Below are 72,089 nucleotides of genomic sequence, written 5' to 3' on the forward strand. Positions count from 1 at the left end.
CTCCTTCTCTGGTGTTGTCTCTGTGATCTTTGTCTGCCTGTAGCTTTGCCTTTTCATGGTGATAGGAATAGTCTGCAGAGCTGGGACGAGTGGTGGCTGGAAGGACTTCCTTTCTTGTTGGTTTGTGGCCCTCCTCTCCTGGGAGAACAGCGACCTCTAGTGGCTTGTGCTGGGTAGCTGCACACAGACAGGGTTTCTGCTTCCTGCCCAGCTGCTATGGAGTTAATCTCCGCTGTTGCTGTGGGCGTGGCCTGGCTGAGGCAGCTACTCCAAAGTGGTGGAGTCGCGTTGGAGCAGGAGCGGCCGGGAGGCTATTTATCTCTGTAAGGGGCCTCCGTGCTCCCTGCAGCCCAGGGGTTAGGGTGCCCAGAGATCCCGGATTCCCTACCTCTGGATTAAGTGTCCCACCCTGCCCCTTTAAGACTTCCAAAAAGCACCCGCCAAAACAAAACAACGACCACAAAAAAAAAAAAATTCTTTAATAAAAAAAAAAAAAGAATAAATAAAAAATGGCCGCTCGTTTTTCTTTATTCTCCGGCGCCAGCCTCAGGCATCTGCTCACCGGTCTTGCTGCCCTGTTTCCCTAGTATTGGGGTCCCTATCCCTTTAAGACTTCCAAAAAGCACTCGCCAAAACAAAACAGCAAAAAAAAAAAAAAAATGGCCTCTCGCTTTTCTTATGTCCTCCGGCGCCAGGCCTCCAGTACCCTCTCACTGTTCTTGTTTCCCTGTTTCCCTAGTATCCAGGGCCCCGCGCACGTACTGTGTCTGCGCTCTGGCCTGGATGGCTGGGGCTGGGTGTTCAGCAGTCCTGGGCTCCGTCTCTCTCCCGCTCTGCCTGCTCTTCTCCTGCCGGGAGCTGGGGGGAGGGGCGCTCGGGTCCCGCAGGGCCAGGGTTTGTATCTTACCCCCTTTACGAGGCACTGGGTTCTCGTAGGTGTGGATGTGGTCTGGATGTTGTCCTGTGTCCTCTGGTCTTTATTCTAGGAAGAGTTGTCTTTGTTATATTTTCATAGATATATGAGGTTTTGGGAGGAGATTTCCGCTGCTCTATTCACACTGCCATCTTGTCTCTACCCCGAAAGTTGCATTTTTAAATGACCAAATTAATCCTCTTAAAGGTATAATATTTAAATAGACAAATTTCCATAGGACAAGAAGGAAAGTTGAGACAGTTATGAAGTAACTACACCACAAGATTGATAGATTGGTAAGAAGAAAGTTTGAGGAGGTGTGAGGCATATGTAGATGGACTTCTCAGAATCAGCACTGACTGTGAGTGCTGCCTGTGAATGTCCACAGAAGGGCATCAGCTGTAGAGGAGCCTTATCCCTGGATGGGCAAAAAGACACTCTGTGGATGTCAATCAGCCTCTTTCCCCAGACACTTGTTCAATGGGCACATCAGCAAAATGGCCATGGTGGCAGGGATAAATGCTACCCACATGGGCTCAACAGCATGGCTTGACCCTTACCAAAGCTCGTTGGGCTACCGCTGCTCATAAGTGCCTCATCTGAAAATAGAGACCAGCAGTGAGTCCCTGATAGTTACACAATTTCCTCGGAGAAGAGCCGGCCTCCTATGGCAATTTGATTATGTTGGATATTGGATATCTTTCATTATGGAGGAGAAAGATTTGTCCATGCAGGAAAGGAGACAGATTTTCCATACTGATTTGCTTTCCCTGCCACTAATGCTTTTGTTAGCATCCCTATCTGTGAATTCACACAATGCTTAATCCACCATCAAGGCGGCAGCATGGCATCAGATCAAGGAACTCATCACCATGAAGGAAGTACACCTGTGGGCTCAGGATTATAGAACCAAGCAGCTATACCATTAATCCATCACCCAGAAGCAGCTGGCCTAACTGAAAGGTGGAGTGCCTTATTAAACACTTAGTTATGACTATCATTGTGCAACAAGACCTTGAAAGAAGAGGACCCTATATTACGTTCTACTTCAAAGTCAGCATGACATATTAAGCAATTCATACTTTGAATCAGAGCCATTGTATGCTGTTGTTTCCCCTTAGTCAGAACTCATGGATCCAGGAATCAAGCAGTGAAAGCCTGAGAGCTCAGAGCTCTGTTAGTTTGGAGATCTGAATCCCCAAATAGGACTTATTTACACCAGTGGAGAAAACAATGGTCATCACCAAATTGCAGGGACTTCAGTCTGGATGGTTTGGCTTCTCGTGCCACTGAACTAACAGGCAAAATAAGGAGCCAGTGTACTGGCTGGTATGATCGATCCTGGTTCCTGAGAGAGGTTGGTGTACTGCTACACAACTGAGGTGCAGAGGACTATGGAACCCACGGATTCCCTGGAAAAAATTCTTAGGCCTGCCATGCCCAATGGTAAGGGTTAATGGAAAGGGACAGATCCCGAAAAACAGGCAGAATGATGGAGGACTCAGACCCTTCGATAATGAGAGTTTGGGTCACTCAAGTATTAAATCATCCAGAGAAGCTGAGGTTCTGACTGATGGCAAGGGAAATATGGAATGGGCCCTTTAAGAAGAAAGCCATCGACCTCAATTATCAACTATGGTGTCGTGGTCAGTATAGAGCAGGGACGTTGCTTTACATATTTTCTCGACATTTGTAACATACATGAAGTGTCTTGTACATAATAACGATTCCCTTCCTTTTTATTAGAATATAAAAATAATTACAACAAATTTATTATAATTTATAATTATTTCATATTTTTATATTGTTGACTTCAGATAACAGAATATTCAATGAGACCATGGCTGAATTGAAGAGTAGTTAATATAGCCTGCAATCTCCTTCATCTGTAAGGAGAGGTGTATCTTGTTAGCTCAATTTGTTTTGTTTGTTGTAAGGGAATTTGAATGTTCACAGAACGATGCAGAAGAAGCTGAGTAGACAAAGGGATGGACTGTAGCAGTTACCCATTTATGACCTCTCAGTTGCAATGAAGCTTTCAATATATGCTGTGTAATATGCAACAGAATTCCCTTATGTATTTCTTCTTTACAGTGGGTGTGATGTTCAGTTTTCTCACAAGGCACTGGTGGAAAATTGCAGGACAATTAGGTTTCCTGCATTTCTGGCCTGCACCACAGGTGGCCCACAAGGCGCAGTGACCTTCCCTCTTCAGTGTGGCTGCCCTCTCCTGGGAACTGGAGCCTTGTACATCCAGCCATCTTCCCAACTCCCTGAGCAAGCCCTGGAATGGGGTGCCTGCAGGTATGCTTTCAGCACGTCCCCACAAGTACACATTCAGCACCTGTCTTCTTCAGGGTCAGAGAGTAAATTGTTCCATCTGCAAGCCCATGTACTATGGAAGCTTTGTGCCTCCACTAGCTCCTGGAATCCATCTGTATGTCCACACTGCTGGTTGCTAATTGCCTGCTTCCCTACCTGCACCATGTAAGGTGACCTATGTTTTGCCTTGCAACTCCAGAGCAACAGTGGTTTGGCAAAACCAGTGACCTCCCCTGCAGCTCAGTGCCTGAACCACACCTCCAATGAGGTCTGACCCACTCCCAGGTCTTTCATTCTTTGACTACTATCCCTTAGCCCTTGGGTACCACATAGACTTTCCTTATATCTTCCAGCTACTCTCTTTTCATAATTAATACTTCTTTGTGTTGAACTTCCCCTGTTTAGCCCACTGAGTGGTTTCTTTGTACTGTTTCTGCCCATGAAGTTACAGGCCCTGTAACATTTTAAAGTAAACATAACTATCTCCATTTTATTGATTAATTAATTAATAATAATAAAATTATTAAATTGTTTAAATTTTAATTATTTGAAATTATTTATGTCATCTAACTCAGATATGGAGAAGACTCTGGATATGACTTTTCCTACAGCAATATTCCTCCCAACATGTGGACTTTTGAACTTAAAAAACAAATTGTAAGTGTGAAAAAGATGGTGGTTTGAAAGTGAGGCAGAATTCTCCTCCCAAAATCATATAAAACATGAAAATACAGAAAATACATCTAATCCTGAAAAAGTGACCTGAAGTCTGCAGAACAGACTGTGTACATCTGGGGAAAAGAGAAGTCCTCACAAAAAACTGAAAAGTATCAATGCCACTATCCAGAGGTTCCTGCCCTCCCCACATCACAGCCATCAGGAGGGAGAAAGAGAAATGGATCTGTGAGGGAGTAGAAGCCCAAGACTGCTAAACACCCAGCCCTGGAGATGTGCTCTAGGAACACAAACCCACATTACATAGTGCTCTAGAGTTTACTGGGGTTAGAAAGCAAAGACAGGGAGAATATTGTGAGAGATTGAGATTCCAGCTTCTGTGGAGAACAGGTTTGCACAACCAGCTGCCCTGGGGCAAAAGAATGGTGGGCAGTTTGAAAGACTTCCCAGCAATGAGAGGGGTGCTGAAGGGGCAAAGTTACACAGAGCTCTCTGCTCCGGAGAAAAGGAAAGTGGACAAAGTCATCCCAGCACACTTTGCCCAGCAGGTTGGGGACTCTCAGGAGTTTCAGACTCTCCATTCCCCTGGCTGGTAAAGCAGTCCAGGGGGCCCCCACTTCAGTATGCAGCCTGCCACTCCTTCCTCCTGGCAGGCACCAGTACCACTCTCCTGCTGCCCTTGCCATTACACCAGGCCAGTTCTAGGGTGACCTGGCCCATGGCAGCTACAGGGGCATAGCACACAGGCTCCTCCCTGCATGCTCAGCCCATTGGACCTGGCAATGGAGGCAGGTGTTACAGCTGGGAAGGAGGAAACCCTCCCAACCAAGCTCTTTCCTCCCAGCAGGTGATGGTTCTGCTTACCTGCAACCCCAACCATTGCTGCAGGTTCTTGACAGCTTCAGGGGGTAGAGATTCTGGGCACTAAAGGGTGCCACCTACACAAAATTCTTATTCCATAGGAAACACTAAAAAATGAAATGACAAAGGAATTTGTTCCAAACAAAATTATAGGAGAAAATGCCAGAAAGAAGGCTCAGAGAAACTGAAATCACCAATCTTTTTGATAAAGATTTCATAATAAAAGTCATAAACCTGCTCACAGAGTACAGATCAATATTCAAGCTCTCAGAGAGGATTTCATCAAAGAGATATAAACTTTCAAAAATGCAGTATGGGAAATGGGACATACAATGTATGGATTTTTAAGTAGATTAGATGAGGTAGAGGAGACAGTAAAGAAACAGAAATGAGAGAACAGGACCACAAAGGAGTTTAGGCACAGAGAGAAAAAGGGATCGTTAGGAATGAAATAATAATAAGAGAACTGAGCAACCAATCCAACTGAAATAATATTCACATTATTGTGGTACCAGACAAATAAGAAGAGAGAAAAAGGCATAGAAAGTGTCTTTGAGGAAATAATTGCTGAAAACTTCCCTAATCTGGGAGAGGAAATAGTCTCTCAGGTCATGGAAGTGCAGAGATTTCCCAACTCAAGGAACACTAGGATGACAACACCAAGGCATATAATAATTAATGTGGCAAAGATCAAGGACAAGGAGAGAGAGTTGAATGCAGCCAGAGACAGAAAAAAGATCACTAATACAGAAAACACCATCAGGGTATCAGCAGACTTCTCAGCAAAAACTTTATAGGCCAGAAGGGAGTGGCATGATATATTTAATGCAGTGAAAGGGAAGGCCTCCAACCAAGAATACTCTACCTGGAAAGATCATCATTTAAATTTGAAGAAGGGATTCAACAAGTTCAAGATAAACAAAAGTTGAAGGAATTCACCACCCACAAAGAGTCTCTATAGGGTATCTTAAAGGGACTGTTCTAGATGGACTGCAGTAAGGCTAAATAGCTGTCACCAGAGAAAATGAAACTACAGTAAAGGAAGTAGACTATTTAATTGCTAAGCAAATATGAATCAAATCAATTGCTCAAAAAGTTAGTCAAGGGATACACAAAAGTACAGAATGTTACAGCTAATTTATAAAGAGTGGAGTAGGAAGAAGAAGGGAAGAAAAATAAAGAACCGTTTTTTTTTAGATTGTGTTTGAAAGAGCATAATAAGTGAGTTAAGACAGACTGTTCAATAGTAAGGAAGCTGTCTTTGAACCTTTGGTATTCGCAAATCTAAAGCCTGCAATGGAAATAAATACATATCTTTTGAGAATCACCCTAAATGTAAATGGACTGACTGCCCCAATCAAAATACATAGACTTACAGGATATAAAATAAAAACAATACCCAGCTATATGCTGCCTACAAGAGACTCACTTCAAACCTAACCACATACACAGAGTAAAAGATGGAAAAAGGAAGTTCATGCAAATAACAGGGAGAAAATAGTAGGAGTAGCAGTACTTATATCAGAGATAATAGATTTCAAAACAAAGTCACTAATGAGACAAAGAAGGACATTACATAATGATAGAAAGGTCAGCCCAACAAGAGGATATAACCATTACAGATATCTATTCATTCAACACTTAAATATGTGAAACAAATACTAAAGGAATTAAAGGGGGAAATAGAATGCAGTGCATTCATTTTAGGAGACATCAGCCCACCACTCAGTCCAAAGGACAGATTAACCAGACAGAAAATAAGTTAGGAGACAGAGGCACTAAACAGTACATTAGAGCGGGTGGACCTAACAGACATCTCCAGAATATTCCACCCCAAATCAGCAGGACACACATTCTTCTCAAGTGTACATGGAATGTTTTCCATAGTAGATCACACACTAGACCACAAAAACAGCCTCCGTAAATTAAAAAACATTGAAATTGTGCCAACCAGCTTCTCATACCACCAAGGTATGAAACTAGAAATAAAGTACTAAAGGAAAACAAGAAAGCCCATAAACACATGGAGGCTTAACAACATGCTCCTAAATAATCAATGGAGCAATGACCAAATTAAAGCAGAGATCAAGGAATATCTGCAGACAAATGAAAACAACAACACACAGCCCCCAATCTGTGGGACACAGTGAAGGCAGTTCTAAGAGGAAAGCCTATAGAAATCCAGGCTTACCTCAGGAGAGAAGTGCAATCCCAAATGAACAGTATAAACTCATAATTAATGAAATAGAAAAAGAAGAACAAATGAAGCCCAAAGTCAGCAGAAGGAGGGACATAATAAAGATCAGAGCAGAACTAAATAAAATTGAGAAGAATAAAATAAGAAGAAGCAATGCAACCAGGAGCTGGTTTACTGAGAAAATAAGCAAAATAGATAAACCACCAGTCATATTTATCAATAAAAAAAAATAGAGAGTACAGAGAGGAGCCAAGATGGCAGCATGAATAGGGCAGCAGAAATCTCCTTCCCAAGCCATATATATTTTTGAAAATACAACAAATACAACTATTCCTAAAAGAGAGACCAGAGGATACAGTACAACAGCCAGGCTACATCTACATCTGCGAGAACTTGGCATCTCACGAAGGGGATAAGACACAAGCTGCAGCCCGGCGGGACTGAGTGCTCCCTGCAGCCCAGCTCCCTGGTGGAAGAAAGGAGTCAGAGCAGGGAGGGAGTGGAAGTGCAGGACTGCTAAACAACCAGCCCTCACCAGGTAATCCACACCAGGAGTGCAGACACACATTGCACGGTGTGCTGGGTATTAGGGAAAAGGAAAAGGAAAATCTGCAAGTGTATCCCTACAGCTAGCTCCCCTGGGACAAAAGAAAAGCCAGTGCTTTTTGAATGTCTTAAAGGGACAGGGGCCTCAGAGCTGGACAGAATCACCCAGGCAGACTCTGTCAAGCAGGCTGGGAATTCTGAGAAAGTTTGGATGCCCCAGCCCCCTGGGTGGCAATGCAGCTCTGAAGCCCCTGATGGTAATCAGCAGCCCGCCATTCATTTCCCCTCTGGCTGGTCTCCGCTACAGTGGCTGAGCAGCCTGAGAGCAGCTGCACCCACAGCAGTCACCCAGAGTCTCCTCCAAGCATGCAGCCACCCAGGCCAGACCTGGGGCCGCCTCCAGGGCACAGGTGCACGGCACTCACAGAGGAAGCTGGAGCAGGGTGCAAAGTGTCTCTGTTCTCGCAGGAGAGTGCACCTGGCACACCTGCCTCTCCCTGCAGGGCTCTGGGCTGCCCTGTCCATGGCGGCTCAGATGATTAATCTAGGCACTGCTCCTGATGTGAGGTTGACAGACACAGGTAGCGGAGAGGGACAGGGTGATTAGCAAGCAGGAAGGGACTTGGTTCTCCCAGCTGACACACATGCCACCTGCCTATGACTACCTCTATCACCGTGAAAAGGCAGAAGAATTTGGTCCAGTCCAGAATTATCCAGCCCCTGAGAGAGGACCGTAGTAGACAGATAGAACCAATCTTCCTGAAACAGAATTCAAATTAAAGGTCATAACCATGCTGATGGACCTGCAGAGAAATGTGCAAGAGCTAAAGGATCAAGTTAGGAGGGAGAATGCAGAAATAAAACAATATCTGGAAGGACTTAAGAGCAGACTGGATGAGGTGCAAGAGACCATAAATGGAAAAGAAATCAGAGAACAGGAGCACAGAGAAGCTGAGACCGAGAGAGATAAAAGGATCTCCAGGAATGACAGAATATTAAAAGAACTGTGTGACCAATCCAAACGGAATAATATTCACATTATAGGGGCACCAGAAGAATATAAAGAGAGAAAAAGGGATAGAAAGTGTCTTTGAAGAAATAATTGCTGAAAATTTCCCCAAACTGGGGGAGCAAATAATCGATCAGACCATTGAAGCCCACAGATCTCCCAACACAAGGGACCCAAGGAGGACAACACCAAGACATATAATAATTAAAATGGCAAAGATCAAAGACAAGGACAGAGTATTAAAGGCAGCCAGAGAGAGAAAAAAGGTCTCCTACAAACGAAAACCCATCAGGCATTCATCAGACTTCTCAGCAGAAACCTTACAGTCCAGAAGAGAATGGCATGATATATTTAATGCAATGAAATGGAAGGGCCTTGAACCAAGAATATTGTATCCAGCACGATTATCATTTAAATATGGAGGGATTAAACAATTCCCAGACAATCAAAAGTTGAGGAAATTTGCCTCCCACAAACCATCTCTACAGGATATTGTAGAGGGACTGCTCTAAATGGACACTCTCCTAAGGCTAAATAGATGTCACCAGAAAAAATAAAATTGAACCAAAGAAAGCAGACCAAACAAATATTAAATGAAGGCAAAAAAATAAAATCAAGTATTCACAAAAGCAGTCAAAGGAAACACAAAAGAGTACAGAATAAAACACCTAACATATAAAGAAAGGAGGAGGAGGAATAAGAAGGGAGAGAAATAAAGAATCATCAGACTGTGTTTAAAGTAGCTTAATAAGAGCATTATGTTAGATGGTTAGATAGTAAGGAAGATAACCTTGATCCTTTGGTAACCATGAATCTAAAGCCTGCAATGGCAATAAGTACATATCTTTCAATAATCACCCTAAATGTAAATGGACTGAATGCACCAATCAAGAGACAAAGAGTGATAGAATGGATAAAAAAGCAAGACCCATCTATATGCTGCTTACAAGAGACACACCTCAGACCCAAAGATGTACAAAGACTAAAAGTCAAGGGATGGAAAAAGATATTTCATGCAAACAATAGGGAAAAAAAAGCAGGTGTTGCAGTAATTGTACCAGATAAAAAAGACTTCAAAATCAAGAAAGTAACAACAGATAAAGAAGGACATTACATAATGATAAAGGGGTCAGTCCAACAAGAGGATGTAACCATTATAAATATATATGAACCCAATACAGGAGCATCAACATATGTGAAAGGAGTACTAACCAAATTAAAGGAGGAAATAGAATGCAATGCATTCATTGTAGGAGACTTCAACACACCACTCACTCTGAAGGACAGATCCACCAGACAGAAAATAAGTAAGGACACAGAGGCACTGAATAACACTCTAGAAGAGATGGACCTAATAGACATCTACAGAACTCTACACCCAACAGCAGCAGAATACACATTCTTCTCAAGTGCACATGGAACATTTTCCAGAAAAGACCACATATTAGGCCACAAAAAGAGCCTCAGTAAATTCAGGAAGATTGAAATTCTACCAACCAACTTCTCAGACCACAAAGGTGTAAAACTAGAAACAAATTTTACAAAGAAAACAAAAAGGCTGACAAACACATGGAGGTTTAACACCATGCTCCTAAATAATCAAAGGATCAATGACCAAATTAAAACAGAGATCAAGCAGTATATGGAGACAAATGACAACAACAGTACAAAGCCCCAACTTCTGTGAGACATAACGAAGGCAGTTCTAAGAGGAAAGTATATAGCAATGCAGGCCTATTTAAAGAAGGAAGAACAATCCCAAATAAATAGTCTAAAGTCACAATTATTGCAACTGGAAAAAGACAAACAAATGAGGCCCAAAGTCAGCAGAAGGAGGGACATAATAAAGATCAGAGAAGAAATAAATAAAATTGAGATGAATAAAACAATAGAAAAAAAATCAATGAAACCAAGAGCTGATTCTCTGAGAAAATAAACAAAATAGACAACCCGCTAGCCAGACTTATTAAGAGAAAAAGAGACTCTACACACATCAACAGAATCAGAAATGAGAAAGGAAAAATTATAACAGATCCCACTGAAATACAAAGAATTATTAGAGAATACAATGAGAATCTGTATGCTAACAAGGTGGAAAACCTACAAGAAATGAACAACTTCCTAGAATAATACAACTTTCCAAGACTGACCAACGAAGAAACAAAAAATATGAACAGACAAATTACCAGCAACAAAATTGAATCGGTAATCAAAAAACTACCTAAGAACAAAACCACCAGGCCAGATGGATTCACAGCTGAATTTTATCAGACATATAGTGCAGACATAATACCCATTCTCCTTAAAGTTTTCCAAAAATTGAAGAGGAGGGAATACTTCCAAACTCATTCTATGAAGCCAGCATCACTTAATACTGAAACCAGACAAAGACCCCACCAAAAAAGAAAATTAAAGAGCAATATCGCTGATGAACATAGATTCACAGATACTCAACAAAATATTAGCAAACGGAATTCAAAAATACATCAAGAGGATCATACACCACGACCAAGTCGAATTCATCATCACCAGGGATGCAAGGATGGCACAACATTCAAAAATCCGTCAACATCATCCACCACATCAACAAAAAGAAGGACAAAAACCACATGATCTTCTCCATAGATGTTGAAAAATCATTCGACAAAATTCAACATCTATTCATGATAAAAACTTTCAATAAAATGGGTATAGAGGGCAAGTACCTCAACATAATGAAGGCCATATATGACAAACCCACAGCCAACATCATACTTAACAGTGAGAAGCTGAAAGCTTTTCCTTTAAGATCAGGAACAAGGCAGGGATGCCCACTCTCCCCACTGTTATTCAACATAGTACTGGAGGTCCTAGCCACGGGAACCAGACAACACAGAGAAATACAAAGCATCCAGGTTGGTAAAGAAGAAGTTTAACTGTCACTATTTGCAGATGACATGATATTGTACATAAAAAACCCTAAAGACTCCACTCCTAAACTATTAGAACAAATATCTGAATTCAGCAAAGTTGCAGGATACAAAATTAATACATACAAATCTGTTGCTTTCCAATACACTGATGATGAACTAGCAGAAAGAGAAATCAGGAAAACAATTGCATCAAAGAGAATAAAATACCTGGGAATAAACCTAACCAAGGAAGTGAAAAACCTATACCCTGAAAACTACAAGACACTCTTAAAGGAAATTAAAGAGGACACTAACAAATGGAAATTCATCCCATGTTCTTGGCTAGGAAGAATTAATATTGTCAAAATGGACATCCTGCCTAAAGCAATCTACAGATTCAATGCAATTCCTATCAAAATACCAACAGCATTCTTCAATGAACTGGAATAAATAGTCCTAAAATTCATATGGAACCACAAAAGACCCCGAATATCCAAAGCAATCCTGAGAAGGAAGAATAAAGCAGGGAGGTTCTTGCTTCCCAACTTCAAGCAAGGAACAATACAAGAATAAAGTGGGGGGGATCTCACTCCCCAACTTCAAGCTCTACATCAAAGCCATAGTAATCAAGACAACTTGATACTGGCACAAGAACAGAGCCACAGACCAGTAGAACAGAGTAGAGACTTCAGACATTAGCACAACCATATATGGTTAATTAATATACCATAAAGGAGCCATTGACATACAATGGGGGAAATGACAGCCTCTTTGACTGCTGCTGTTGGCAAAATTGGAGAGCTACATGTAAGAGAATGAAACTGGATCACTGTCTAACCTCACACACAAAAGTAAATTCAAAATGGATCAAAGGCCTGAATTTAAGTCATGAAACCATAAAACTCTTAGAAAAAAACATAGGCAAAAATCTCTTGGACATAAACATGAGTGACTTCTTCATGAACATATCTCCCCGGGCAAGGAAAACAAAAGCAAAAATGAACAAGTGGGACTACATCAAGTTGAAAAGCATCTGTACAGCAAAGGACAACATCAATAGAACAAAAGGTACCCTACAGTATGGAAGAATATATTCATAAATGACAGATCCAATAAAGGCTTGATATTCAAAATATATAAAGAGCTCATGCACCTCAACAAACAAAAAGCAAATAATCCAATTAAAAAATGGGGAGAGGAGCTGAACACACAGTTCTCCAAATAAGAAATTCAGATGGCCAAAATACACATGAAAAGATGCTCCACATTGCTAATCATCAGAGAAATGCAAATTAAAACCACAATGAGATATCACCTCACACCATTAAGGATGGCTACCATTCAAAAGACAAACAACAACAAATGTTGGCAAGGTTGTGCAGAAAGGGGAACCCTCCTACACTGCTGGTGGGAATGTAAAGTAGTTCAACCATTGTGGAAATCTGTATGGAGCTTCCTCAAAATGCTCAAAATAGACATACCATTTGACCCAGGAATTCCCCTCCTAGGAATTTACCCTAAGGATGCAGCAGCCCAGTTTGAAAAAGACAGATGCACCCCTATGTTTATTGCAGCACTATTCACAATAGCCAAGGAATGGAAGCAACCTAAGTGTCCATCAGTAGATGAATGGATAAAGAAGATGTGGTACATATACACAATGGAATATTATTCAGCCATAAGAAGAAAACAAATCCTGCCATTTGCAACAACATGGATGGAGCTAGAGGGTATTATGCTCAGTGAAATAAGCCAGGCGGAGAAAGACAAATACCAAATGATTTCACTCATCTGTGGAGTATAAGAACAAAAGAGAAACTGAAGGAACAAATTAATTTTTTGTGAGATCCCCCCCCCCACTTTATTGCTCGTAATTGGTTTGTTTAAATTTTGTGTTTCTTCCTTGGTCAGTCTTGGAAGGTTGTATTTTTCTACGAAGTTGTCCATTTCTTCTGTTTTTCAATTTGTTAGCATGTAGATTTTCATCGTAGTCTCCAATAACTCTTTTATTTCTGTGGAGTCTGTAGTGATTTTTCCTTTCTCATTTCTGATTCTGTTGATGTGTGTTGATTCTCTTTTTCTCTTAATAAGTCTGGCTAGAGGCTTATCTATTTTGTTTATTTTCTCAAAGGACCAGCTCTCTTGGTTTCATTGATTTTTTCTATTGTTTTATTCTTCCCAATTTTGTTTATCTCTTCTCTGATCTTTATTATGTCTCCCCTTCTGCTGTCTTTAGGCCTCATTTGTTCTTCTTTTTCCAATTTCGATAATTGTGATGTTAGACTATTCATTTGGGATTGTTCTTCCTTCTTTAAGTATGACTGGATTGCTATATACTTTCCTCTTAAAACTGCTTTTGCTGCATCCCACAGAAGTTGGGGCTTTGTGTTGTTGTTGTCATTTGTTTCCATATATTCCTTGATCTCTATTTTAATTTGTTCATTGATCCATTGATTATTTTAGGAGCATGTTGTTAAGCTTCCATGTGTTTGTGACCCTTTTTGTTTTCTTTGTACAATTTATTTCTAGTTTTATACCTTTGTGGTCTGAAAAGATTTTTGGTAGAATTTCAATCTTTTGGAATTTACTGAGGCTGTTTTTGTGGCCTAATATGTGGTCTATTCTGGAGAATGTTCCATGTGCACTTGAGAAGAATGTGTGTCCTATTGCTTTGGATGTAGAGTTCTATAGATGTCTATTAGGTCCATCTGTTCTAGTGTGTTGTTCAGTGCCTCTGTGTCCTTACTTATTTTCTGTCTGGTGGATCTGTCCTTTGGAGTGAGTTGTGTGTTGAAGTCTCCTAAAATGAATGCATTGCATTCTATTTCCTCCTTTAGTTCTGTTAGTATTTGTTTCACATATGCTGGTGCTCCTGTGTTGGGTGCATATATATTTATAATGGTTATATCCTCTTGTTGGACTGAGCCCTTTATCATTATGTAATGTCTTTCTTTATCTCTTGTTACTTTTTTTGTTTTTTAGTCTATTTTGTCTGACACTAGTACTGTAACACCTGTTTTTTTCTCCCTGTTTTTTGCATGAAATATCTTTTTCCATCCCTTGACTTTTAGTCTGTGCATGTCTTTGTGTTTGAGGTGCATTTCTTGTAAGCAGCATATAGATGGGTCTTGCTTTTTTATCCACTCTTTGTCTCTTGATTGGTGCATTCAGTCCATTTACATTTAGGGTGATTATTGAAAGATATGTACTTATTGCCATTGCAGGCTTTAGATTCATGGTTACCAAAGGTTCAAGGTTATCTTCTTTACTATCTAACCATATAACTTAACTCTCTTATCAAGTTATTATAAACACAGTCTGATGATTCTTTATTTCTCTCCGTTCTTATTCCTCCTCCTCCATTCTTTATATGTTAGCTATTTTATTCTGTACTCTTTTGTGTTTCCTTTAACTGCTTTTGTGGGTAGTTGATTTTATTTTTTGCCTTTATTTAGTATTTGTTGGTCTGCTTTCTTTGGTGTGATTTTATTTTCTCTGGTGACATCTATTTAGTCTTAGGAGTGCTCCCATCTAGAGCAGTCCCTCTAAAATACCCTGTAGAGATGGTTTGTGGGAGACAAATTTCCTCAACTTTTGCTTGTCTGGAAATTGTTTAATCCCTCCTTCATATTTTAATGATAATCCTGCTGGATATAGTAGCCTTGGTTCAAGGCCCATCTGTTTCATTGCATTAAATATATCATGCCATTCTCTTTTGGCCTGTAAGGTTTTTGTTGAGAAGTCTGATGATAGCCTGATGGGTTTTTCCTTTATAGGTGACCTTTTTCCTCTCTCTAGCTGCCTTTAAAACTCTGTCCTTGTCCTTTATCTTTGCCATTTTAATTATTATGTGTCTTGGTGTTGTCCTCCTTGGGTCTCTTCTGTTGGGAGTTCTGTGTACTTCTGTGGTCTGATCGATTATTTCCTCCCCCAGTTTGGGGAAGTTTTCAGCAATTATTTCTTCAAAGACACTTTCTATCCCTTTTTCACTCTCTTCTTCTTCTGGTACCCTGATAATGCAGATATTGTTCCTTTTGGATTGGTCACACAGTTCTCTTAATATTGTTTCATTCCTGGAGATCCTTCTTTCTCTCTCTGCATCAGCTTCTATGCATTCCTGTTCACTGGTTTCTATTCCATCAATGGCTTCTTGAGTCTTATCCATTCTGCTTATAAATCCTTCCAGAGATTGTTTCATTTCTGTAATCTCCCTCCGGATGCCATCCCTTAGCTCTTGCATATTTCTCTGCAGCTCCATCAGCATGGTTATGAACTTTGTTTTGAATTCTTTTTCAGGAAGATTGTTTAGGTCTATCTCCTTCTCAGGGGTTGACTCCGTGATTTTGGTCTGTATCAAATTCTTCTGCCTTTTCATGGTGATAGAGGTAGTTGGGGGGAGCTGGCGCATGTGATGGCTGGGAGAACGTCCCTTTTTGTTGGTTTGTGGCCTTCCTCTCCTGGGAGAACAGAGATCTCTAGCAGCTTGTGCTGGGCAGCTGTGTGCAGACGGAGCCTCTGTTTCTTGCCCAGCCGCTGTAGAGTTAAGCTTCACGGTTGCTGTTGAGTTAAGCTCCGTGGTTGCTGTGGGTGTGGTCAGCCTCAGTGTACTGCTCCAATATGGTGGAGCCACATTGCAGGGGAAACAGGTGGGAGGCTGTTTATCTCTGTGATGGGTCTCCCAGCTGTGCTGCCACCCAGGGGGTTAGGGCACCCAGAGTTCCCCGGGATTCCCAGCTGCTGGGCTAAGTTTCCGGGGCGCTTCCGTCCAGCTGTGGGGTCGGTCCCTGTCCCTTTAAGACTTTCAAAAAGCACTCCCTTTCCTTTGTCCCAGGGGTGCCAGCTGCAGGGACCAGCTCACAGATCTTACTGTCCCATTTCCCTAGTATCCAGTACCCCATGCACTGTGTGTCTGCACTCTGGTGCAGAAGCCTAGGGCTGGGTGTTTAGCAGTTCTGGACTCTCTCTCCCTGCCTGCTCCAAATCCTCTCCTCCCAGTGGGAGCTGGGGTGAGGGGCGCTCAGGTCCCACCTGGCCGCGGCTTGTATTTTACCCCCTTTGTGAGGAGCTGGGTTCTCGCAGGTGTGGATGGATGTACTCTGGCTGTTGTCCTGTGTCTTCTGGTGTCTCTTTTAGGAAGAGTTGTATTTGTTGTATTTTCAAAAATACATATGATTTTGGGAGGAGATTTCCGCAGCTCTACTCATGCTGCCATCTTGGCTCCACCTCCCTTCATGGCAGAATTTTATCAAACATTTAAAGGGATGTTTAATTAGGGATTAATTAAACCCATCCATATAGGGATGAGTGATTACTTCCTCAGGGCTGAAGGAGGGTAAATGACATGTGTGAGAAAAGTTAGGGCCTTGGTGCAGGGCAAGGATGGACATAATGTGTTATGGTTCTGAGGAAAAGGGTGAATGAGACACATTTTCATCTGTCCTGAGTTCTGGCCCAAAGTCCGTCCCCCCTAGAATCTCTGGGCCCATCAGAGTGGGCTAGAGGAGGCATGTGCTGTGGCGTTTGGCTGGAGTATGGGGAAGACTCCCACAGGGCAGTGTTCTGAGAGTGTAGCTGACTCTGAGGAAGAGCTGAGCATTGGGGGGACCTTGGGACCACAGTACCCCACCTCCTTGCTCCTGCCAGGGAACCATGGAGTGCTCAGATGGAACCCTAGGGTGCTCCTAACCTCAGGGAAAGTTCAGGTATTCCTGACCATGATGCACATCCACTGGATCAAGCTCTAGAGAGGCCGTGCAGGAGGGAAGGTGTCCCCTCCCTGCCAGCTGTAACCTGCGGAAGGGGAAGTGGGAGAGGGGAGATATGGAAGTAGGCATGAGGATGAGATTGAGCTGTAGTAAGGACTTATTCTGTGCCGAGCACTGGGCTCAAACGTTCATGGATGCCATCCTCTGCGTCATAACTCTGGGAGAGATATGAGTCTTCCTATTTGAGAGAAGCGGAAAGTGAAGCTTCCCCTGGAAGGCACAGCTGTGTGGGGCAGCAGTGGGCTCAGTCTGCACGTGGGCTCCTCCACTTTCAGCTGGGTGATCTCGGATGAGTCCCTCGCCCTTCCTGATACTGTTTTGTCACCTGTCAAATGCCTGCCTCCCAAGGCTGGAGTGGTCTCTGCCAAGCAGGCTCTGAGTGCCCTTGGCTTTTGTCCTTCCAGGTGAGAGCCAGTGGAGCCTGGGAGATGGTCGTGTTCCCTGAGGAGCCAAGGGCAGAGCTGCTCTGCTCTGTGGTCTGCACCCCGAGGCCCCCACCACGACGGCCCTGCAGAGGTTGGTGACGGGGCTGGGAAGGGGCCAGAGGAGAGGGCAGGAGGCACCAGGCCTGCATCAGGCTGTCTGGGGGCCTCTGTCTGGCGAGGCAGGGAGACCTGGACCAAGAAGGCCTGACCTGCTGGGCCCGCCTCTCCTGGACGAGGGCTGCTCACTGAGGCTCCGGCAGCTCCGGCCAGCAGCAGAGTGGAATGCCTCCAGCACTAGAGTGGCCTGAGAGCTCTGGATTCTCAGGACTCAGGACCGGAGGCCGTCATGTGCTGGTAAGTATTTAATCCTCAGTCTTGGAAGGAGAGGGAAAGGTTCTGATTCATATTGTTTGCCGATTTTCATGCTGTAAATAACCCACTGTGGCTGATTTCAAGCTTAGAAAAGGATGCCACTGAAGTCGGGGGTTGAAAAGGTGCAGCAACATACACCATTAGAGAGAATTTCTGCCACAAATCCAATAGATGCAACTAACTTCTAGAACATAGAGAACAGTAAAATATAGTAGAATAATTGGGATATGAAGGCTTTTGAGCACTTGTTTGTAATTTTTTCATTTTATAAGCTGTTTTTTTCTTTCTTTATCCAGAATTGTTGAAGTCTAATTGACATAAAACATTTGTAGGTTTAAGATATACATTGTGATGATTTGATAAATGTATATACTGGGAAGTGCTTAGTACAATAAGGTTAGTTAACACACCCTCCCCCTCATGTCATTACCATTTTGTTGTTGTTATCATTAGGACTTTAAAGCTCTGCTCTCAGAGCCACTTTAAAGTATACAGCACAGTATTCCTAACTATAGTTACCGTGCTCTACATTAGATCCCAGAAACTTATTTGTTTTATAAATGACAGTTTGTGCCCTTTGACCGACATCTCCCCATTTCCCTGGATTCCCAACCCCTCTGTTTCTACGAGTTCAGTGTTTTTAGATTTCCACAAATTAGTGAGATCATAAAGTATTTGTCTTTGTTTGACTTATTTCTCTTAGCATAATGCCTTCAAGTCCCTGGATATTTGTTTTTAATGTAATTTATCTAATTGTACTTTATATAATTTAACTTCATCATGGCTTTATTTAACAGCCATCTCACTGCATTTCTGAAATTTCAAAACAATTGGCTGTGGTGGTACCTGAGTAGGAGGGACCTCAGAGCCCAACCTTCCCATTCTGAGTAGATGGGGAGCTGAGGCCTGATAGAAGGAAGGAGGGGAACTTAGTCATGGAGGCTTGGGCAGGGTTTTCAGCATCTCCTTCTCATTGAATTCTCCCAGAAACTATGGCATTAGTCATCATTAGAAATTATTATCATCGTTTTACAGAGGAGAAAGCTGAGGCTGCATAAGAGCAAGGTTAAGAGAACAGGCAGTAAAACTTGATAGATCCTGATTCAGATTCTGGCTCTGCACTTAGTAGATACGAGCGTTGGGCCGTTTCTCACGCCCCTGGGCCTCAGCTTCCTTGCATGTAACATGGGGCTGAGGCTCACTTCCCAGATGCTGTTTCCCAGGCTGATTCAAGACCTGATGTAGGTCAGTGCTCCTCGGTTAAGTCTAAATTATCACCAGAGAGGCTGAGTGATTCGTCCAGGGTATAGGACTAGTAGGAAATGGAGGAGGATTTTCATTTGCCCAACTTGTTCAGTGAGGAATAGAGGTGCGAATCAAACATGGTTGAATGGACAGGTGAGGGCCCAGGGGTTGGGGAGGTGAGAGGAGAATCAGAATGAGGCCTTCAGTTCCTGGCACTTCTACAAGGTGCCCAGTGCCAGCCCCTCTCCCAGGAGCTGGTCACAGCCCTCAGAAGTCTGGGAAAGGAAATAGTCCTGTCCCCAGCCTCTCCCCACCTCCCCACCTCCCCACGTGGGTGTTGTTTGCTCCCGCTCTGTCCCCAAGGGCGTCCTCCCTGTGGGTTCTGTTGACAACATTCAGGGAATCCCATCGTGGCTTCCCCCTGGGGACAGGGGCGGTGGCGGCAGGAGGCAAAGGGGTGGCCCTTGTCAGCTCTCCCCGGAAAGCCTGCTGAGGAGACAGGACCATAAAGCCGCAGCAGCCTGGCCCACTGCGCGGAGCTTGGGGACAGCGGGCTCCCTTCCTTGTGCCTCAGGACCCGACAGCAGGACCTTCGGGAGCCAAGGCTGCCTGGCCGCGCGCAGAGAGCTTCCCGTGGAGAGAAGGCCGGCTTCCTCGTCCGCCCTCGGAAATGCAGGGCTCCTCCGGGCACGGGGCTGCGCGGAATCCCGGCTCCCTGCACTCAGCTGCCCGGGAGGCTTCCTGCTCAGGCTCCTTCTCTTCAGAGCAAATGGCAGCCTCTCCACGACTTGTTTCTGCGGATCCCTGAGGGGTGAGATGGGAGCTGGGCTTGGGGCTGCGGGCAGGATCCCGGCATCTGTGGGGGCCAGAGGTCAGGGGTGGCCAGGCCCCCAGTCCCCGGGTCCTCTCTGTGCCCACAGCCCAGTATCGCTCTGGCCCCTTCTCCTCACTGCCCCGTGTTCTTCCCCCCCTCCCAGCTCAGTCCCCTCCCATTCGTTCCTTCTTCCCAGACCCCCTTCTTTCTTTCCTTTATTCATTTAACAAATACTTACTGATAGTTTCTCTGTGTGAAGCCATGTCTAGGTGCTAGAAACATAGAAGTGAATAATACACCTTCCTGAGCTCAGGGATCTCCATGTCTCGCTGAGAGACATGTCCCTGAAAGGACAATGATGGGGAAAGTTTGAGCAGGGACACGGATGGCTCTGGCGATTCGGACCCCCGACACCCCCACTCCCCTGCTCTCGAGAGGCCTGGGGCATTGCAAGTCCCGACGGACACTGCTGGGCCGACAGAATCTTAGAAGACTTTTTTCTTTTTTTAAGTCGATGATGTCCCTCATTCCATGGATATCAAGTTTGACTAAAACAAGCTTTTACAAAGATTTACTGAGTTCCATAATGGCAATAATTCCCCTAGTCCCTTCCACTGATTCCCTCTGCTTCCAACGTATTCCTCAACTTCTCACATCCCCCGTATGAGAGCAGACGGATGAAACTATTCTGAGAGAGGGTTTGTGGCTGCCACTTCAGCCATTTGTCCTAGGAGGATTCTGGTCCTTCCTGCCTGGTGGCCATACCTCAGAGGCCATACCTCTTGGGCCTAAAATGCAAAAGTTCAAATTGTTGTGCACGGGGGTAGGGGAAGTTTGTATTCTTCGCCTCTCCCACGTAGAGCCTGTCCGCTGAAGTAGGCGAAGATAATGATTAAGAGTTGGCCTTGCACAAGACTGCCTCCGTTCAAACCCCAGGTCCACGACACAAACCATCTAATTTGGAACCCATCACTTCTTCTCTGTGCCTTTGCATTTACATCTGTACAATGAAGGTTATAGTACTTTTACCTCTATGAGTAGTGATGGTGTGATAAAGTTAGTGTAGCAAAACCCAGCACATGCAAATTGTTCATTATATATTATCTATTGTTATTATTGCAAGGGAGATTATCAACTCACCCACACATCCATATTTTACTACAGATATTGCCAACTCTATTAGTAGGAGTCAACAAGAGAAGGAGAAAGTTCTCCTGAGATACTGTATCTCAAACGTTGTATCAGATCCTCTAGGACTACTAGGATTATAACTTGCCAGTAAGCACAGGGGTGTGAGAAACAGAGGCAGCATCTAGTCCAGGGCTGGGAGTGGGAGATGGTGGGACAGATCAAGGAAGTCTTTCCAGTAAGATGACACCTGAGCTGAGTTCCAACGTGGGAATAAGGGCTGATGTGCTCCCGAGTGTGCGCTGGGCGTTGTGCATGCAGCTGGTGGAGCTCCTCCATAATGAGGACCTTAGGCGAAGCCTGGTGGGTACAGAAGAGACATGCAGGATACTAGGTGGCTTTCATTTTAGCCTTCTGGTGGGTGTGTAGTTTTGTCTTCACTTGCAGTTACTGGATGACTAATGATGCTGAACATATTTTCATTTGATTAGTGGCTATTTTATAGCCTTTTTTGCATGGTGTCTTTTTTTATTTTTATTTTTACTGTCCATTTTCTTTATGAATCCTTTGCCCACTATTCTATTGGGTAGTTTTTGTTTGTTTGTTTGTTTGTTAACTTGTGGGGGTTCTTAACTTATTCTGGATACAAATATTTTAAGTTCTTCATTTCAATAGAATTTGGTTTGTCAATTTTTTCTCTATGCTTTGGTGCTTTATACGTCCTACTAAGAAATCTCTGCTTACCCCAAGGATATGTTGATACTTTTCTGTGTTTGGTACTAAAGATTTTATTGTTTTATCTTCATCATTTAAATCTAGAATACATCTGGAATTGATTTTAGGGTACCATATGAGGTAGGATTCAAATTTTTTTCCTGCATGAAAATCCACATGATCTGGAATTTTTTGAAAGACTATTCTTTCTTCATTGCTAGGGTGGCTCATCTTTGTCATAAATCAGACAATTCATAGGTCTGTTCTGGATTGTATTCTGTTCCTTAGATATGTTTTTATTCTTGTGCCAATTTCACACTCATTTAATTATGGTAGCTTTATAGTCAGTCTTAATATCTGGTAAGTCCTCAAGCTTTGTTTTTCTTCTTCAGGATTCTTCACAATTTCCATGTAAACTTTATGACCAGTTTGTCAATATCTGTAGAAAATCGCTGGGGTTTTGATTGTGATTCCATTGAATCTATAAATCAATCTTGTCTTTATAATTTTGAATTGTCCAACTGATGCATGAACATGGCATATTCCTCAATTTACTTGGGTCTTCTAAATTCTTATAAATAATGATTTCCTATACATAGTTCATCAGATTTTGTATTACGTATTTGATTTTTAAATGCTCTTATAAATTATTCTGTAGTTGCCAGTATAGAGAAATACATTGAATTTTTTGAACTTGCTTATGAATTTCAGTTCATCTTTGGGTTCTTTAGATTTTGTACCCACCAATCTGTGGTTGGCCGATAATGACAGTTTTATCTCTTCCTTTCCAAGCCTTTGTCCTTTGATCACTTTCTCTTGACTTGTTTCACTGGCTATGAACCACCAGTGCCATGGTTAATAGAAATGGTAATAGTGAACATTTTTGTTTCACTTCCAGTGTCAGAGAGAAAATTATCAGTATTTCACCATTCACTATTACATTTTGCTGTAGGGTGCTTCTTCTTTTATTGCAGATTGTATTTCTCATGTTGAGAATTTTCCCTTCTATTCCTAGTTTCTTAAGAAGCTTATTTCTAATCTAAATGATTGTTGACATTTACCCCTCTTTCTGTACCTATTGAGTTAATCTTATAGTTTTTCTCCTTCACTTCTATTAATGAGATGAATTACATTGCTTGCTTATCAAATGCTAACCAACCTTGAATTCTTGTAATAAACCCTTGTTTATTACAAGATTGTGATGTATTATCCTTTTTATATATTGTTGAACCCAATTTGCATATACATAGTTTAGGCACTTGGCAACAATATTCATGAGAAAGATTGATTTATAAATTTTCCTTCTTGTAATGTCTTTGTTATTTTTTGGTATTAACTGTATGCTTGTCTCATAAAATGAGTTCAGTTAGGAAATTTTCACTTTTTCTATGCTTTGGAAGAGTTTGCTATGATTGGTATTATTCCTCTCATACATATTGGAAGAATTCACTAGTAAAGCTATCTGAGCCTAGAGTTTTCTTTCTAGGAAAGTTTTAAATTATACCTTCAATTTCGGGGGAAAATAGTGGCTCTTCTGACTTTTATTTCTTCTTGTGTCAGTTTTGATAATTTGTGATTTTTAGGGCACTTGTCCATTTGATTTGTCAAATTTATCGTTATAAAGTAGTTTATAAATTTTAAGATTATCGTTTAAATGACTGTAGGATCTATAGTAATGTTCTGCTTTTCATTTCTGATGTTGACAATTTGTATTTTATTTCTTTTTCTTTATCAGTCTTACTAAGGCCTTATATATATTATTTCAAAGAATGAGTTTTTGGCTTTGTTGATTTCTTCCATTCTAAATTTGTTTACATTGCATTGTTTTCTGCTTTGATCTTTATCATTTCCTTCTCCTTCAACTTCTCTCTGGGTTTGATTTGTAGTTCTTTTTCTAACTTCTAGAGGTGGAACATTAGCCAATTAATTTCTGCCCGTTCTTCTATACATATGTTTAAGGCTATAATTTTCACCTAATCACTGATAATGTTTCATTTTCATCATACTTAGATGAACATTGAACACTTTTTAATTTTTAAAAACTTTGAAAGATAGCTTCAAATTTACAGAATGCTGGGCGGAAACTACAAAGAAATCCTTCCTAACCCAGGTTTGTTATTATTATTATTTTTTTATTAAGGTATTATTGATATACACTCTTATGAAGGTTCCACATGAAAAAACAATGTGGTTACTACATTTATCCATATTATCATGTCCCCACCCATACCCCAATGCAGTCACTGTCCATCAGTGTAGTAAGATGCCACAGATTCATAATTTACCTTCTCTGTGCTAGCTACACTGTCTTCCCCATAACCCCTTACACCATGTAGACTTATTATTTTTTAACAATTTGTCACATTGTTGTTATTATTATTTCCAGAACTATTTGAAAGTAATTTTCAAATACCATGTTTCTTTACCCCTTAATACTTCAGAATACTTCCTAAAACATAACAGAATAAGGATATTCTCTTATATAGGAGTTACCAATTCAGGAAATTTAATATTGATACATTTATATAATCTAATCTAATTTACTTCTTTCAGGATTACATATTGTATTAATTATTATATTTTTCAGTCTCCTTCCACCTGTTACAGACTCTCAGCCTTTGTTGTTCATGATATGAACACTTTTTGAAGATTAGAAGCTAGTTATTTTATGGAATTCCTTAATTTTGGTTTCTTTGATGTTTTCTCATTATTAGATTAAAGTTTTGCAGTTTGGGCTGAAATAAAGTATAGGTGATATATGGTTAAGATTTCACATATGGCGACACATTGTGTCTGCTTCTTATGGCTCATGCTAATTGTAGTCACTCCATTCAGATGTCCAGTTTCTCACTGACAGTTACTACTTTTTTCTTTTGTGATTAATTAATTACTGCTTTATGGATAGATAACTTTTAACTGTGTAACATTGTGTTCCTTATCAAACTCAATCACTATAGATTTAGCATCCTTATCAGCCAAGATCCTGTCAGGAGAGAGAACACACCAATAATGTGTGTTAGGGAAAATTTAATATGAAGAATTGCTAACTACTAAAAGATAAGGAACCACTACAAGGATAAAAGAGGATGCTAAGAGGTTCAGAAGTTTCAAGTGGAAAAAATAAAAGCGGATGGGGCCTTGTGGCTGAAGGAGAGGGCACATTAAGGGACTAAGGATTTAGGAGATGCCTCTCTCACTCCTCCTGTTCCTGACAAACCCTCAAAAAAAATAAAAGATTGAGTTCAGACTTTTTCCAAAAACGGAGTGGCTACTGCAGGAATATACAGTTGGACACTGCTGGGCAGAGCCACACTTTGCACAGAAGTGGCTGCTGGTGAGAGTGCGGCCTGACTGTGTGACTGCAGTTGGTCCACTGAGACTAGGCGGTGTGAGTGTTACTGGCCCTTCCAGCCAGCAGCCCACTGGCTCTCACCCTGAGCAACTGAGGAACGGTTGAAACCCCAGCATAAGTGCCTTCCTGAGGGTATCACAGCCCAGTGCTCCTCTACTGCCCTTTATTGACAAAGCATCGCATATTCAGCTGGCAAGGGTGAAATGTTTACACGGCAGAGACGCTTTTGGCTATGGAGACAAATGATCTCTGAGGTGGAGGGTTATGTAGTAGTTTATATCCACTCTTCACACCACTGTTAAAGGTTTGGGGGGGCTGCAGTTGATGTGGTGCACATTGATTGTCACATGTGAGTGACCAGTTTGTCCGCTGAGGGGTGGGAAGTTAGACTGGAGAGATTGCACATGAACAGTTACTGTTAATTATTGCTTTAAAGCATTGTGTTAGACGCTTCATATACATTGCATCTACTCTTCATAAAAACCCTGGAACATCATTATTATTAGCCACATTTTACAGGTGAGGACTGAGGCTCAAAGAGATTAAGTCAGTTGTTCAATACGGCAGCTGAGTAGTGAGGCCAGAGTTAAGATCCTAGCCTGACAACCTCCAGCATTCTTGACACTTAAAGGAGCGTGATTCTCTTGCAGGCCCCACCATGCAGCTGCCTCCAGGGCAAAACCAAAGCTGGGTTTCTGAGTTTATCCTGCTGGGCTTCTCCAGTGACCCCCTGTCCAACAGGATGCTCTTCCTGGCCTTCCTTCTCCTCTACCTGAGCTCCGTCCTGGGCAATGGGCTCATCGTCACCCTGATCTGGCTGGACGTGCATCTCCACACTCCCATGTACTTCTTCCTCTGTGTCCTCTCCCTGCTGGATACGGGCTACGTCACCACCACCATGCCCCAGATGTTGGTGCATCTTCTCGCTCACTCTCAGACCATCTCCTTTGCTGGCTGTTGGCTGCAGATGTACATGTTTAGTGCCCTGGGCCTTTCTGAGTGCATTGTTTTTGTAGTCATGGCTTATGACCGATATGTGGCCATCTGTTACCCACTGCGCTACACTGTGATCCTCAGCTGGGGTCTGTGCACACAGCTGGCAGCTGGAACCTGTGCCTGTGGTTTCTTCTTCTCTCTAATCCATACTTACCTCACCATGAGGCTACCATACTGTGGGCCCAATATAATAAACCACTATTTCTGCGAGGGCCCCTCAGTGCGAAGCTTGGCTTGCATGGACACCCACCTCATTGAGATGGTGGACTTCATCATCAGTGTGTTCATCGTTATTACCCCGCTCTCCCTCATTCTGGCCTCCTACATACGTATTGCCCAGGCCATTCTCAAGATCAAGTCCACACGTGGTCGCTGCAAGGCTTTCTCTACCTGTGCTTCCCACCTGACCATGGTCACATTTTTCTATGCTCCAGTCACCTACATCTACATGAGGCCCAACTCCAGCTATTCTCCTGAACGAGACAAGCAGATCTCACTCCTTTACAATGTCTTCACTGCCCTGCTCAACCCTGTGGTGTACAGTCTGAGGAACAAGGACATCAAGGGGGCTTTTCTCAAAGTGATAGGGCGAGATAGGGGGCTCTGGTGAATTGGGAGACAGACGGGACCAGGGGTAGAATGTCCAATGCTGAGGAAAGGGAGTGCCTTAAGGTCAACATAATACAGGGTCAGTGCAACCAATGTGGTGCATAAATTGAGTGTGGCTACCTCCATCAACCTGCTACACTGTGGGGCACTGACAGATAACTCTGTGCTGTGAGGGCTCACGACAACTAAAATTCATTATTGCTCATGTTCTGTGTCAGTTGTAGGTCTACTATGGCCTTCTGCCATTGGATTTTTGGAGCCTACTAAAGGAGGAGGTCCTATCGGAAACATCCATTCTTACCATACAGAGAACAGCATAATGGCCAAAATACATGATGGCTCTGAAAGCTGCTGTTCAGAAGTGACAATTCCTACTGGCCAAGACAGTTCATGGCAAGCGTGGTGACAAAAAGGCAAGAAGCACTTTCTTATCACAGAAAACTAATGCAGTCATGCGGCATTGCATATGGATGTATAGTCCCTCTACAATGAATCAGCAAAAAGAGGTTATAATACAATCCCCCATAATGGCACTGGGCCCAATAGGATACATGTAACCAACATGAAACATGGTAACTGTAAGTTACATGGTACATGAACACAGTAGGGGGTCAAAGTGAGAATGGCCTGGCAATGTAGGCAATCAAAGTGGTACATGTAAACAGTAAATATATGTAGCTAACATTAAAAATTCAGCCAATGGAATATACAGATCTGACTCAGTACATGGAGGCAGTATGGTTCATGGGGCTAACATGGTAAACTCTGCATTGTGTTGTAGAAGGACACAGAACCTGACATCAAGTGATCTGGATTCCAGGTCAACCTTGTTAAGTTGTTTTGTGAGTTTGGGCATTTACTTCCTTTCCCTGGATCTTACTTTGCTCATCTCTAAAATGAGCATCTTAAGTTTAATGGCCTCTATTACCTCTGTTTCTCTAAAGTTCTATGTTGCAGTAGGTAGAATGCATGGTACTCAAATGCAGCAAACTAACTTGAGAATCATCCCTGAACCATAAGATGAATAAGGAACCTAGAGAAGAATAAAAGTTGCATTTGTAAATTACCCAAATTAATCCACTGAAAGGTAGAATGTTTGAATAGACTAATTTCCATAAGGGAATAAGAAAAATTGAGACAGTTATGAAGTACCTACCCCACAAGATTAAAAAATTGGTGACAAGAAAGTTTGGGGAGAGGAGAGGCATATGTGGATGGACTTCTCAGAATCGGCACCGACTGTGAGTGCTCCATATTAATTTCCGTGGAAGGGCATTAACTGTACAGGAGAATTATCCCTGGATGGGCAAAAACTGTGGATGTCCATCAGCCTCTTTCCCCAAACACTTGTTCAATGTGCACATCAGCAAAATGGCCATGGTGGCAGGGATGGAGGCTACCCGCATGGGCTCAACAGCATCGATTTACCTTACCAAAGCTGATCGGGCTACCACTACTGCTAAGTGCCTCATTTGAAAATAGAAGGGGTCCACACTGAGTCCCCAGTAGGGTGCCATTTCCTGGGAGAGCATCCTGCTACCTATAGCACCTTGATCTACTGGATATTGAATATGTTTCATCATGGAAGCTAAATTCAAATTGATTTGCTTTACCCACCACTAAAGCTTTTGTTAGCATCCCCATCTATTAATTCACTGAATGCTGAATCCACCACCAGGGCACTCCACACAGCATTGCATCAGATCAAGGAACTCATCACCATGAAGGAAGTACACCTGTGGGCTCAGGATTATAGAATCAAGCAGCTATACCATAACTCCATCACCCAGAAGCAGCTGTCCTGACTGAAAGGTGGAATGGCTTGTTAAACACTTAGTTATGGCTATCATTGGGCAGCAAGACCTTGAAAGAACAGGACCCTATCTTACGTTCTCCTTCAAAGTGAGCATAACGTATTAAGCAGTTTATACTTTGAATCAGAAACATTGTATGGCGCTGTTTCCCCCATAGTCAGAATGCATAGATCCAGGAATCAAGCAATGAATGCCTGAGAGGATCCTCTCCTTGTGATATCCAATAATTCACTCAGGATATTTGTTCCTCTCACTCAACAACTCTGAGCTCCGTTAGCTTGGAGATCTGAATCCCCAAATAGAACATATTTACACCAGTGGAGAAAACAATGGTCCCCACTGAATTGCAGGGACTTCAGTCTGGGTGGTTTGGCTTCTCGTGCCACTGAACTAACAGGGAAAATAAGGAGCCAGTGTACTGGCTGGAATGATTGATCCTAGTTCCTGACAGAAGTTGGAGTACTGCTACGCAACTGAGGTGCAGAGGACTACAGAACCCACAGGATTCCCTGGCAAAAATTCTTAGGCCTGCCATGCCCAAGGGTAAGGGTTAATGGAAAGGGACAGATACCAAAAACAGGCAGAATGATGGAGGACTCAGACCCTTTGATAATGAAAGTTTGGGTCACTCAAGTGGGTAAATCATCCAGAGAAGCTGAGGTTCTGACTGATGGCAAGGGAAATATGGAATGGGCCCTTGAAGAAGAGAGCCATAGGCATCAACTATCAACTATGGTGTCCTGGTCCATTACAGAGCAGGGACTACACTTGATTTACATATTTTCTCCACATTTGTAACATACATACATTTAGACATAGTAATAATTATCTTTATTTTTTACTAGAATATAAAAATAATTAAAATTTTATAACAATTTAAAATTATTTTATTTTATACACATGCTATAGAAGATGACTTTATAATGTTGTCTTCAGATAACAGAATATTCCATGAGACTGTGGCTGAATTTGAAGAGTAATTATTATAGCCTGCAATCTCCTTCATCTGTAGGTAGAGATGTATCTTGTTAGCTTAAGTTGTTTTGTTTATTGTAAGGGAATTTGAATGTTCCTAGAGGGATGCAGAAGAGGCTGAGCAGCCAAAGGGGTAGACTGTAGCAATTACCTATTTATGACCTTTTATTTGCAAATGAAGCTTTCAATATATGCTGTGTAATATGGAACAGAATTCCCTTACTTATCTCTCCTTTAAAGTGGGTGTGATGTTCACTTTTCTCAGAGGCACTGGAAGGACATTGTAGGACAATGACGTTTCCTGCATTTCTGGCCTGCACCACAGGTGGCCCAGAAGGCACAGTGACCTTCCCTCTTCAGTCTGGCTGCCCTCTCCTGGGAACTGAAGCCTTGTACAGCCAGCCATCTTCCCAACTCCCTGAGAAAGCCCTGGAATGGGCTGCCTGCAGCTACGCCTTCAGCAGGTCCCCACAAGTATCCATGTAGGACCTGTCTTCTTCAGGGTCAGAGAATAAGTTGTTCCATCTGCAAGCCCATGTACTCTGGAGGCTTTGTGCCGCCACCGGCCCTGCCCCCAGCATCCATCTGCATGTCCACACTGCTGGTTGCTTGTTGTCTGCTTCCTTACCTGCACCCTGAAAGGTGACTTATGGTTTGCCTGGCAACTCCAGAGCAAGAGTAGCTTGGCAAAACCAGTGACCTCCTCTGCAGCCGTGCCTGAGCCACACCTCCAGTGAGGTCTGACCCACTCCCAGCTCTTTCTTTCTTTGGCTAATATCCCTTAGTGCTTGGGAATCACGGAGAGTTTCCTTATATCCTCCAGGTACTCTCTTTTCATAATTAATACTTCTTCATGTTGAACTTCCCCTGTTTAGCCTACTGAGTGGTTTCTGTAGACTGTTTGGATCCAGAGAGTAACAGGCCCTGTAACATTTCAAAGTAATTATCATTAGCTCCATTTCACTGATGAATTAATTAATAAATAATAATAATATTATTATCAAATTGTTCAAATTTAATCATTTTTAGTTCTTTAAGTCATCTAAATCAGATATGGAGAGGACTCTGCATAATCCATTCTATGGCAAAATTCCTCTCCATCTGTGGAGTTTTGAACTTAAAAAAACAAATTATCGCTGGGAGAAAGATGACAGCATGGGAAATGAGGCAGAAACCTCCTCCCAAAATCACATAAAACACAAAAATACATCAAATATAATTAATCCTGAAAAAGCAACCTGAAGACTACAGAACACACTTCCTACATCTAGGAAAAAGAGAAGTCCTCACAGAACAGTGTAATATACCAATGCTATGATCTGGTGGGATGCAAGCCCTCTCCCCATCACAACCCACAGGTGGGAGGAAGAGAAACGGAGCTGGGAGTCAACAGAAGTCCAAGACTGCTAAACACCCAGCCCTGGAGATCAGCTCCTGGAGCACAATCACAAATTACATGGTGCTCTGGAGATTAGTGAGGTTGGAAAGCAGTATTTCCTAGCTCCAGAGGTTAGAGATTCTGGGCACTAGAGAGCACCACCTACACAAAGTTCTTATTCCATAGGAAACACTGAAAAAATGAAATGGCAAAGGAATTTGGTCCAAACAAAATTACAGAAAAAACACCAGGAAGAGGACTCAGTGAAACTGAAATCACCACTCTTCTTGATAAAGATTTCAAAATAATAGTTATAAACATACTCAAAGAGTACAGAACAATATTCAAGATCTCAGGGAGGACTTCAACAAAGAGATAGAAACTTTGAAAAATGCAGTATTGGAAATAAAACATACAATGGAGGGATTTGAAAGTAGATTAGATGAGGTACAGGAGACGGTAAGTGAAATACAAATTCGAGAACAAGAAAACAAAGGGCGTGAGGCACAGAGAGAAAAAAGGATCTCTAGGAATGAAAGAATAATAAGAAAACTGAGCAGTCTAGCCAAACAGAACAACACTCGCATTATAGGGGTACCAGAGAAAAGAAGAAGAGAGAAAAAGGTATATAAAGTGTCTTTGAGGAAATAATTGCTGAAAACTTCCTCAGTCTGTGGAAGAAAATTGTCTCTCAGGTCCTGGAAGTGCAGAGTTCTCCCACCTCAAGGAATACTAAGACGACAACACCAAGGCCTATAATAATTAAAATGGCAAAGATTAAGGGCAAGGAGAGAGCACTGAAAGCAGCCAGAGAGAGAAAAAAGATCACTAATATGAGAAAACCCCATCAGACTGTCAGCAGACTTCTCAGCAAATATGTTACAGGCCAGAAGGGAATGGCATGATATATTTAATGCAGTGAAAGACAAGGGCCTCCAACAAAGAATACTCTACCTGGTAAAATTATTATTTAAATTTGAAGCATGGATTAAACAAGTTCCAGATAAGCAAAAGTTGAAGGAATTCACCACCCTCAAACTCTTTAGAGTGTATCTTAAAGGAACTGCTCCAGATGGAACTGCTCCTAAGGCTAAATAGTCATCACCAGGGGGGAAGAAAAAGTATAGGAAGTAGATCAATTAATTACTAAGCAAATACAAAATCAAATCAAGTACTCACAAAGTTAGCCAAGGGATGCATAAAGAGTACAGAATATGACACCTAATATATAAAGGGTGGAGGAGGAAAAAAAAGAAGAAGGGGAGGACAAAAAGAACCTTTAGATTGTGTTTGAAATAGCATAATAAGTGAGTTAAGACAGACTGTTAGATAGTAAGGAAGCTGTCCTTGAACCTTTGGTAACCACAAATCTAAAGTCTGCAATGTAAATAAGTAAATGTCTATTGAGAATCACCATCAATGTGAATGGGCTGAATGTACCAATTAAAAGATATACCATTAAAAGATATACGAAAAGATAAAATTATAGAATATATTAAAAAAAACAAGACCCAGCTGTATGTTGTCTACAAGAGACTTTAAACCTAAACACATGCACAGACTAAAAGTGAAGGGATGGAAAAAGATATTTCATGCAAATGATAGGGAGAAAAAAAGCAGTAGTAGCAGTACCTGTAATAGATATAAGCGTTTTCAAAACAAAGACAGCAACAAGAGACAAAGGAGGACATTACATAATGATAAAGGGGTCAGCCCAACAAGAGGATATAACCATTACAGATATCTATTCACCCAACATTTGATCACCTAAATATGTGAAACAAATACTAAAGGAATTAAAGGGAAAAATAGAATGCAGTGCTTTCTTTTTAGGAGACTCCAACACACCACTCACTCCAAAGGACAGATCAACAAGACAGAAAATAAGTTAGGAGACAATGGCACTATAAAATACATTAGAACAGACAGACCTTACAGACATCTACAGAAAACCACTCAAAAGCAGCAGGATACACATTCTTCTCATGTGTACATGGGATGTTTTCGAGAAGACATCACATATTAGGCAATAAAAAGAGCCTTGGTAAATTCAGAAGCATTGAAATTGTACCAACCGGCTTCTCAGACCACAAAGGTATGAAGTCAAATAAAGTATGCAAAGGAAACAAAAAAGGCCACAAACACATGGACACTTAACAGTGTGCTCCTAAATAATCAATGGATCAATGACCAAATTAAAACAGAGATCAAGCAATATAGAGAGACAAATGAAAACAACAGTTCACAGCCCAAAACCTGTGGGACACAGCAAAGGCAATTTAAGAGGAAAGCATATAGCAATCCAGGCTTACCTCAAGAGAGAACAATCTCAAATTAACAGTATAAAGTCACAATTAATGAAACTAGAAAAAGAGCAAATGAAGCCCAAAGTCAGTAGGAGGGATAATAAAGAACAGAGCATAAATAAATAAAATTGAGAAGAATAAAACAAATAGAAAGAAGCAATGCAACCAGGAGCTGGTTCTTTGAGAAAAGAAACAAAATAGAGAAACCCCTATCCAGAGTTATCAAGAAAAAAAGAGTACACACATAAACAGAATCAGAAATGAGAAAGGAAAAATCACTACGGACACCACAGAAATACAGAGAATTATTAGAGAAGGCTATGAAAATTATATGTCAACAAATTGGATAACCTAGAAGAAATGGACAACTTTCTAGAAAAATACAATCTTCCAAGGCTGACCCAGGAAGAAACAGAAAATCTGAACTGACCAATTGCCAGCAATGAAATCGAATTGGCAATCAAAAAAACTACCTAAGAACAAACCCCTGGAACAGAGGTCTTCACGGCAGAATTTTATCAAACATTTAAAGAAGAGGCAATACCCATCCTCCTTAAAGTTTTCCAAAAAGTAGAAGAGGAGGGAATACTTCCAAACTCTTTCTATGAGGCCAACATCACTGTAATATCAAAACCAGACAAGGACGCCACACAAAAAAGGAAATTAAAGGCTAATATCCCTCTGCACCAAAGTGTATAAATGTTCAAACCAAGTTACTTCAAATCAGGTTTTGCCAGATTTGCTGTGTTATAACCTCTAAATAAGTTATGAAAGGAATTGGTTTTCATAGGTTTGTTGTTTTAGAATGGAGAATTTGTGATTTTTTCATTTGGGTTCATAAGTGAGATGAGTCTGTGATTTGCCTTTCTTGTATGTCTTCATTTAGTTTTGGTGTCAAGGAAAAACTTGCATCATAAAATGAATTGGATAACTTTCTCTCTGTCTCCATTCTTCGAAACAGAGTGATAGGAATCTTGTCCTTGAAGGCTTAGTGTAACTGCCTGGCTTGATGACTCTTTTGGGGATTGCAGGTGGTAAGGACATAGAAGACACTCTGAGCAAACGGACACTCATCCCCCAGTTGCTGACACACTACACAGCAGTGATGATCACACAGTGTGGTAATGGGTACAAGAGCAGAAAAACACTATTCTTCTTCAAGAGTGTCTGCACACTGCAGCCCTTTGTCACAATTTAGTCCTCTGGGATCTTGATTAACTTTTGCTTCCAAAAAAACATCACTCTGGTCTGTTACATTGATGGTATTATGCTTGGACCTGGTAAGCAGGAAGTAGCCATAATAGTAATGGTAAAGGTAAGGCATTAGAACGTCAGAGGGTGGAAAATAAATCCAGCAAAAATCCAGGGACCTTCCACCTTAATGAGAACAGTTTTTGGCTTGCTGTTAGAATCCAGTGTGTTTGGGACCTGTCAAGACATCCCTTCTGAGGTGAAGCCTAAGTTGTTGCATCTGGCCTCTCCTAGCGCCAAACAAAGAGGCACAATGCCAACTGCGCCTCGGATTTTGGAGGCAACACAGTCCATATTTGGGTGTGCTACTATAGAGCATTTACTGAGTGGCCTGAGAAGCCTCTGGGTTTGAGTGAAGTCCAGAAGAGAAGGTTTTGCAGTAGGTCCAGGCTCTGTGCAAGCTGCTCTTCCATTTGAATCACTGGATCCAGCAGACCTGATGGTGCTTGAAGTGTCTGTAGCAGATAGAGATACATGGTTTGCAACCTTTGACAAGGCTGTAGAGGTGAGTCACAGCATAGACCATTAGGATTTTGGAGCAAAGCCTCCTGTCCTCTGAGGATTGCTACTCTCCCTTTGAGAAACAGTTTTTGACTTGCTATTGGGCTTAGTAGAAACTGAACACTTAACAATGGTACCCCAAATTATCATGTGACCTGAACTCCCACTGTGAACTTGATGTTGTCTGATTTTCCAAGTCAATACTTGGCACACACAATCATCATCAAATGGAAGTGGCATGAATGACACTGGACTCCAGCAGTCCCTGCAGGTCCAAGTAGTTGGCATGAGGAAGTGGCCCCAATGCCCTACTCCTTCTGCGTTACCCTGCACGGCCTGCACCTGCAGTCTCATGGGGAGTTCCCTATGATATGTTGATGAGGAAGAGAAAATTCAGGCCTGGATTACATATGGTTCTGCATGACAGGAAGGCACCGCATGAAAGTGGACAGCTGCACTGCCATAGCTCCTTTCTGAGACATCCTGAACTCCAGTGATGGAATGAAATCCTCCCAGGGGACAGAACATAAAGCAGGGCACTTGGTGGTTCATTTTGTTTGGAAAGAAAACTGGCCAGGTGCAAGGCTCTGTATTTGCTAATGGACTGTGGCCAATGGTTTGGCTGGACGGTCAGGGACTTGCAAGGAGTGTGATCAGAAAATGTGTGAGAACGAGATCTGGGGAAGAGATATGTAGAGAGTTCTCTTTAACTGGCAAAGAATGAGATGATATTTGAGTCCCACATGAATGCTCATGATCAAGCGGTTAGGATAATCCAGTGTGTGGATACCAGTCTCTTTTCAGCCACCATCATCATTGCCCAAAGGGCTCACGAGGAAAGCAGCAGGGACAGAGGTTATGCATGGGCTCAGCAATTTGGACTGTGACTCAGAAAGGCTGCCAAGGATACGAATCAGGCATGAATTGTTTTTTTTCCCTCCTTCCTTTCCGGAGCTTTGGCTGTTAACTTTTAAGCGTCACATCAGCTGTTAAAGCCTAGACTGCTTTAACAGTAAGGGGCTGTAGGACATTTGTCACATTGCTAAATCTCTAGGACTCAGTGTTCTCACCCGCAAAATGATGATGATAGCACTATTTCATAGGGATGTTTTGAGTACTAATGGGCTATTGTGAGCAAGGCACTTAGAAGAATACCAGGCAACTTGGAGCAACACCCTGTAAGGTTTTGCTATTATCATCCCTACTGCTACTATGGTTGTTATTGTTGGGGAGCATTGTGTATTTTCTATGGTCCTTCACCCCACTGCAACAAAGAATTGAAGGTCTGAGGCACAGTAGTGAAGCAGAGTAAAAGTTTTATTTAAAGTTACTTAGAGAAAAAGTGCAGGCGAACTCAGAGAAAGAGAGGAAGGAGCACCCTGAAAAGTTGAAAAGAGAGTTTTAAGTTAAAAGATTCTGCACTTAGAAAGTCCAGGCGACCTCAGAGAGAGGAGCACCCCGATAGGTTGGGGGTTTCCCCTTTAGAGGATTCTTCCACAATGTGACTAAGAGCTGGGGATACAGACTTGTTAAGTGGCTTTGAATATTTAGAATTAACTTAACAACAGGAACTTCCTGCTCTGATTTCTCCCTGCGAAAAAAATGGCATCTTGGTCTGGGAGAACATCAGACAAGACCACTGTCCAGCCCCCAAGGTTGGCTGAGTTACTGTCTGAATGCTAAAGAGTAGGTTAAGAATCTTACTTCTTAACTTCCTGCCTTTTACAGTGTTGTTTATGGCTGGGCCTGCATGCGAAATTGATTGTCTAGGTTGTAAACTACTTGACTAGGGCCAAAGGAGAAAAAAAGAGCATATAGGTAAAGTTAAAGAATAAACTGGGCCTGCATGGTTAACACGGTAAAGACATGGGCTATGCTTAGGTATCCTCCTTTATCTGGGGAACTTTCCAACATTGCAGGCCAAGTTGTTCATGGCTTTTTGAGTTTTAACTGGTTAACTCATTAACTCTGGGTCTTTTTAATGGACTTTCCTGGCCTTTTTCTCTTTCCACCCCACTCATACCTATTTTCTGGCCTAACATTATTACCATTATCTTTATATCATCACCATGTCCTGCTATTCCCTTCAGCTGCCTCCAACACAAACCCAGAAAACGTCCTGGGGCACCTGTCTTAGGGAATGACAGCGAGCTCCTGCAGTTCCTTCCAGAGGTGTTCTCAGCCTGGGGCCAAGTAGAGAGTCCCAGCTGTCAGGACTGCCCCTGCCCCAGCTGCCCCCTCTGCACGACCCCACCCTCTTCTCCTTGAGGCCTGTGGGCCTGCTTGGCTCATCGTGAAGCCTCTGGAGTCCAGTCTTCTCCCTCATGGCCACATCCGGGCTGGCTGGCCCCTCCCCACTGGGCGTCACGACCAGCTCTCGGGACAGCAGAGGGACCTCAGCTGGGGTTCAGGTGCAGCCTTTAGAGGAGACTTCAACAGTAATGCACGTGCCACTGTGGACACAGCCCCAGCCAGCAGGCACCTGCCAGTGTTCTGGTGCCAGATGTGCCATTGTGTAGCCACATGGCATTGCCAAATCCCTCAACTCTTCCTGGTCACATTTCATTTTCTGGGAAAAGGGGGATAGTCCCATGCTTGGCAGTCTTTAAGTAAACCCGTCATTTCGAAAGTCAGAGTGACCCGAGTTTCAAGCTGTCTATGATCCTCAGTGGCTTCCTACCGTGGCAAGTCACTGCACCTCTGTGAGCCCACTTTCCTCATCCATCCAGTAGGGATGTGTGGACTACCTCTTCAGGGCTGAAGGAGGCTTGGTGACATGTGTGAGAAGACTTAGGGCCTTGGTTCAGGGCGAGGATAGTCATCATTTTTTATGTTTCTGAGGAAAAGGTCTGGGGCCTCTGTCGAGCAAGGCAGGGAGACCTGGACCAAGAAGGCCTGACCTGCTGGGCCCGCCTCTCCTGGACAAGGGCCGCTCACTGAGGCTCCGGCAGCTCCGGCCAGCAGCAGAGTGGGATGCCTCCAGCACTAGAGTGGCCTGAGAGCTCTGGATTCTCAGGACTTGGGACCAGAGGCCGTCATGTGCTGGTAAGTATTTAATCCTCAGTCTTGGAAGGAGAGGGAAAAGTTCTGATTCGTATTGTTTGCCAATTTCCTTGGTGTAAATCACCCACTGTAGCTGATTTCAAGCTTACAGAATGATGCCACTGAACTCAGGGTTTCAAAAGATGCCCAGACGAACACCATTAGAGAGAATTTCCACCAAAGAAATCCAGTAGATGCAAATAACTTCTAGAATGCAGAAAGAGTAAAGTGTTGTAAAATAATTGGGATATGAAGGGTTTTGAACACTTGTTTTTCGCCTTTCTTTTTTTTTTATTTTATAAGCTGATTTTTTTCTTTCTCCCACACAAATTGTTGAAGTACAATTGACATATCACATTGTGTAGCTTTAAGAAATAAAACATGATTTGATATTTTGTGAAGTGTTTAGCACAAAAATATTAGTTAGCACATCCTTCCCCCTATATAATCACCATTTTGTTGTCCTTATGATTAGGACTTTAAAGCTCTCCTCTAAGGGTCACCTGAAAGTATACAGCACAGTATTCCTAACTATAGTCACCGTGCTCTTTATCAGACCCCAGGAATTTATTTGTTTTTATCAATGAGAGCTTGTGCTCTTACACTTACATCTTCTCATTTCCCTGAACACCCAGTGCCTCTGTTTCTTTCTTTTTTTTATTAAGGTATCATTGATATACACTCTTATGAAGGTTTCTCGTGAAAAACATTGTGGTTACTACATTCACCCATATTGTCAAGTCCCCCCCATGCCCCATTGAAGTCCCCGCCCATCAGTACAGTAAGATGCCACAGAGTCACTATTTGTCTTCTCTGTGTTATGCTGTCTGCTGCGTGACCCCCGCTACACCATGTGTACTAATCATAACACCCCTCAATCCCTTTCCAGACCCTCTGTTTCTATCAGTTCAGTGTTTTTAGATTTCCACAAATAGGTGAGATCATAAAGTATTTCTATTTTTCTGACTTATTTTACTTAGTGTAATTCCTTCATGTCCCTTGATCTTTGTTTTTAATGTAATTTATTTTATTGTATTTTCTACAATTTACCTTGCATCATGGTTTTGTTTACCAGCCACCTCACAACATTACTGAAATTTCAGATTAATTGGCTGTGGGGGTAGCTGAGCAGGAGGGACCTCAGAGCCCAACCTTCCCATTCTGAGAAGATGGGGAGCTGAGGCCTGATAGAAGGAAGGAGGGGAACTCGGTCATGGAGGCTTGGGCAGGGTTTTCAGCATCTCCTTCTAATTGAATTCTCCCAGAAACCATAGCATTAGTCATCATTAGAAATTATTATTAACATTTTACAGAGAAAGCTGAGGCAGCATAACAGCAAGTTTAAGAGTACAGGCAGTAGAACTTGATAGATCCTGATTCAAATTTTGCCTCTGCACTTAGTAGATACGAGCATTGGGCAGTTTCTCACGCCCCTGGGCCTCAGCTTCCTTGCATGTAACATGGGGCTGAGACTCACATGCTTTTTGCCAGGACTGATTCAAGACCGGGTGTAGGTCAGTGCTCCACAGTCAAGTCTAAATTATCATCAGAGAGGTTGGGTGATTCGTCCAGGGTATCGGACTAGTAGGAAATGGAGGAGGATTTTCATTTGCCCAACTTGTTCAGTGAGGAATAGAGGTGGGACTCAAACATGGTTGAATGGACAGGTCAGGGCCCAGGGGTTGGGGAGGTGAGAGGAGAATCAGAATGAGGCCTTCAGTTCCTGGCACTTCTACAAGGTGCCCAGTGCCAGCCCCTCTCCCAGGAGCTGGTCACAGCCCTCAGAAGTCTGGGAAAGGAAATAGTCCTGTCCCCAGCCTCTCCCCACCTCCCCACCTCCCCACGTGGGTGTTGTTTGCTCCCGCTCTGTCCCCAAGGGCGTCCTCCCTGTGGGTTCTGTTGACAACATTCAGGGAATCCCATCGTGGCTTCCCCCTGGGGACAGGGGCGGTGGCGGCAGGAGGCAAAGGGGTGGCCCTTGTCAGCTCTCCCCGGAAAGCCTGCTGAGGAGACAGGACCATAAAGCCGCAGCAGCCTGGCCCACTGCGCGGAGCTTGGGGACAGCGGGCTCCCTTCCTTGTGCCTCAGGACCCGACAGCAGGACCTTCGGGAGCCAAGGCTGCCTGGCCGCGCGCAGAGAGCTTCCCGTGGAGAGAAGGCCGGCTTCCCCGTCCGCCCTCGGAAATGCAGGGCTCCTCCGGGCACGGGGCTGCGCGGAATCCCGGCTCCCTGCACTCAGCTGCCCGGGAGGCTTCCTGCTCAGGCTCCTTCTCTTCAGAGCAAATGGCAGCCTCTCCACGACTTGTTTCTGCGGATCCCTGAGGGGTGAGATGGGAGCTGGGCTTGGGGCTGCGGGCAGGATCCCGGCATCTGTGGGGGCCAGAGGTCAGGGGTGGCCAGGCCCCCAGTCCCCGGGTCCTCTCTGTGCCCACAGCCCAGTATCGCTCTGGCCCCTTCTCCTCACTGCCCCGTGTTCTTCCCCCCCTCTCCCAGCTCAGTCCCCTCCCATTCGTTCCTTCTTCCCAGACCCCCTTCTTTCTTTCCTTTATTCATTTAACAAATACTTACTGATAGTTTCTCTGTGTGAAGCCATGTCTAGGTCCTAGAAACATGGAAGTGAATAATACAACTTCCTGAGCTCAGGGATCTCCACGTCTCGCTGAGAGACATGTCCCTGAAAGGACAATGATGGGAAAGTTTGAGCAGGGACACGGTTGGCTCTGGCGATTCGGACCCCCGACACCCCCACTCCCCTGCTTTCGAGAGGCCTGGGGCATTGCAAGTCCAGACGGACACTGCTGGGCTGACAGAATCTTAGAAGAAATTTTTTTTTTTAACTAAATGATATCCCTCATTCCATGGAAATCAAGTTTGACTAAAACAGGCTTTTACAAAAATACATTGAGTTCCATAATGGCAATAATTCCCCAAGTCCCTTCCACTGATTCCCTCTGCTTCCAACGCATTCCTTGGCTTCTCACATCCACACGATGGGAGCAGACAGATGAAAGTATCCTGAGAGATGGTTTGTGGCTGTTGCTTCAACCATTTGTCCTAGGAGGATTCTGGTCGTTCTTGCCTGGTGGCCATGCCTCAGAGGCCATGATTCTTGGACCCAAAGCTCAAAAGCTCGAATTGGTGTGCATGGGGGTGGGGGAAAGTTTGCATTCTTCGCCCCTCCCACGTAGAGCCTGTCTGCTGAAGCAGGAGAGGATAATGATTAAGAGTTGGCTTGGCTCCAGACTGCCTCCATTCAAACCCCAGGTCCACCACACAAAACACGTAATTTAGAACCCATCACTTGTTCTCTGTGCCTTTGTATTTTCATCTGTACAGTGGAGGTTATGGTACTTTCACCTCAATGAATTGTGATGATGAGATAAACTTAGTATAATAATGCCTGGCATATGGAAATTATTCATTATATATTATCTATTGCTATTATTGCAATGGAGATTATCAACTCACCCACATATCCACAGTTTATTCCAGATATGCCAACTCAATTAGTGGGCTTTAACAGGAGAAGGTGAAAGTTCTCCTGAGGCACTATATCTCAAGCTTTGTATAAGAATCCTCTAAGCCTACCAAGATTATAACTTGCCAGTATGCACAGGGGTGTGAGAAACAGAGGCAGCATCTAGTCCAGGGCTGTGAGCGGGAGATAGTGGGACAGGTTAGGGAAGTCTTCCTGGGGAGATGACACCTGTGCCGAGTCCCAAAGTGGATGTACTCCTGAGTGTGTACTGGGTGGTGTGCATGCAGCTGGTGGAGCTCCTCCATGCTGAGGACCTAGGCGAAGCCTGAGGGGCACAGGAGAAGAGACATGCAGGATACTAGGTGGCTTTCATTTTAGCCTTCTGGTGGATGTGTAGTTTTGTTCCCCTGTAGTTTTCACGTGCAATTGCTGGCTGACTAATGATGCTGAGCATCTTTTCACTTTATTAGTGGCTATTTATACAGCCTCTTTTGTAACATGCCTTTTTTTTTTTCACTGTCAGGTGTATTTTTAAATCCTTTGCCCACTCTTCTGTTGTGTAGCTTTTTTTTGTTTGTTAATTTTTAAGGGTTCTTCACTTAACAAATCTTTTAATTTCTTCAGTTCACTACAATTTGGTTTGTCATTTTTTTCTCTATGGTTTAGTGCTTTTTATGTCTTATCTGAGAAATCTCTCCTACCCCAAGGTGATGTTGATAGGTTTCTGTTTTTGATACTAAACATTTTATTGTTTTATCTTTACCATTTAAATCTAGAATACATCTGGAATTGATTTTTGGGTACCATATGAGGTAGGACCCAAATTTATTTTCTTGCATGAAAATCCACATCATGTGGAATTTATTGAAAGACCATCTTTCCCCATTGCTAGGTATGCTCAACTTTGTCATAAATCAGACAACTGTATATTCATGGTCTGGTCTGGTTTGTATTCTGTTCCTTAGATCTGTTTTTTTATTCTTGTGTCAATTTCACACTCATTTAATTATGGTAGGAAGTCTTAATATCTGGTATGTCCTCCAGGTTTGGTTTTCCTCTTCAGGATTCTTCATAATTTCCATATAAATTTTATGACCAGGTTATAAATATCTGTAGAAAATCTCCTAGAGTTTTGACTGGGATTGTATTGAATCTATAAGTCAATTTTGTCTTTATAATGTTGAATTGTCCAACCCATGCATGAACATGGCATATTCCTCAATACTTGGGTATCTTTAATTTTTCTAAATAATGTTTTCCTACACATACTTCATTAGATTTTTGTATTACATATTTGATTTTTAAATGCTCTTATTAATTATTCTGTGGTTGCCACTATAGAGAAATACATCACATTTTTTGTACTTGCTTATGAATTTCAGTTCATCTTTGGGTTCTTTAGATTTTGTACCCACCAATATGTGGTTGGCCGATAATGACAGTTTTATCTCTTCCTTTCCAAGCCTTTGGCCTTAAATCTCTTTCTCTTGACTTGTTTCACTGGCTAAGACCCACCAGTGCAATGGCTAAAAAAGTGGTAATAGTGAACGTTTTTGTTTCACTTCCAGTGTCAGTGAGAAAATTATCGATATTTCACCCTTCACTATTACATTTGCTGTAGGTTGCTTCTTCTCTTATTGCAGATTATATTTATCACATTAAGAAGTTTCCCTTGTATTCCTAGTTTGCTAAGAAGGTTATTTGTAATCAAATGTTTGTTGATTTTGCCAACTCTTTATGTATCTACTGAGTTAATTATATAATTTTTCTCCCTCATATTAATGAGATGAATTAAAAGTTTGCTTAAGCAACTTTGATTTCTTGTAGTAAACCTAATTTGACTGTGATGTATGGTCCTTTTTATATATTGTTGAACCCAATTCGCTAATACATTGTTTAGTAGCTTGGCAACAAAGTTCATGAGAAAGATTGCTTTATACGTTTTCCCTCTTGTAATGTCTTTGTTATTTTTTTGGTATTGAGTGTATGCTTGTCTCATAAAAGGAGTTCAGTTAGGAAATTTTCACTTTTTCTATGCTTCGGAAGAGTTTGCTATGATTGGTATTATTCCTCTCATACATGTTGGAAGAATTCACTTGTAAAGCTATCTGAGCCTAGAGTTTTCTTTCTAGGAAAGTTTTAAATTATACCTTCAATTTTGCGGGAAGACAGTGGCTATTCTGACTTTTGTTACTTCTTGTGTCAGTTTTGATAATTTGTGTTTTGTCAAATTTATTGTTATAAAGTAGTTAATTACTTTTAAGATTATCTTTCAAATGACTGTAGGATCTTTAGTAATGTTCCCCTTTTCATTTCTGATGTTGAGAATTTGTATTTTATTTCTTTTTCTTTATCAGTCTTGCTAAGTACTTATATTTTATTTCAAAGAATGAATTTTTGGCTCTGTTGATTTTTTCCATTCTAAATTTGTTTGCTTTGCATTGTTTTCTGCTTTGATCTTTATTATTTCCTTCTACTTCAACTTCTGTTTAGGTTTGATTTGTAGTTTTTTTTTAATCTTCTGAAGCTGGACATTATTAGCTGATTAATTTCTAGCCTTTCTTATATTATTATATATATATTTAAGGCTATAAAATTTTTCCCCTAATTGCTGATAGTCTCATTTTCATGATCATGTAGTTCACCACTTACAATTAAAAACTTTTTGAAACTTTTAAAAAATAACTTCAGATTTACAGAATGCTGGACTAATACTACAAAGAAATCCTTTCTGTCCCATATGTAGATATATTAATTTTTAACAATTTGTCACATCATTGTTATTATAATTTCAGAACTATTTGAAAGTAATTTTCAAATATCATGTTCCTTACCCCTTAATACTTCAGAATACTTCCTAAGATATAAGAGAATAAGAATATTCTCTTATATAGTAGTTACCAATTCAGGAAATTTAATATTGATGATACACTTAAGTAATCTAATCTTATTTACTTCTTCCAGAATTACATACTGCATTGATTATGGTTTTTTCAGTCTCCTTGCACCTATTATAGATTCTCAGCCTTTCTTTGTCAGTCATGATATGAACACATTTTTAAGATTAGAAACTAGGTATTTTATGGAATTCCTCAATTTTGGTTTCTTTGATGTCTCCTCATGATTCAGGTTTTGCATTTTGGGCTGAAATAATATATAGATGATATATTGTTAGGATTTCACATGTGGCGACACACTGAGTCTGTCTGCTTCTTATGGGTGATGTTAATTGTAGTCACTCCATTCAGATGTCCAGTTTCTCACTGATAGTTACTACTTTTTTCTTTTGTGATTAATTAACTAATGCTTTATGGGTAGATATCTTATAACTGTGTGACATTCTGTTCCTTATCAAACTCACTCACCATAGATTTAGCATCCTTATGAGCCAAGATCCTGTCAGGAGAGAGAAAACACCAATAATGTGACAGGAAAAATTTAATATGAAGAATTGCTAACTACTGAAAGATAGGGAACCACTAGAAGGATAAAAGAGGATGCAAGGAGATCCAAAAGTTTCAAGTAGAAAAAAAAAGTGGATGGGGCCTTGTGGCTGAAGGAGAGGGCACATTAAGGGACTAAGGATTCAGGAGATGCCTCTCTCACTCGCCCTGCTGATGACAAACCCTCAAAAAAAATAAAAGATTGAGTTCAGACCTTTTCCAAAGAGGGTGTGACTACTGGAGGAATACACCATTGGCCACTGGTGGGCAGAGACCAGAGCTTGCACAGAAGTGGCAGCTGGGGAGAGTGTGGCCTGAGTGTGTGACTGCAGTTGGTCCACTGAGATCAGGCGCGGTGAGTGTTACTGACCCTTCCAGCCAGCAGCCTGCTGGCTCTCACCCTGAGAAACTGAGGAAGGGTTGAAGCCCCAGCCTAAGTATCTTCCTGAGGATATCATAGCTCAGTGCCTCTCTAGAGCCCAATACTAACAAAGCATCACATTGTCAGCGGGCAAGGGAGAAATGTTTAGACGGTGCAGACACTTCTAGCTATGGAGACAAATGTTCTCTGAGGTGGAGGGTTATGTAGTAGTTTATGCCCAGTCTTAACTCCACCTCTAAAGGTTTGGCGGCTGGAGCTGATGTGCTGCACATTGACTGTCATGTGTAAGTGACAAGTTTGTCCACTGAGGGGAAGGAAGTTAGACTGGAGAGATTGCACATGGGCAGTTTACTGTTACTTTTACTTTTTAAATTTTGTGTTTTTTTAAAGTAAAATTTTAAAAAATTACTTTAAAGCATTGTGTTATACACTTCATATACACTGTGTCTACTCATAAAAACCCTGAAACATCAATATTATAAACCACATTTTACAGTGAGGACTGAGGCTCAAAGAGGTTAAATAACTTGTTCAAGATGGCAGATGAGTAGTGAGGCCAGAGTCAAGATCCTGGCCTGACAACCTCCAGCATACTGGGTAGAAAACCATACTTTAGATGACATTTGAAGGAGAGTGATTCTCTTGCAGGCCCCACCATGCAGCTGCCTCCAGGGCAAAACCAAAGCTGGGTTTCTGAGTTTATCCTGCTGGGCTTCTCCAGTGACCCCCTGTCCAACAGGATGCTCTTCCTGGCCTTCCTTCTCCTCTACCTGAGCTCCGTCCTGGGCAATGGGCTCATCGTCACCCTGATCTGGCTGGACGTGCATCTCCACACTCCCATGTACTTCTTCCTCTGTGTCCTCTCCCTGCTGGATATGGGCTACGTCACCACCACCATGCCCCAGATGTTGGTGCATCTTCTCGCTCACTCTCAGACCATCTCCTTTGCTGGCTGTTGTCTGCAGATGTATGTGTTTGGAGCCCTGGGCCTTTCTGAGTGCATTGTTTTTGTAGTCATGGCTTATGACCGATATGTGGCCATCTGTTACCCACTGCGCTACACTGTGATCCTCAGCTGGGGTCTGTGCTCACAGCTGGCAGCTGGGACCTGTGCCTGTGGTTTCTTCTTCTCTCTAATCCATACTTTCCTCACCATGAGGCTACCATACTGTGGGCCCAATATAATAAACCACTATTTCTGCGAGGGCCCCTCAGTGCGAAGCTTGGCTTGCATGGACACCCACCTCATTGAGATGGTGGACTTCATCATCAGTGTGTTCATTGTTGTTACCCCGCTCTCCCTCATTCTGGCCTCCTACATACGTATTGCCCAGGCCATTCTCAAGATCAAGTCCACACGTGGTCGCTGCAAGGCGTTCTCTACCTGTGCTTCCCACCTGACCGTGGTCACATTTTTCTATGCTCCAGCCACCTACATCTACATGAGGCCCAACTCCAGCTATTCTCCTGAACGAGACAAGCAGATCTCACTCCTTTACAATGTCTTCACTGCCCTGCTCAACCCTGTGGTGTACAGTCTGAGGAACAAGGACATCAAGGGGGCTTTTCTCAAAGTGATAGGGTGGGTTAGGGGGCTCTGGTGAATTGGGAGACAGACGGGACCAGGGGAAGAATGTCCAATGCTGAGGAAAGGGAGTGCCTTAAGGTCAACATAGTACAGGGTCAGTGCAACCAATGTGGTTCATGAATGGAGCATGGCTGCCTCCATCAACCTGCTACACTGTGGGGCAGTGACTGATAACTCTGCACTGTCAGGACTCATGGCAGCTAAAATTCATTATTGCTCATGTTCCGCATCAATTGAAGGTGGAGCATGGCCTTCTGCCATTGGATTTTTGGATCCAACCTGAAGAAGAAGGCCCTTTCTGGAACATCCATTCTTATAATACAGAGAATGGCACAATGGCTGAAATGCATGATGGCTCTGAAAGGTTCTGCTCAGAAGTGTCACACGTCTCTCCTCTCATCCTACCGGCCAAAACAAGTCATATGGCAAGTGGGGTGGCAAAAGGGCAGGAAGCATTTTCTTCCCACAGAAAACTAATGCAGTCCTGTGACAATGTTTATGGATGAATTCTCTCTCTACAAAGAGTCAGCAAACAAAAGGTGATAATACAATCCCCCATAATGGCACTAGACCCAACAGGATACATGTAACCAACATGAGACATGGTAACTGTAAGTAACATGGTACATGGACACAGTAGAGGCCACAGTGATGTAGGCAAAATCAAAGTACTTCATGTAAACAGTGAATATCTGTAGCTACCATTAAAAATTAAGCCAGTGCAATATGTACCCCTGCCTTGGTGCATGGAGGCTACATGGTTCATGGGGCTGACATGGTATACTGCGCATTGTGTTGTGGAAGGACACAGAACCTGACATCACGTGATCTGGATTCAGCTCAACCTTGCTAACTTGTTTTGTGACTTTGGGCAATTTCCTTCCCTACTGTGGACCTTACTTTGCTCATCTCTGAAATGAACACCTCAGGTTTCATGGTCTCCAGACCTCTGTGTGTCTAAAATCCTATGCTGCAGGAGGTAGAATGCATGGGACTCAAATATAGTAAACTTGAAATCCTCTGTGAACTATAAGATGAATAAGGAAACTATAGAAAAATGAAAGTTGCATTTTAAATGACTAAATTAATCCTCTTAAAGGTATAATATTTAAATAGACAAATTTCCATAGGACAATGAGAAAAGTTGAGACAGTTATGAAGTAACTACAGCACAAGATTGATAGATTGGTAAGAAGAAAGTTTGAGGAGGGGAGAGGCATATGTGGATGGGCTTCTCAGAATCGGCACTGACTGTGAGTGCTGCCTGTGAATGTCCACAGAAGGGCATCAGCTGTAGAGGAGACTTATCCCTGGATGGGCAAAAAGACACTCTGTGGATGTCAATCAGCCTCTTTCCCCAGACACTTGTTCAATGGGCACATCAGCAAAATGGCCACGGTGGCAGGGATGGAGGCTACCTGCATGGGCTCAACAGCATGGCTTGACCTTTACCAAACTCATTGGGCTACCGCTACTCATAAGTACCTCATCTGCAAATAGCAGACACCAACAGTGAGTCCCTGATAGTAACACCATTTCCTGGGAGAAGAGCTTGCCTCCAATGGCAATTTGATTATGTTGGATATTAGATATCTTTCATTATGGAGGAGATAGATTTGTCCATGCAGGAAAGGAGACAGATTCTCCATACTGATTTGCTTTCCCTGCCACTAAAGCTTTTGTTAGCATCCCTATCTGTGAATTCACACAATGCCTAATCCACCATCAAGGCACTCCACGCAGCATTGCATCAGATCAAGGAACTCATCACCATGAAGGAAGTACAGCCATGGGCTCAGGATTGTAGAACCAAGCAGCTATACCATTAATCCATCACCCAGAAGCAGCTGTCCTAACTGAAAGGTGGAGTGCCTTGTTAAACACTTAGTTACGACTATCACTGTGCAACAAGACCTTGAAAGAAGAGGACCCTATCTTACGTTCTCCTTCAAAGTGAGCATGACGTGTTAAGCAGTTTATACTTTGAATCAGAAACATTGTATGGCGCTGTTTCCCCCATAGTCAGAATGCATGTATCCAGGAATCAAGCAGTGAGTGCCTGAGAGGATCCTCTCCTTGTGATATCCAATAATTCACTCAGGATATTTGTTCCTCTCACCCAGCAACTCGGAGCCCTGTTAGTTTGGAGATCTGAATCCCCAAATAGGACTTAACTTACACCAGTGGAGAAAACAATGGTCATCACCGAATTGCAGGGACTTCAGTCTGGGTGGTTTGGCTTCTCGTGCCACTGAACTAACAGGGAAAATAAAGAGCCAGTGTACTGGCTGGAATGATTGATCCTAGTTCCTGACAGAAGTTGGAGTACTGCTACGCAACTGAGGTGCAGAGGACTACAGAACCCACAGGATTCTCTGGGAAAAATTCTTAGGCCTGCCCTGCCCAAGGGTAAGGGTTAATGGAAAGGGACAGATACCAAAAACAGGCAGAATGATGGAGGACTCAGACCCTTCGACAATGAGAGTTTGGGTCACTCAAGTAGTAAATCATCCAGAGAAGCTGAGGTTCTGACTGATGGCAAGGGAAATATGGAATGGGCCCTTAAAGAAGAAAGCCATCGACCTCAACTATCAACTACGGTGGCATGGACAGTATAGATCAGGGACTACAGTTGCTTTACATATTTTCTCCACATTTGTAACATACATGAAGTGTCTTGTACATAATAACGATTCCCTTCATTTTTTTGTTTTGTTTTGTTTTGTTTTTCTATTATTTTTTTATTTTTTTAGATAATTATTTTTTATTGAAGGGTAGTTGACACACAGTATTACATTACATTAGTTTCAGGTGTACAACACAGTGATTCAACATTTATATACATGATAATTCTAGGTACCAGCTATCACCATACCAAGTTGTTACAATATTTTGACTATATTCCTTATGCTATACATTACATCCCGGTTACTTATTTATTTTACAATTGGAAGTGTGTACTTTTTTTTGGTTGTTGTTGTTAGGGCATCTCTCATATTTATTGATCAAATGGTTGTTAACAACAATAAAATTCTGTATAGGGGAGTCAGTGCTCAATGCACAATCATTAATCCACCCCAAGCCTAATTTTCGTCAGTCTCCAATCTTCTGAAGCATAACGAACAAGTTCTTACATGGAGAACAAATTCTTACATAGTGAATAAGTTACATGGTGAACAGTACAAGGGCAGTCATCACAGAAACTTTTGGTTTTGCTCATGCATTATGAACTATAAACAGTCAGTTCAAATATGAATACACATTTGATTTTTATACTTGATTTATATGTGGATACCACATTTCTCTCTTTATTATTATTATTTTTAATAAAATGCTGTAGTGGTAGGTAGATACAAGATAAAGGTAGAAAACATAGTTTAGTGTTGTAAGAGAGCACATGTAGATGATCAGGTGTGTGCCTGTAGACTATGTGTTAATCCAAGCTAGACAAGGGCAATAAAACATCCACATATGCAGAAGATTTCTCTCAGAACAGGGAGGGTGAGGTTCTAAGCCTCACCTCTGTTGATCCCCAATTTCTCACCTGATGACCCCCCTGCGACTGTGCCTGTCTTAGGTTGTTCCTCCCTTGAGGAATCTTACCCGTCTCTGGCTAACCAGTCATCTTCCGGGGCCATACAGGGAAATGTTAAGTTGGTAAGTGAGAGAGAAGCCTTATTGTTTGAAATGGTTAGCTTTTTATTTCTTTGCATATTTATGCCCTGTGGCTTCTATGCCCAGCATTTGTCTTGAGGTATCTTTACCACTTGGAGGAGTTATGATACTCGGTAAATTTGATATGAGGCACGAATTCTATTTAAGAATTCGTTGTAATTAGGAAGGAAGAAGAAAAGCTATAGAAGTAGCAGGCGGGAGAAAACATGGGAAGATTGATTATTTCTTTGACATATCTTCTTGTAGAGTAACTTCAGCATGTATAGATTTTAAGCTACTACTTAAATTGCGCACACACATTAACATAATAGGAGTATAGTTACATAACCAAAGCATACCTGTAATTACCAGCCATCTCCAGTGAAACCAAGAAAACCAGTTAGGCACCCTAGGCATTTGTGAAAACTTATCAATGATATGATGGTTATTATCTAACTGAATTTGAATAGTTTGAGAAAAATCAGACAAATTAAAACAACCCATTCCTGGGCATTGTTCACATCCCATATGTTCTTTTAACAGTAAATAGTCTGTAGTTGTAAGATTTTGGAGCGCTACAATTTGCACTTCTCCTAATTCTTGGTTGAGTTCCAACAGTATAGATCCAGTCAAATTTGTTGTTTTACTGTATGCACAGGCCAGCTTAGATATCTCCTTCCTCATTCCCATGGCAAGTCCAGGAGCTGGTGGGATGAGTGCATCTACAGCTGTAGCAGTGCATGGATCTTTGTTGGGGTTTTTTGATGATCATCTTCTGGCATGAGTCTTCCCGAGAGTGCTGATGTTGGAAGTTCTCTTTCATATCGTATCTTAGTTCATTTTCGGGGTAGCCCAATTAGGCTTTGATCCTCTGTATAAACACAAACAGACCCTTTGCCTACACTTTTATATGTCCTTTATATCATTGTGTAGAACTCATTAGAGGTCACCACATAGGAACTGCATTTTTTTTTTAATCATTAATCTACACTTACATGACGAATACTTTGTTTACTAGGCTCTCCCCTATACCAGGTCCCCCCTATATACTCCTTTACAGTCACTATCCATCAGCGTAGCAACCTGTTGTAGAATCACTACTTGTCTTCTCTGTGTTGTACAGCCCTCCCCTTTCTCCCACCCCGCTATGGATGCTAATCTTAATACCCCCCTACTTTTCCCCCCCTTATCCCTCCCTACCCACCCATCCTCCCCAGTCCCTTTCCCTTTGGTACCTGTTAGTCCATTCTTGAGTTCTGTGATTCTGCTGCTGTTTTGTTCCTTCAGTTTTTCCTTTGTTCTTATATTCCACAGATGAGTGAAATCATTTGGTATTTCTCTTTCTCTGCTTGGCTTGTTTCACTGAGCAAAATACCCTCCAGCTCCATCCATGTTGCTGCAAATGGTTGGATTTGCCCTTTTCTTATGGCTGAGTAGTATTCCATTGTGTATATGTACCACATCTTCTTTATCCATTCATCTATCGATGGACATTTAGGTTGCTTCCAATTCTTGGCTATTGTAAATAGTGCTGCGATAAACATAGGGGTGCACTGATCTTTCTCATACTTGATTGCTGCATTCTTAGGGTAAATTCCTAGGAGTGCAATTCCTGGGTCAAATGGTAAGTCTGTTTTGAGCATTTTGATGTACCTCCATGCTGCTTTCCACAATGGTTGAACAAGTTTACATTCCCACCAGCAGTGTAGGAGGGTTCCCCTTTCTCCACAGCCTCGCCAACATTTGTTGTTGTTTGTCTTTTGGATGGCAGCCATCCTTACTGGTGTGAGGTGATACCTCATTGTAGTTTTAATTTGCATTTCTCTGATAATTAGCGATGTGGAGCATCTTTTCATGTGTCTGTTGGCCATCTGTATTTCTTTTTTGGAGAACCGTCTGTTCAGTTCCTTTGCCCATTTTTTAATTGGGTTATTTGTTTTTTGTTTGTTGAGGCGTGTGAGCTCTTTATATATTCTGGACGTCAAGCCTTTATCGGATGTGTCATTTTCAAAGATATTCTCCCATACTGTAGGGATCCTTTTTGTTCTATTGATGGTGTCTTTTGCTGTACAGAAGCTTTTCAGCTTAATATAGTCCCACTTGTTCATTTTTGCTGTTGTTTTCCTTGCCCGGGGAGATATGTTCAAGAAGAGGTCACTCATGTTTATGTCTAAGAGGTTTGTGCCTATGTTTTCTTCCAAGAGTTTAATGGTTTCATGACTTACATTCAGGTCTTTGATCCATTTTGAGTTTACTTTTGTATATGGGGTTAGACGATGGTCCAGTTTCATTCTCCTACATGTAGCTGTCCAGTTTTGCCAGCACCATCTGTTGAAGAGACTGTCATTTCGCCATTGTATGTCCATGGCTCCTTTATCAAATATTAATTGACCATATATGTCTGAGTTAATGTCTGGATTCTCTAGTCTGTTCCATTGGTCTGTGGCTCTGTTCTTGTGCCAGTACCAAATTGTCTTGATTACTATGGCTTTATAATAGAGCTTGAAGTTGGGGAGTGAGATCCCCCCTACTTTATTCTTCTTTCTCAGGATTGCTTTGGCTATTCGGGGTCTTTGGTGGTTCCATATGAATTTTTGAATTATTTGTTCCAGTTCATTGAAGAATGTTGCTGGTAGTTTCATAGGGATTGCATCAAATCTGTATATTGCTTTGGGCAGGATGGCCATTTTGACAATATTAATTCTTCCTAGCCATGAGCATGGGATGCGTTTCCATCTGTTAGTGTCCCCTTTAATTTCTTTTAAGAGTGACTTGTAGTTTTCAGAATATAAGTCTTTCACTTCTTTGGTTAGGTTTATTCCTAGGTATTTTATTTTTTTTGATGCAATTGTGAATGGAGTTGTTTTCCTGATTTCTCTTTCTGTTGGTTCATTGTTGGTATATAGGAAAGCCACAGATTTCTGTGTGTTGATTTTGTATCCTGCAACTTTGCTGTATTCCGATATCAGTTCTAGTAGTTCTGGGGTGGAGTCTTTAGGGTTTTTTATGTACAGTATCATGTCATCTGCAAATAGTGACAGTTTGACTTCTTCTTTGCCAATCTGGATTCCTTGTATTTTTTTGTTTTGTCTGATTGCCGTGGCTAGGACCTCCAGTACAATGTTAAATAACAGTGGGGAGAGTGGGCATCCCTGTCTAGTTCCCGATCTCAGCGGAAATGCTTTCAGCTTCTCGCTATTCAATATAATGTTGGCTGTGGGTTTTTCATAGATGGCCTTTATTATGTTGAGGTACTTGCCCTCTATTCCCATTTTGCTGAGAGTTTTTATCATGAATGGATGTTGAACTTTGTCAAATGCTTTTTCAGCATCTATGGAGATGATCATGTGGTTTTTGTCTTTCTTTTTGTTGATGTGGTGGATGATATTGATGGACTTTCGAATGTTGTGCCATCCTTGCATCCCTGGGATGAATCCCACTTGTTCATGGTGTACGATGGTTTTGATGTATTTTTGAATTCGGTTTGCTAAAATTTTGTTGAGTATTTTTGCGTCTACGTTCATCAGGGATATTGGTCTGTAGTTTTCTTTTTTGGTGGTGTCTTTGCCTGGTTTTGGTATTAGGGTGATGTTAGCTTCATAGAATGAGTTTGGGAGTATCCCCTCCTCTTCTATTTCTTGGAAAACTTTAAGGAGAATGGGTATTATGTCTTCCCTGTATGTCTGATAAAATTCCGAGGTAAATCCATCTGGCCCGGGGGTTTTGTTCTTTGGTAGTTTTTTGATTACCGCTTCAATTTTGTTGCTGGTAATTGGTCTGTTTAGATTTTCTGTTTCTTTTTGGGTCAGTCTTGGAAGGTTGTATTTTTCTAGGAAGTTGTCCATTTCTCCTAGGTTTCCCAGCTTGTTAGCATATAGGTTTTCATAGTACTCTCTAATAATTCTTTGTATTTCTGCGGGATCTGTTGTGATTTTTCCTTTCTCATTTCTGATACTGTTGATTTGTGTTGACTCTCTTTTCCTCTTAATAAGTCTGGCTAGAGGCTTATCTATTTTGTTTATTTTCTCGAAGAACCAGCTCTTGGTTTCATTGATTTTTGCTATTGTTTTATTCTTCTCAATTTTATTTATTTCTTCTCTGATCTTTATTATGTCCCTCCTTCTGCTGACCTTAGGCCTCATTTGTTCTTCTTTTTCCAATTTCGATAATTGTGACATTAGACCATTCATTTGGGATTGCTCTTCCTTTTTTAAATATGCTTGGAGTGCTATATACTTTCCTCTTAAGACTGCTTTTGCTGCGTCCCACAGAAGTTGGGGCTTAGTGTTGTTGTTGTCATTTGTTTCCATATATTGCTGGATCTCCATTTTGATTTGGTCATTGATCCATTGATTATTTAGGAGCGTGTTGTTTAGCCTCCATGTGTTTGTGAGCCTTTTTGCTTTCTTTGAACAGTTTATTTCTAGTTTAATGCCTTTGTGGTCTGAAAAGTTGGTTGGTAGGATTTCAATCTTTTGGAATTTACTGAGGCTCTTGTTGTGTCCTAGTATGTGGTCTATTCTGGAGAATGTTCCATGTGCACTTGAGAAGAAGGTGTATCCTGTTGCTTTTGGATGTAGAGTTCTGTAGATGTCTATTAGGTCCATCTGTTCTAGTGTGTTGTTCAGTGCCTCTGTGTCCTTACTTATTTTCTGTCTGGTGGATCTGTCCTTTGGAGTGAGTGGTGTGTTGAAGTCTCCTAGAATGAATGCATTACATTCTATTTCCTCCTTTAGTTCTGTTAATATTTGTTTCAGGTATGTTGGTGCTCCTGTATTGGGTGCATATATATTTATAATGGTTATATCCTCTTGATGGACTGAGCCCTTTATCATTATGTAATGACCTTCTTTGTCTTTTGTTACTTTCTTTATTTTGAAGTCTGTTTTGTCTGATACCAGAATTGCAACACCTGCTTTCTTCTCTCTGTTGTTTGCTTGAAATATCTTTTTCCATCCCTTGACTTTAAGTCTGTGCGCGTCTTTGGGTTTGAGGTGAGTCTCTTGTAAGCAGCACATGGATGGATCTTGCTTTTTTATCCATTCTATTACTCTGTGTCTTTTGATTGGTGCATTCAGTCCATTTACATTTAGGGTGATTATTGAAAGGTATGAATTTATTGCCATTGCAGGCTTTAAGTTTGTGGTTACCAAAGGTTTAGGTTTAGCTTCTTTCCTGTCTTACTGTCTAACTTAACTCGCTTGTTGAGCTATTATAAACACAATCTGATGATTCTTTATTTCTCTCCCTTCTTATTCCTCCTCCTCCCTTCTTCATATGTTGGGTGTTTTGTTGTGTGCTCTTTTTAGGAGTGCTCCCATCTAGAGCAGTCCCTGTAGGATGCCCTGTAGAGGTGGTTTGTGGGAGGCAAATTCCCTCAACTTTTGCTTGTCTGGGAATTGTTTAATCCCTCCTTCATATTTAAATGATATTCGTGCTGGATACAGTAGTCTTGGTTCGAGGCCCTTCTGTTTCATTGCATTAAGTATATCATGCCATTCTCTTCTGGCCTGTAGGGTTTCTGTTGAGAAGTCTGATGATAGCCTGATGGGTTTTCCTTTGTAGGTAACCTTTTTTTTTCTCTCTGGCTGCTTGTAATACTTTGTCCTTGTCTTTGATCTTTGCCATTTTAATTATTATGTGTCTTGGTGTTGCCCTCCTTGGATCCCTTGTCATGGGAGTTCTGTGTACCTCTGTGGTCTGAGAGGCCATTTCTTCCCCTAGTTTGGGGAAATTTTCAGCAATTATTTCTTCAAAGACATTTTCTATCCCCTTTTCTCTCTCTACTTCTTCTGGAATGCCTATGATTCTTATATTATTCCTTTTAGATTGATCACTCAGCTCTCTTAAAATTCTTTCATTCCTGGAGATCCTTTTATCTCTCTCTGCATCAGCTTCTCTGCGTTCCTGTTCTCTGTTTTCTAGTCCATTAATGGTCTCTTGCATCTCGTCCATTCTGTTTTGAAGTCCTTCCAGAGCTTGTTTTATTTCTGAATTCTCCTTCCTTAGTTCTTGCATATTTCTCTGCAAGTCCATCAGCATGGTTATGACTTTTGTTTTGAATTCTTTTTCAGGTAGACTGGCTAAATCTATCTCCCCAGATTCCTTCTCAGGGGAAGATGTAGCAGATGCTGAAGCTGTCTGGGTTAGTCTTGTCTGGATCATATTTTTTTGCCTTTTCATGTTGACAGGTGCTATTGACTGTCAGCTGGGAGGGCCAAAATTTTCACTTACTACTGGCCTTTCTTTACTGGGGCAACTGCGACCCCTAGTGGCTTGTGTTGGGTAATTGCGTGTAGAGTGGGTCTTTGTGTCTTGCCTGGCCGGGAGGGAGAAATTTCCCTTTCTGTGGGCGGAATTTGTCTCAGGCTGCTTCTCTGCTTTCGCAGCGCCCGGTGGGGTGATGGATGGGGGGGCTGCTTGACTGTTTGCCTCCGTGAGGGGTCTCAGAGCTGTTGCCCAGGGGGTTAGTGTACCCGGTTTTCCCTGTAATTTCCAGCTGCTGTACTGTGACCTGGGTTGTTTCTGTCAAGCTGTTAAGTCCCTGTCCCTTTAAGACTTTCAAAAAGCCCCCGCTTTTTGTCACAGGGGCATCAGCTTCAGCACCCGCTCAGAGGTCTTACTCCCTGTTCCCCCAGTATCCAGGGCCCCCTGGGCATGTACTGTGTCTGCGCTCTGGCCCGGATGGCCGGGGCTGGGTGTTCGGCAGTCCTGGGCTCCGTCTCCCTCCCGCTCTGCCTATTGTTCTCCCGCCGGGAGCTGGGGGGAGGGGCGCTCGGGTCCCGCCGGGCCGGGGCTTGTATCTTACCCCTTTCACCAGTCGCTGGGTTCTCGCTGGTGTAGCTGCAGTCTGGCCACTGTCCTGCGTCTTCTGGTCTCTCTTTTAGGGCTAGTTGTGTTTGTTGTATTTTCAAAAGTATATATGTTTTTGGGAGGAGATTCCCACTGTCCTACTCAAGCCGCCATGTTGGCTCCGCCTATTCCGATTCCCTTCATTTTTATTAGAATATAAAAATAATTACAACAAATTTATTATAATTTATAATTATTTCATATTTTTATATTGTTGACTTCAGATAACAGAATATTCAGTGAGACCATGGCTGAATTAAAGAGTAATTAATGTAGCCTGCAATCTCCTTCATCTGTAAGGAAAGATTTATCTTGTTAGCTCGATTTGTTTTGTTTGTTGTAAGGGAATTTGAATGTTCATGGAAGGATGCAGAAGAAGCTGAGTAGACAAAGGGATGGACTGTAGCAGTTACCCATTTATGACCTCTCAGTTGCAATGAAGCTTTCAGTATATGCTGTGTAATATGCAACAGAATTCCCTTATGTATTTCTCCTTTAAAGTGGGTGTAATGTTCAGTTTTCTCACAAGGCACTGGAGGAAAATTGCATGACAATTAGGTATCCTGCATTTCTGGCCTGCACCACAGGTGGCCCAGAAGGCACAGTGACCTTCCCTCTTCAGTTTGGCTGCCCTCTCCTGGGAACTGGAGCCTTGTACATCCAGCCATCTTCCCAACTCCCTGAGCAAGCCCTGGAATGGGGTGCCTGGAGCTACGCCTTCAGCATGTCCCCACAAGTATACATTCAGCACCAGTCTTCTTCAGGATCAGACAATAAGTTGTTCCATCTGCAAGCCCATGTACTATGGAAGCTTTGTGCCTCCACTAGCCCCTGGCATCCATCTGTATGTCCACACTGCTGGTTGCTAATTGCCTGCTTCCCTACCTGCACCATGTAAGGTGACCTATGTTTTGCCTTGCAACTCCAGAGCAACAGTGGTTTGGCAAAACCAGTGACCTCCTCTGCAGCTCAGAGCCTGAACCACACCTCCAATGAGGTCTGACCCACTCCCAGGTCTTTCATTCTTTGACTACTATCCCTTAGCCCTTGGGTACCACATAGACTTTGCTTATGTCTTCCAGATACTCTCTTTTCATAATTAATACTTCTTTGTGTTGAACTTCCCTTGTTTAGCCTACTGAGTAGTTTCTTTATACTGTTTTGGCCCATGAAGTTACAGGCCCTGTAACATTTCAAAGTAAATATCATTATCTCCATTTTATTGATTAATTAATTAATAACAATTACATTATTAAATTGTTTAAATTTCAATTATTTGAAATTATTTATGTCATCTAACTCAGATATGGAGAGGACTCTGGATATGACTTTTCCTACAGCAATATTCCTCTCCATACGAGGAATTTTGAACTTATAAAACAAATTAAAATTGTGAAAAAGATTTTGGTTTGGAATTGAGGCAGAGTCCTCCTCCCAAAATCATATAAAACATGAAAATACAGAAAATACATCTAATCCTGAAAAAGTGACCTGAATACTGCATAACAGACTGTGTACATCTGGGGAAAAGAGAAGTCCTCACAAAAAACTGAAAAGTGTCAATGCCACTATCCAGAGGTTCCTGCCCTCCCCACATCACAGCCATCAGGAGGGAGAAAGAGAAATGGATCTGTGAGGGAGTAGAAGCCCAAGACTGCTAAACACCCAGCCCTGGAGATGTGCTCTAGGAACACAAACCCACATTACATGGTGCTCTAGAGCTTAGTGGAGTTGGAAAGCAAAGACAGGTAGAATACTGGGAGAGACTGAGATTCCAGCTTCTGTGGAGAACAAGTTTGTACAACCAGCTGATCTGGGGGCAAAAGAATGGTGGGCAGTTTGAAATACTTCCCAGCAATGAGAGGGGTGCTAAAGGGGCAAAGGTTACACAGAGCTCTTGCTCTGGAGAAAAGGCAAGTGGACAAAATCATCCCAGCACACTTTGCACAGCAGGTTGGGAATTCTCAGGAGTTTCAGACTCTCCATCCCCCTGGCTGGCAAAGCAGTCCAGGGGGCCCCCACTGCAGTATGCAGCCTGCTGCTCCTTCCTCCTGGCAGGCACCAGTACCACTCTCCTGCTGCCCTTGCCATTACACCAGGCCAGTTCTAGGGTGACCTGGCCCATGGCAGCTACAGCGGCATAGCACACAGGCTCCTCCCTGCATGCTCAGTCCATTGGACCTGGCAATGGAGGCAGGTGTTACAGCCGGGAAGGAGGAAACCCTCCCAGCCAAGCTCTTTTCCCCCAGGAGGTGACGGTTCCTCTTACCTGCAAACTCTGCCATTGCTGCAGGTTCTCAACAGCTCCAGAGGGTAGAGCTTCTGGGCACTAGAGGGTGCCACCTGCACAGAATTCTTATTCCATAGGAAACACTAAAAAAATGAAACGGCAAAGGAATCTGTTCCAAACAAAATTATAGGAGAAAATGCAAGAAAGAGGGCTCAGGGAGACTGAAATCACCAATATTTTTTATGAAGATTTCATAATAAAAGTCATAAACCTGCTCACAGAGTACAGATCAATATTCAAGCTCTCAGAGAGGACTTCATCAAAGAGTTAGAAACTTTCAAAAATACAGTATGGGAAATGGGACATACAATGTAGGGATTAAGTAGATTAGATGAGGTAGAGGAGACAGTAAAGAAACACAAATGAGAGAACAGGACCACAAAGGAGTTGAGGCACAGAGAGGAAAAGGGATCGTTAGGAATGAAAGAATACTAAGAGAGCTGAGCAACCAATCCAACTGGAACAATATTCACATTATTGTGGTACCAGACAAAGAAGAAGAGAGAAAAAGGCATAGAAAGTGTCTTTGAGGAAATAATTGCTGAAAACTTCCCTAATCTGGGAGAGGAAATAGTCTCTCAGGTCATGGAAGTGCAGAGATTTCCCAACTCAAGGAACACTAGGATGACAACACCAAGGCATATACTAATTAAAATGGCAAAGATCAAGGACAAGGTGAGAGAGTTGAAAGCAGCCAGAGACAGAAAAAAGATCACTAATGAAGGAAACACCATCAGGGTATCAGCAGGCTTCTCAGAAAAAACTTTATAGGCCAGAAGGGAGTGGCATGATATATTTAATGCAGTGAAAGGGAAGGCCTCCAACCAAGAATACTCTACCTGGAAAGATCATCATTTAAATTTGAAGAAAGGATTAAACAAGTTCCAGATAAACAAAAGTTGAAGGAATTCACCACCCACAAACTGTCTCTACAGGGTATCTTAAAGCAACTGCTCTAGATGGAGTGCACTAAGGTTAAATAGCTGTCACCAGAGAAAATAAAACCACAGTAAAGGAAGTAGACTGTTTAATTACTAAGTAAATACAAATCAAATCAATTGCTCAAAAAGTTAGCCAATGGATACACAAAAGTACAGAATATTACAGCTAATTTATAAAGAGTGGAGGAGGAAGAAGAAGGGAAGAAAAATAAAGAACTTTTTTTTTTAGATTGTGTTTGAAAGAGCATAATAAGTGAGTTAAGACAGACTGTTCAATAGTAAGGAAGCTGTCTTTGAACCTTTGGTATTCACAGATCTAAAACCTGCAATGGAAATAAGTACATATCTATCAAGAATCACCCTAAATGTAAATGGACTGACTGCCCCAATCAAAATACATAGAGTTACAGGATATAAAATAAAAACAATACCCAGCTATATGCTGCCTACAAGAGACTCACTTCAAACCTAACCACATACACAGAGAAACAGACGGAAAAAGGTAGTTCATGCAAATAACAGGGAGAAAATAGTAGGAGTAGCCGTACTTATATCAGAGATAATAGATTTCAAAACAAAGACAGTAATGAGACAAAGAAGGACATTACATAATGATAGAAAAGTCAGTCAAACAAGAGGATATAAACATTACAAATATCTATTCATCCAACATTGGAGTACCTAAATATGGGAAACAAATACTAAAGGAATTAAAGGGGGAAATAGAATGCAGTGCATTCATTTTAGGAGACATCAGCCCACCACTCAGTCCAAAGGACAGATTAACCAGACAGAAAATAAGTTAGGAGACAGAGGCACTAAACAATACACTACAGCAGGTGTACCTAACAGACATCTCCAGAATATTCCACCCCAAATCAGCAGGACACACATTCTTCTCAAGTGTACATGGAATGTTTTCCACAGTAGATCACATACTAGACCACAAAAAGCCTCCGTAAATTTAAAAACATTGAAATTGTGCCACCAGCTTCTCAGACCACCAAGGTATGAAACTAGAAACAAAGTACTAAAGGAAAACAAGAAAGCCCATAAACACATAGAGGCTTAACAACATGCTCCTAAATAATCAATGGAGCAATGACCAAATTAAAGCAGAGATCAAGGAATATCTGCAGACAAATGAAAACAACAACACACAGCCCCCAATCTGTGGGACACAGTGAAGGCAGTTCTAAGAGGAAAGCCTATAGAAATCCAGGCTTACCTTGGGAGAGAAGTGCAAAATCCCAAATGAGCAGTATAACCTCATAATTAATGAAATAGAAAAAGAAGAACAAATGAAGCCCAAAGTCAGTAGAAGGAGGGACATAATAAAGATCAGAGCAGAAATAAATAAAATTGAGAAGAATAAAATAAGAAGAAGCAATGCAACCAGGAGCTGGTTCACTGAGGAAATAAGCAAAATAGATAAACCATTAGTCATATTTATCAATAAAAAAATAGAGAGTACAGAGAGGAGCCAAGATGGCACTGTGAGTAGGGCAGCAGAAATCTCCTCCCAAAACCATATATATTTTTGAAAATACAACAAATACAACTATTCCTAAAAGAGAGACCAGAGGATACAGTACAACAGCCAGGCTACATCTACATCTGCGAGAACTTGGCATCTCACGAAGGGGATAAGACACAAGCTGCGGCCCGGCGGGACTGAGTGCTCCCTGCAGCCCAGCTCCCTGGTGGAAGAAAGGAGTCAGAGCAGGGAGGGAGTGGAAGTGCAGGACTGCTAAACAACCAGCCCTCACCAGGTAATCCACACCAGGAGTGCAGACACACATTGCACGGTGTGCTGGGTATTAGGGAAAAGGAAAAGGAAAATCTGCAAGTGTATCCCTACAGCTAGCTCCCCTGGGACAAAAGAAAAGCCAGTGATTTTTGAATGTCTTAAAGGGACAGGGGCCTCACAGCTGGACAGAATCATCCAGGCAGACTCGGCCCAGCAGGTTGGGAATTCTGAGGAGCTTTGGATGCCCCAGCCCCCTGGGTGGCAACACAGTTCTGAAGCCCCTGATGGCAATCAGCAGCCCACCATTCATTCCCCCTCTGGCTTGTCTCTGCTACAGTGGCTGAGCAGCCTGAGAGCAGCTGCACCCACATCAGCCACCCAGAGTCTCCTCCAAGCATGCAGCCACCCAGGCCAGACCCAGGGCCGCTGCCAGGGCACAGGTGCATGGCACAGAGGAAGCCAGAGCAGGGCACAAAGGGGCTTCATGCTCGCAGGTGAGTGCACCTGGCACACCTGCCTGTCCCCACAGGGCTCTGGGCTGCCCAATCCACGGCAGCTCAGATGATTAATCCAGGCACTGCTTCCAATGTGAGGTTGACTGACACAGGTAGTGGAGAGGGGCAGGGCAATTAGCAAGCAGGAAGGGACTTGATTTTCCCAGGTGACACATGTGCCACCTGCCTATGACTGCCTCTATTGCCATGAAAAGGCAGAAGAATTTGGTCCAGTCCAGAATTACCCAGACAGCCCCCAAGAGAGGACTATAGTAGGCAGATATAACCAATCTTCCTGAAAAAGAATTCAAAATAAAGGTCATAACCATGCTGATGGACCTGCAGAGAAATGTGCAAGAGCTAAAGGATCAAGTTAGGAGGGAGAATACAGAAATAAAACAATATCTGGAAGGACTTAAGAGCAGACTGAATGAGGTGCAAGAGACCATAAATGGAATAGAAATCAGAGAACAGGAATACAGAGAAGCTGAGGCAGAGAGAGATAAAAGGATCTCCAGGAATGAAAGAATATTAAGAGAACTGTGTGACCAATACAAACAGAATAATATTCGCATTATAGGGGCACCAGAAGAATAAGAAGAGAGAAAAAGATATAGAAAGTGTCTTTGAAGAAATAATTGCTGAAAATTTCCCCAAACTGGGGGAGCAAATAATCGATCAGACCATTGAAGCCCACAGATCTCCCAACACAAATACACAAGGGACCCAAGGAGGACAACACCAAGAGATGTGATAATTAAAATGGCAAAGATCAAAGACAAGGACAGAGTATTAAAGGCAGCTAGAGAAAGAAAAAAGGTCACCTACAAACAAAAAACCATCAGGCATTCATCAGTCTTCTCAGTAGAAACCTTACAGTGCAGAAGAGAATGGCATGATATATTTAATGCAATGAAACACAGGGGATTTGAACCAAGAATATTGCATGATTATCATTTAAATATGAAGGAGGGGTTAAACAATTCCCAGACAAGCAAAAGTTGAGGGAATTGGCTTCCCACAAACCATCTATACAGGATATTTTAAAGGGACTGCTCTAGATGGATGCACTCCTAAGGCTAAATAGATGTCAACAGAGAAAATAAAATCACACCAAAGAAAGCAGACCAATAAATGCTAACTAAAGGCAAAAAAATAAAATCAACTATTCACAAAAGCAGTCAAAGGAAACACAAAAGAGTACAGAATAAATCACTTAACATACAAAGAAAGGAGGAGGAGGAATAAGAAGGGAGAGAAATAAAGAATCATCAGACTGTGTTTATAATAGCTTAATAAATGAGTGAAGTTAGACGGTTAGATAGTAAAGAAGATAACCTTGAACCTTTGGTAACCATGAATCTAAAGCCTGCAATAGCAATAAGTACATATCTTTCAATAATTACCTAAAATGTAAATGGACTGAATGCACCAATCAAAAGACACAGAGTAATCGAATGGATAAAAAAGGAAGACACATCAATATGCTGCGTACAAGAGACACACCTCAGACCCAAAGACATACAAAGACTAAAAGTCAAGGGATGGAAAAAGATATTTCATGCAAACAATAGGGAGAAAAAAGCAGGTGTTGCAGTAATTGTATCAGATAAAAAAGACTTCAAAACTAAGAAAGTAAGAACAGATAAAGAAGGACATTATATTATGATATAGGGGTCAGTCCAACAAGAGGATGTAACCATTATAAATATATATGAACTCAATACAGGAGAATCGACATATGTGAAAGAAATACTAACCAAATTAAAGAAGGAAATAGAATGCAATGCATTCATTGTAGGAGACTTCAACACACCACTCACTCCAAAGGACAGATCCACCAGACAGAAAATAAGTAAGGACACAGAGGCACTGAACAACACTCTAGAAGAGATGGACCTAACAGACATCACAGAACTCTACACCCAACAGCAGCAGAATACACATTCTTCTCAAGTGCACATGGAACATTTTCCAGAAAAGACTACATATTAGGCCACAAAAAGAGCCTCAGTAAATTCAGGAAGATTGAAATTCTACCAACCAACTTCCCAGACCACAAAGGTGTAAAACTAGAAACAAATTGTACAAAGAAAACAAAAAGGCTGACAAACACACGGAAGTTTAACACCATGCTCCTAAATAATCAATGGATCAGTGACCAAATTAAAACAGAGATCAAGCAATATATGGAGACAAATGACAACAACACAAAGCCCCAACTTCTGTGGGACACAGCAAAGGCAGTTCTAAGAGGAAAGTATATAGCAACCCAGGCCTATTTAAAGAAGAAAGAACAATACCAAATAAATAGTCTAAAGTCACAATTATCGCAACTGGAAAAAGACAAACAAATGAGGCCCAAAGTCAGCAGAAGGAGGGACATAATAAAGAAAAGAGAAGAAATAAATAAAATTGAGAAGAATAAAACAATAGAAAAAAAATCAGTGAAACCAAGAGCTAGTTCTCTGAGAAAATAAACAAAATAGATAAAGCCCTAGCCAGACTTATTAAGAGAAAAAGAGACTCTACACACATCAACAGAATCAGAAATGAGAAAGGATAAATTATGATGGACACCACTGAAATAAAAAGGATTATTAGAGAATACAATGAGAATCTACATGCTAACAAGCTGGAAAACCTACGAGAAATGAACAACTTCCTAGAAAAATACAACTTTCCAAGACTGACCAATGAAGAAACAAAAAATGTGAACAGACAAATTACCAGCAACAAAATTAAATCGGTTATCAAAAACTACCTAAGAACAAAACCCCAGGCCAGATGGATTCACAGCTGAATTTTATCAGACATATAGAGAAGACATAATATCGATTCTCCTTAAAGTTTTCCAAAAAATAGAAGAGAAGGGAATACTTCCAAACTCATTCTATGAATCCAGCATCACTCTAATATCAAAACCAGACAAAGACCTCACCAAATAAGAAAATTAAAGAGCAATATCCCTGATGAACATAGATGCACAGATACTCAACAAAATATTAGCAAACGGAATTCAAAAATACATCAAGAGGATCATACACCATGATCAAGTGGGATTCATCCCAGGGATGCAAGGATGGTACAACATTGGAAAATCCATCAACATCATCCACCACATCAACAAAAAGAAGGACAAAAACCACATGATCATCTCCATAGATGTTGAAAAAGCATTCGACAAAATTCAACATCCATTCATGATAAAAACTTTCAATAAAATGGGTATAGAGGGCAAGTACCTCAACATAATGAAGGCCATATATGACAAACCCACAGCCAACATCATACTTAACAGTGAGAAGCTGAAAGCTTTTCCTTTAAGATCAGGAACAAGGCAGGGATGCCCACTCTCCCCACTGTTATTCAACATAGTACTGGAGGTCCTAGTCACGGGAACCAGACAACACAAAAAAATACAAAGCATCCAGGTTGGTAAAGGAGAAGTCAAACTGTCACTATTTGCAGATGACATGATATTGTACATAAAAATCCCTAAAGACTTCACTCCAAAACTACTAGAACAAATATCTGAATTCAGCAAAGTTGCAGGATACAAAATTATTACACAGAAATCTTTTGCTTTCCAATACACTAATAATGAACTAGCAGAAAGAGAAATCAGGAAAACAATTGCATCAAAAAGAATAAAATACCTGGGAATAAACCTAACCAAGGAAGTGAAAGACCTATACTCTGAGAACTGCAAGACACTCTTAAGGGAAATTAAAGAGGACACTAACAAATGGAAACCCATCCCATGCTCTTGGCTAGGATGAATTAATATTGTCAAAATGGACATCCTGCCTAAAGCAATCTACAGATTCAATGCAATCCCTATCAAAATACCAACAGCATTCTTCAATGAACTGGAACAAATAGTTTTAAAATTCATATGGAACCAAAAAACACCCCGAATAGCCAAAGCAATCCTGAGAAGGAAGAAAAAAGCAGGGGGGTTATTGCTTCCCAACTTCAAGCTCTACTACAAAGCCACAGTTATCAAGACAATTTGGTACTGGCACAAGAACAGACCCACAGTCAGGTGGAACAGAATAGAGAGTCCAGATATTAACCCAAACATATATGGTTAATTAATATACCATAAAGGAGCCATGGACATACAATGGGGGAAATGACAGCCTCTTCGACAGCTGCTATTGGCAAAACTGGACAGCTACATGTAAGAGAATGAAACTGGATCACTGTCTAACCCCATACACAAAAGTAAATTTGGAATGGATTAGAGAGATGAATGTAAGTCATGAAACCATAAAACTCTTAGAAAAAAATGTAGGCAACAATCTCTTGGACATAAACATGAGCAACTTCTTCATGAACATATCTCCCTGGGCAAGGAAAATAAAAGCAGAAATGAACAAGTGGGTCTATATCAAGCTGAAAAGCTTCTGTACAGCAAAGGACACCATCAATAGAACAAAAAGGTATCCTACAGTATGGGAAAATATATTCATAAATGAGAGATCTGATAAAGGATTGACATCCAAAATATATAAAGAGCTCACACACCTCAACAAACAAAAAGCAAATAATCCAATTAAAAAATGGGCAGAGGAGCTGAATAGACAGTTCTCTAAAGAAGAAATCCAGATGGCCAACAGGCACATGAAAAGATGCTCTACATTGCTAATCATCAGAGAAATGCAAATTAAAACCACAACGAGATATCACCTCATACCAGTAAGGATTGCCACCATCCAAAAGACAAACAACAACAAATGTTGGTGAGGTTGTGGAGAAAGGGGAACCCTCCTACACTGCTGGTGGGAATGTAAAGTAGTTCAACCATTGTGGAAAGCAGTATGGAGCTTCCTCAGAATGCTCAAAATAGAAATACCATTTGACCCAGGAATTCCACTACTAGGAATTTACCCTAAGAATGCAGCATTCCAGTTTGAAAAAGACAGATGCACCCCTATGTTTCTCACTGCACTATTTACAATAGCCAAGATATGGAAGCAACCTAAATGTCCATCAGTAGATGAAAGGATAAAGAAGATGTGGTACATATATACAATGGAATATTACTCAGCCATAAGAAAAAAACAGATCCTACCATTCACAACAGCGTGGATGGAGCTAGAGGGTATTATGCTCAGTGACATAAGCCAGGCGGAGAAAGACAAGTACCAAATGATTTCACTCATATGTGGAGTATAAGAACAAAGGGAAACTGAAGGAACAAAACAGCAGTAGAATCACAGAACCCAAGAATGGACTAATAGTTACCAAAGGGAAAGGGACTGGGGAGGATGGGTGGGAAGGGAGGAATAAGGGCAGGGAAAAAGAAAGGGGGCATTACGATTAGCATGTATAATGTGGTGGGAGGCACGGGGAGGGCTGTGCAACACAGAAAAGACAAGTAGTGATTTTACAGCATCTTACTATGCAGATGGACAGTGACTGTGAAGGGGCGTGTGGAGGGGACTTGGTGAAGGGGGGAGCCTAGTAAACATAATGATCTTCATGTAATTGTAGATTAATGATACCAAAATAAAAAATAAAAATAAATTTAAAAAATAAAAGAATCTTACTTCTTAACTTCCTGCCTTTTACTATGTTGTTTATGGCTGGGCCTGCATGCTAAAACAATTGCCTAGGTTGTAAACTACTTGACTAGGGCCAAAGGAGAAAAAAAACAGCATCTAGGTAAAGTTAAAGAATAAACTGGGCCTGCATGGTTAACACGGTAAAGACATGGGCTATGCTTAGGTATCCTCCTTTATATGGGGAACTTTCCAACATTGCAGGCCAAGTTGTTCATGGCTTTTTGAGTTTTAACTGGTTAACTCATTAACTCCGGGTCTTTTTAATGGACTTTCCTGACCTTTTTCTCTTTCCACCCCACTCATACCTATTTTCTGGCCTAACATTATTACCATTATCATTATATCATCACCATGTCCTGCTATTCCCTTCAGCTGCCTCCAACACAAACCCAGAAAACGTCCTGGGGCACCTGTCTTAGGGAATGACAGTGAGCTCCTGCGGTTCCTTCCAGAGGTGTTCTCAGCCTGGGGCCAAGTAGAGAGTCCCAGCTGTCAGGACTGCCCCTGCCCCAGCTGCCCCCTCTGCACGACCCCACCCTCTTCTCCTTGAGGCCTGTGGGCCTGCTTGGCTCATCGTGAAGCCTCTGGAGTCCAGTCTTCTCCCTCATGGCCACATCCGGGCTGGCTGGCCCCTCCCCACTGGGCGTCATGACCAGCTCTCAGGACAGCAGAGGGACCTCAGCTGGGGTTCATGTGCAGCCTTTAGAGGAGACTTCAACAGTGATGCACGTGCCACTGTGGACACAGCCCCAGCCAGCAGGCACCTGCCAGTGTTCTGATGCCAGATGTGCCATTATGTAGCTGCATGGCATTGCCAAATCCCTCAACTCTTCCTGGTCACATTTCATTTTCTGGGAAAAGGGGAATAGTACCATGCTTGGCAGTCTTTAAGTAAACCCGTCATTTCGAAAGTCGGAGTAACCCGAGTTTCATGCTGTGTATGATCCTGGGTGGCTTCCGACTGCAAGTCACTGCACCTCTGTGAGCCCACTTTCCTCATTCATCCAGTAGGGATGTGTGGACTACCTCTTCAGGGCTGAAGGAGGCTTGGTGACATGGGTGAGAAGACTTAGGGCCTTGGTGCAGGGCAAGGATGGTCATCATTTGTTATGGTTCTGAGGAAAAGGTCTGGGGCCTCTGTCGAGCAGGGCAGGGAGACCTGGACCAAGAAGGCCTGACCTGCTGGGCCCGCCTCTCCTGGACGAGGGCCGCTCACTGAGGCTCCAGCAGCTCCAGCCAGCAGCAGAGTGGGATGCCTCCAGCACTAGAGTGGCCTGAGAGCTCTGGATTCTCAGGACTCGGGACCAGAGGCCGTCATGTGCTGGTAAGTATTTAACCGTTAGTCTTGGAAGGAGAGGAAAAGGTTCTGATTCGTATTGTTTGCCGATTTCCATGGTGTAAATCACCCACCGTAGCTGATTTCAAGCTTACAGAATGATGCCACTGAACTCAGGGTTTCAAAAGATGCCCAGACGAACACCATTAGAGAGAATTTCCACCAAAGAAATCCAGTAGATGCAAATAACTTCTAGAATGCAGAAAGAGTAAAGTGTTGTAGAATAATTGGGATATGAAGGGTTTTGAACACTTGTTTTTCACCTTTCTTTTTTTTTCATTTTATAAGCTGATTTTTTTCTTTCTCCTCCCCAAATTGTTGAAGTACAATTGACATATCACATTGTGTAGCTTTAAGATATAAAATGTGATTTAATAGAAGTATATTTTGTGAAGTGTTTATCACAAAAATATTAGTTAGCACATCCTTCCCCCTATGTAATCACCATTTTGTTGTCCTTACGATTAGGACTTTAAAGCTCTCCTCTAAGGGCCACTTGAAAGTGTACAGCACAGTATTCCTAACTATAGTCACCATGCTCTATAGCAGACCCCAGGAATTTATTTGTTTTATCAATGAGAGCTTGTGCTCTTCCACTTACATCTTCTCATTTCCCTGAACACCCAGTGCCTCTGTTTCTTTCTTTTTTTTATTAAGGTATCATTGATATACACTCTTATGAAGGTTTCTCGTGAAAAACTTTGTGGTTACTACATTCACCCATATTGTCAAGTCCCCCCCATGCCCCATTGAAGTCCCCGCCCATCAGTACAGTAAGATGCCACAGAGTCACTATTTGTCTTCTCTGTGTTATGCTGTCTGCCGCGTGACCCCCGCTACACCATGTGTACTAATCATAACACCCCTCAATCCCTTTCCAGACCCTCTGTTTCTATCAGTTCAGTGTTTTTAGATTTCCACAAATAGGTGAGATCATAAAGTATTTCTATTTCTCTGACTTATTTTACTTAGTGTAATTCCTTCAAGTCCCTTGATCTTTGTTTTTAATGTAATTCATTTAATTGTATTTTCTACAATTTAATTGACATCATGGCTTTGTTTAACAGCCATCTCACAGCATTTCTGAAATTTCAAAACAATTGGCTGTGGGGGTAGCTGAGCAGGAGGGACCTCAGAGCCCAACCTTCCCATTCTGAGTAGATGGGGAGCTGAGGCCTGATAGAAGGAAGGAGGTGAACTCGGTCACGATGGCTTGGGCAGGGTTTTCAGCATCTTCTCATCGAATTCTCCCAGAAACTCTGGCATTAGTCATCATTAGAAAATATCATCGTTTTACAGAGGGGAAAGCTGAGGCAGCATAAGAGCAACGTTAAGAGAACAGGCAGTAGAACTTGGTAGATCCTGATTCAAATTCTGGCTCTGCACTTAGTAGATACGAGCGTTGGGCAGTTTTTCACGCCCCTGGGCCTCAGCTTCCTTGCATGTAGCATGGGGCTGAGACTCACTTCCCAGTTGCTGTTTCCCAGGCTGATTCGAGACCGGGTGTAGGTCAGTGCTCCACAGTCAAGTCTAAATTATCATCAGAGAGGCTGAGTGATTCGTCCAGAGTATCGGACTAGTAGGAAATGGAGGGGGATTTTCATTTGCCCAAGTTGTTCAGTAAGGAATAGAGGTGGGACTCAAACATGTTTGAATGGACAGGTCAGGGCCCAGGGGTTGGGGAGGTGAGAGGAGAATCAGAATGAGGCCTTCAGTTCCTGGCACTTCTACAAGGTGCCCAGTGCCAGCCCCTCTCCCAGGAGCTGGTCACAGCCCTCAGAAGTCTGGGAAAGGAAATAGTCCTGTCCCCAGCCTCTCCCCACCTCCCCACCTCCCCACGTGGGTGTTGTTTGCTCCCGCTCTGTCCCCAAGGGCGTCCTCCCTGTGGGTTCTGTTGACAACATTCAGGGAATCCCATCGTGGCTTCCCCCTGGGGACAGGGGCGGTGGCGGCAGGAGGCAAAGGGGTGGCCCTTGTCAGCTCTCCCCGGAAAGCCTGCTGAGGAGACAGGACCATAAAGCCGCAGCAGCCTGGCCCACTGCGCAGAGCTTGGGGACAGCGGGCTCCCTTCCTTGTGCCTCAGGACCCGACAGCAGGACCTTCGGGAGCCAAGGCTGCCTGGCCGCGCGTAGAGAGCTTCCCGTGGAGAGAAGGCCGGCTTCCTCGTCCGCCCTCGGAAATGCAGGGCTCCTCCGGGCACGGGGCTG

General features: G+C 42.2%; 2 protein-coding genes across 2 annotated transcripts; both read left to right on the plus strand.

The window, feature by feature from the left end:
* Nucleotides 1–25,887: 25,887 nt before the first annotated feature.
* Nucleotides 25,888–26,835, plus strand: LOC118916353 (olfactory receptor 2A12-like). Its single transcript, XM_036893324.2, has one exon. It carries the CDS (start codon nt 25,888–25,890, stop codon nt 26,833–26,835), a length of 948 nt encoding a protein of 315 aa, XP_036749219.2.
* A 19,225-nt stretch (nt 26,836–46,060) lies between these two features.
* Nucleotides 46,061–47,008, plus strand: LOC118916299 (olfactory receptor 2A12-like). Its single transcript, XM_036893170.2, has one exon. It carries the CDS (start codon nt 46,061–46,063, stop codon nt 47,006–47,008), a length of 948 nt encoding a protein of 315 aa, XP_036749065.2.
* Nucleotides 47,009–72,089: the final 25,081 nt, after the last annotated feature.

This window comes from Manis pentadactyla, chromosome 4, assembly GCF_030020395.1.
Source record: "Manis pentadactyla isolate mManPen7 chromosome 4, mManPen7.hap1, whole genome shotgun sequence".
Taxonomy (NCBI): domain Eukaryota; kingdom Metazoa; phylum Chordata; class Mammalia; order Pholidota; family Manidae; genus Manis; species Manis pentadactyla.

What these genes read in the sequence shown, in the direction of transcription:
- LOC118916353 (XM_036893324.2), top strand. Translation starts at nt 25,888, where the DNA reads ATGCAGCTGCCTCCAGGGCAAAACCAAAGCTGGGTTTCTGAGTTTATC.
- LOC118916299 (XM_036893170.2), top strand. Translation starts at nt 46,061, where the DNA reads ATGCAGCTGCCTCCAGGGCAAAACCAAAGCTGGGTTTCTGAGTTTATC.